Source organism: Oncorhynchus nerka, linkage group LG7 (genome assembly GCF_034236695.1).
Source record: "Oncorhynchus nerka isolate Pitt River linkage group LG7, Oner_Uvic_2.0, whole genome shotgun sequence".
NCBI classification, from domain to species: Eukaryota; Metazoa; Chordata; class Actinopteri; order Salmoniformes; family Salmonidae; genus Oncorhynchus; species Oncorhynchus nerka.
The window spans coordinates 50,252,326-50,319,326 of record NC_088402.1 but is presented as its reverse complement, the minus strand read 5'-3'; the positions used below and the strand labels follow the sequence as shown (position 1 = coordinate 50,319,326).

The window sequence follows — 67,001 nt, the reverse complement described above, 5'->3', positions numbered from 1 at the left end:
GAAACGTCATGGGGGCCCGACCCTAAGGACTCTATGCCTCGCAGCCCAACATTCTACTCCCCCCTGGCAAGACCCACGACACCTCCTACATGTACACAGCCTGAGGACGTGTTTGATGGGGTGGTCAGTACTATTTTTGTGGACACCATCAAGGCCTCTGTAGCCACGCTTTTAGACGTGGTGATTGGAGAATATATCCAAGAAAAATGCATCGGTTGTGAGATCAATCACCCCAGCCAGCTCAAGCATCCTTGCCTATATGACCCCCCAAGATACTACTTCTTCAACCATTTTGAGGCGCTGGTGAAAAGACTTTGGTCCTGCAGGTTTATACCATCGTTGGTCAGAGCCCTGGAGTCTATGGGTCTTGTGCCGTCTATTCCCAGAGTTTACGGGGTAACCGAGGCTTTCCTACATGAACTGAAGGAGGCGATCTACATCCACGAGAAACTCAAAGAAATCCGACACACCCTGGTGGACGACAACAAATACAGGGAAGCTGTGGTGGCTGATGTGATTACTTTCTGGCTCAATAAACCCCAAGAGACCGAGTGACAATTTGTTATTTAGATGTAAAGCAATGGGTAACTATGTGTATACGATGTTAGAGAGAATAAATACATTTTTTATTTTGAGAGAACTTGTTATTCATCAAATTATTGAAAATAAAATGAACAATGTATCGTTCTACACAACCCACAATTCCAAATCAAATCAAATTGTATTTGTCACATACACATTAGCAGATGTTAATGCGAGTGTAGCGAAATGCTTGTGCTTCTAGTTCTGACAATGCAGTAATAACCAACACGTAATCTAACTAACAATTCCAAAACTACTGTCTTATACACACAAGTGTAAGGGGATAAAGAATATGTACATAAAGATATATGAATGAGTGATGGTACAGAGCGGCATAGGCAAGATACAATAGATGATATCGAGTACAGTATATATACATATGAGATGAGTATGTAAACAAAGTGGCATAGTTAAAGTGGCTAGTGATACATGTATTACATAAAGATGCAGTAGATGATATAGAGTACAGTATATACGTATACATATGAGATGAATAATGTAGGATATTTAAACATTATATTAGGTAGCATTGTTTAAAGTGGCTAGTGATATATTTTACATCATTTCGCATCAATTCCCATTATTAAAGTGGCTGGAGTTGAGTCAGTGTCAGTGTCAGTGTGTTGGCAGCAGCCACTCAATGTTAGTGGTGGCTGTTTAACAGTCTGATGGCCTTGAGATGGAAGCTGTTTTTCAGTCTCTCGGTCCCAGCTTTGATGTACCTGTACTGACCTCGCCTTCTGGATGATAGCGGGGTGAACAGGCAGTGGCTCGGGTGGTTGTTGTCCTTCATGATCTTTATGGCCTTCCTGTAACATCGGGTGGTGTAGGTGTCCTGGAGGGCAGGTAGTTTGCCCCCGGTGATGCGTTGTGCAGACCTCACTACCCTCTGGAGAGCCTTACGGTTGTGGGCGGAGCAGTTGCCGTACCAGGCGGTGATACAGTCCGACAGGATGCTCTCGATTGTGCATCTGTAAAAAAAGTTTTTGTGTTTTTGGTGATAATCCGAATTTCTTCAGCCTCCTGAGGTTGAAGAGGCACTGCTGCGCCTTCTTCACCGTGCTGTCTGTGTGGGTGGACCATTTCAGTTTGTCCGTGATGTGTACGCCGAGGAGCTTACCTTTCCACCTTCTCCACTACTGTCCCGTCGAAGTGGATAGGGGGGTGCTCCCTCTGCTGTTAACTGAAGTCCACAATCATCTCCTTTGTTTTGTTGACATTGAGTGTGAGGTTATTTTCCTGACACCACACTCCGAGGGCCCTCACCTCCTCCCTGTAGGCCGTCTCTTCATTGTTGGTAATCAAGCTTACCACTGTAGTGTCGTCTGAAAACATGATGATTGAGTTGGAGGTGTGCATGGCCACTCAGTCATGGGTGAACAGGCAGTACAGGAGAGGGCTGAGAACGCACGGTTGTGAGGCCCCAGTGTTGAGTATCAGCGGGGTGGATATGTTGTTTCCTACCCTCACCACCTGGGTGCGGCCCGTCAGGAAGTCCAGTACCCAGTTGCACAGGGCGGGGTCGAGACCCAGGGTCTCGAGCTTAATGACAAGTTTGGAGGGTACAATGGTGTTAAATGCTGAGCTGTAGTTGATGAAGAGCATTCTTGCATAGGTATTCCTCTTGTCCAGATGGGTTAGGGCAGTGTGGTTGCGATTGCGTCGTCTATGGACCTAATGGGGCGGTCAGAAAATTGGAGTGGGTCTAGGGTGTTGGGTAGGGTGGAGGTGATATGGTCCTTGACTAGTCTCTCAAAGCACTTCATGATGACAGAAGTGAGTGCTACGGGGCGATAGTCATTTAGCTCAGTTACCTTCGCTTTCTTGGGAACAGGGACAATGGTGGCCCTCTTGAAGCATGTGGGAACAGCAGACTAGGATAAGGATGGATTGAAAATGTCCGTAAACACACCAGCCAGCTGGTCTGAGCATGCTCTGAGGACACGGCTGGGGATGCCGTCTGGGCCGGCAGCCTTGCGAGGGTTAACACGTTTAAAATGTTTTACTCACGTTCGCTGCAGTGAAGGAGAGCCCGCAGGTGTTGGTAGCGGGCTGTGTCAGTGGCACTGTGTTTTCCTCAAAGCAAGCAAAGACATTGTTTAGTTTGTCTTGGAGCAAGACATCGTGGTCCCGATGGGGCTGATTTTCCTTTTGTAGTCCGTGATTGGACTGTAGACCCTGCCACATACCTCTCGTGTCTGAGCCATTGAATTGCGACTCTACTTTGTCTCTATACTGAAGCTTAGCTTGTTTGATTGCCTTGCGGAGGGAATAGCTACACTTTTTGTTTTCGGTCATGTTTCCGGACATCTTGCCCTGATTAACCTCTCTAGGGGGTGTGGGATGCTAGCGTCCCACCTAGCCAACATCCAGTGAAATTGCAGAGCGCCAAATTCAAAAACAGAAGTACTCATAAAAATTCATGAAACATACAAGTGTTATACATCAGTTTAAAGATGAACTTCTTAATCCAACCATGGTGTCAGATTTCAAAAAGACTTTACAGCGAAAGAAAACCATGCGATTATCTGAGCACAGCACCCAGCAGACAAATCATTAAACAGTAACCAGCCAAGTAGACTAGTAACAAAAGTCAGAAATAGCGATAAAATGAATCACTTACCTTTGATCTTCATATGATTACACTCACAAAACTCTCAGTTACCCAATAAATGTTTGTTTGTTCAATCAAGTCCCTCTTCATATCCAAAAACCTCTGTTTTGTTAGCGCATTCTGCTCAGTAATACTTTGGAACAAAGTGTGGTCACAACAGACAGACGAAAAATCTAAAAAGTACCATAAAAGTTCGTAGAAACATGTCAAACGATATTTATCATCAATCATTATGTTGTTTTTGTCATAAATAATCAATCTTTTTTCAACCGGACAAAGCTTGTGTCAATAGAAGAGGAGAAACAAAAAATGTGGACCCTGGACTCGTGTCTGGAAATTTCCACTGTCCTCTCATTGAACATGCTGTTTCTCCCTCATTTTTCAGAGTAAAAGCCTGAAACAATGGCCACATGTTGAGGAAACAATAGAGATCGTGAACTGAGTCATAAGTCTGTGTGGTGGATAGGCTTTCAAAGGAAAAACAGGCATTTCAAAATAAAATTATTTCCTGGATGGATTTTCCTCAGGTTTTCACCTGCCATTTCAGTTCTGTTATACTCACATTATTTTAACAGTTTTGGAAACGTTGGAGTGTTTTCTATCCAAATCTAATTATATGCATATCCTTGCTTCTGGGCCTGAGTAGCAGGCAGGTTACTTTGGGCACACTTTTCATCCAAAATTCAGAATGCTGCCCCCTACCCTAGTGAGGTTAAAAGCAGTGGTTTGCGTTTTCAGTTTTGCGGGAATGCTGTCATCAATCCACAGTTTCTGGTTGGGGAATGTTTTAAAACCTCTTAGGGAGGCTGCGAATTTTCGCAGCTTTTTGTTAAAAATCGCGCAACATTTCAGCGCCCTGCTATTCATGCCGGGAATATAGTATATGCATATGATTAGTATGTGTGGATAGAAAACACTCAGACGTTTCTAAAACTGGTTAAATCACGTCTGTGACTATAACAGAACGTGTGTTTCATCGAAAAGTGCAGGAAAATCTGATCACTGAAAATTGAAAAAAATATCCATGCGCCACTTCCAAGAATTGTTAAAGGTGACCCAGATTAAATGAGGTCGAGGTTGCAATTACCTACAGCTTCCACACGATGTCAAGAGTCTTGTCATTTGCCTACGATTTGTTTCTTGGTCAAACGAAGAAGAGACAAGCCATTTCTTCAGGTATCCGACCGGATATTTTGGTTGAGATTTACCCGGACATTATTTCCAGACGGACACCTATAGAATTTACATCGCCTCGTGATCAATTTTATCGCTTATTAACGTGTACTAATACCTAAAGTTGCATTACAAAAGTATTTAGAAGTGTTTTGTGAAAGTTTATCGTCAACTTTTTTAATTTAAAAAAATTACGTTACGTTAGAAAACTCTATTTTTTTCGTTGTTAACACAGTCTTCCTAGATCGATATCTAGGCTATATATGGACCGATTTAATCGAAAAAAGACCCAAAATTATGTTTATGGGACATCTAGGAGTGCCAAGAAAGAAGCTCGTCAAAGGTAATGAATGTTTTATATTTTATTTCTGCGTTTTGGGTAGCCCCGGCTATCGCAAAATCTGTCGTTAGGTGACGTTGCAGTATTTTGGGGGATACATGCTATCAGATAATAGCTTCTCATGCTTTCGCCGAAAAGCATTTTACAAATCTGACTTGGTGGATAGATTCACAACGAGTGTAGCTTTAATTCAGTACATTGTATGTGCATTTTAATGAAAGTTTGAGTTTTATTAAAAACTATACGTGGCGCACTTGAAATTTCCGCTGATTGATGTTCCCACAGCGGGAGCACGGCCCTAACAAGTTTTAACCTCTTACAGCTACCCCCCTACTTTGTGCAATTTCCGCCTGAAGACATAGCCAAATCTAACAGCCTGTAGCTCAGGCACAGAACCAAGGATATGCATATTCTTGGTACCATTTGAAAGAAAACACTCTGAAGTTTGTGTAAATGTGAATTGTATTGAATGTAGGAGAATATAACACAATAGACCTGGTTTAGATAATACAATGAAAAAAACAAACGTTTTTTATTGTTGTATCATCATCTTTAAAATGAACAAGATAGGATGATGGAGACAATTTAAGTGAAAAATATAAGAGGGCACCAGTACTTGTGCAAACTTCCAAAATCAGTGTGCTACATTTATCATGAAGTCACCCAGGTGTCCCACAAAAGTAGCCCAAATGTACCCAAGTGACCAAATTGGTGAAGGTATACATTTTGAAACAAATAACTATATACAAAATACCAAAATGGTATTCTAACACACCCCCCCCCCTCTAAATTTAGAAAAATAAATAAAAGTAAAAAAAATGGGGAAAAAATAATTATTGATTAAAAAATATGAAAAAATATATATATACATTTACAAAATAACATGGGTAACTATTTACACACTTTCAATATTTGGAAGACCCTCAGTCCTCAATCAAATCAAATCAATTTATATAGCCCCAGCCTAAAACCCCAAACAGCAAGCAATGCGCGTGTAGAAGCACGGTGGCTAGGAAAAACTCCCTAGAAAGGCAAAACCTAGGAAGAAACCTAGAGGAACCAAGCTATGAGGGGTGGCCAGTCCTGTTTTGGCTGTGCCGGGTGGAGATCACAGTGGTTGAACAGCACCTCAAGAGTAAAAATGAACAGTTTAGGGTTCCATAGCTGCAGGCAGAACAGTAGAAACTGGAACAGCAGCAAGGCCAGGTGGACGGGGACAGCCAGGAGTCATCATGCCAGGTAGTCCTGACGCATGGTCCTAGGGCTCAGGTCCTCCGAGCGAGAGTAAGAGAGAGAGAGAATTAGAAAGAGCATACTTAAATTCACACAGGACACCGGATAAGACAGAAGAAGTACTCCAGATATAACAAACTGACCCTAGCCCCCCAACACAAACTACTGCAGCATAAATACTGGAGGCTGAGACAGGAGGGACAGGAGACACTGTGGCCCCATCCGATGAGACCCCCGGACAGGGCCAAACAGAAAGGATATAACCCCACCCACTTTGCCAAAGCTCTACACAATATTGTGCTGCTGATGCCAGGTTCCATAGCAGTCTATGACAGACAAAATGAGGAAAAAAATCCAGAAAATCAAATATTGTATACTGATAACAAGTTCAAACAGGTGCCATTAATACAGGTAACGAGTGGAGGACAGAGGAGCCTCTTACAGGTCTGTGAAAGCCAGAAATCTTGCTTGTTTGTAGGTGACCAAATACTTATTTTCCACCATAATTTGCAAATAAATTCATTAAAAATCCTACAATGGGATTTTCTGGATTTTTTTTTCTCATTTTGTCTGTGGTTTCACTGGAATCAACTGTTTGTAACACAATCAAACCTGATGGGCCATTTCGCAGGACGTATTGACTGAAAGAAACCAATTTGAAGACAACAAGTCATGACATCATTGTGCACCAATGAATTGCCCGCTGTTTTGTTGATTGTCTGTATTTTAACCCAATGAGCACTGATCGTCTTGAAATCTAGCTGGGTAGATAGCCAATGAGCTGAGGTAAACGGCAATAGGTCATGTTTATGTGTTGCAAGACCAACCCATGTAGTAAGCTCCAGTGTAAAGAGAGTCATTCACTATTGAAGTTTCATACCGGAAGGAGAAACACATATTACGAACTGCATTGTTTGGTAAACGCACAGATTCAGCTGTTTATATATCAATCAGTATGGCGACTAAGTCAGGGAAAGCTAAATCTAAGTCTAGATATACAGATGTGTACAACTTGGTTCTTTATTTTACTCTCATTATTTATCTGGATGCATAGTCACTTTACCTTGCTTTCCTGTACATGTCTACCTCAAGTACCTCTGCACATTGATCTAGAGCTGGTACTCCCTGTATTTTGCTCCATTCTTGTGTATTTTATTTTATTCCTCGTGTTAGTTACCATTTTATTTGTTATTGTTATTTTTAAACTCTGCATCATTGGGAAAGGTTTGTAAGCAAGAATTTAACTGCTGTAAAGTCTACACCAGTTGTATTTGGCACATGTTATAAATAACATCTGATACCACCTGTTGTGCAGCGAGATGCTGCGTGCTTCTCGACCAATGGTGAAATAAGTGTTCTTACAAGCCCAGACATTTTTATATGGAATCCCATGTGAAAGTTTCCTTTTTCCCCTGCCCGTTCCTGCCCATTTGATAATGGGCCATTCTAAATCAAATTTTTACATATTAATAAAGACAATATTCAATTGAGAACAGTCTGATGGGTGAACAGATGATCACTTGATGAGAGAACAGTGTGTGCAGCCTGAAGCAAGGAACAGAGCTCATGCTTTTTTTGTGGCTTTCTCAAATCATCAATAGCGTATAGTCACATCATGCAGTCCATATACGTTTTGATTTCTAAGACGTTCTAAGGTTTCTATCATTCACAACTAAAGTTGTATGACAATAACCGGCTGACATAATTTAAAGACATCCACAACCTTAGTTACAGGTACATTATCCATTTCAATGTACAGTCGTGGCCATAAGTTTTGAGAATGACAAATATTAATTTTCAGTCTGCTGCCTCAGTGTCTTCAGGTATTTTTGTCAGATGTTACTATGGAATACTGAAGTATATTTACAAGCATTTCACAAGTGTCAAAGGATTTAATTGACAATTACATGAAGTTGATGCAGAGTCAATATTTGCAGTGTTGACCCTTCTTTTTCAAGACCTCTGCAATCTGCCCTGGCATGCTGTCAATTAACTTCTGGGCCACATCCTGACTGATGACAGCCCATTCTTGCATAATCAATGCTTGGAGTTTGTCAGAATTTGTGGGGTTTTGTTTGTCCACCCGCCTCTTGAGGATTGACCACAAGATCTCAATGGGATAAAGGTCTGGGGAGTTTACTGGCCATGGACCCAAAATATCAATGTTTTGTTCCCCGAGCCAATTAGTTATCACTTTTGCCTTATGGCAAGGTGCTCCATCATGCTGGAAAAGGCATTGTTCGTCAACAAACTGTTCCTGGATGGTTGGGAGAAGTTGCTCTCAGAGGATGTGTTGGTACCATTCCTTTATTCATGGCCTTGTTATTAGGCAAAATTGTGAGTGAGCCCACTCCCTTGGCTGAGAAGCAAACCCACACATGAATGGTCTGAGGATGCTTTACTGTTGGCATGACACAGGACTGATCGTAGCGCTCACAGTCTTCTCCAGACAAGCTTTTTTCCAGATGGCCCAAACAATCGGAAAGGGGATTCATCAGAGAAAATGACTACCCCAGTCCTCAGCAGTCCAATCCCTGTACCTTTTGCAGAATATCAATCTGTCCCTGATGTTTTTCCTAGAGAGAAGTGGCTTATTTGCTGCCCTTCTTGACACCAGGCCAACCTCCAAAGTCTTCTCCTCACTGTGCGTACAGATGCACTCACACCTGCCTGCTGCCATTCCTGAGCAAGCTCTGCACTGGTGGTGCCCTGATCCCGCATCTGAATCAACTTTAGGAGACGGTCCTGGTGCTTGCTGGACTTTCTTGGGTGCCCCGAAGCCGCCTTCACAACAATTGAACCGCTCTCCTTGAAGTTCTTGATGATCTGATAAATGGTTGATTTAGGTGCAATCTTACTGGCAGGAATATCCTTGCCTGTGAAGCCCTTTTTGTGCAATACAATGATTACGGCACGTGTTTCCTTGCAGGTAACGATGGTTGACAGATCAGCATGACAGAGTGATCTCTAGCCTTGTCCTCGTCAATACTCACACCTGTGTTAACGGGAGAATCACTGACATGATGTCAGCTGGTCCTTTTGTGGCAGGGCTGAAATGCAGTGGAAATGTTTTTGGGGATTCAGTTCATTTGCATGGCAAAGAGGGACTTTGCAATTCATCTGATCACTCTTCATAACATTCGGGAGTATATGCAAATTGCCATAATACAAACTGAGGCAGCAGACTTGAAAATTAATATGTGTCATTCTCAAAACCTTTGGCCACAACTGTATACGTTTATAAAACATGTACCCGTAGACTGCCACTCAAAAAGATAAATAACATTAATAAATACATAGTTTAAGTAGTAAAATATTTACTCTGAATTTGTTATAAGAAACAAACCTCCCATCCCCACCTCGCCAAAATGACTATCCATCTCTGATTAATTGAGGGGTTCAAGGAGCTATCATAGTAAAGTAGCATAATAGATACAAAGCATTTGAATATTTACATTTACAAGGGAAATTTGTATGTATTGATTCTGAAAATGTGTTATGTAAATTACATAATTTATGTCTAACACACACTAGTTCACTCAATTGAAACTGCTGGGGGAAAGCTACCTAACGTTAATTCCCACCATCAGTCTGAGTTGAGTTCACCTTAACTAGCTAAGTGGACAATATCTAGGTTTATAGAAAATAAGCTATATAATTGCTAGAAATATTTCAAAGACTAGTTACTGACTATTGAACACTTTTTGTCAAACTAGGCTGTTCCCCTGCCTATTTGATGATACATTGGAGACTGAAAAAGTTGGCAATATAGCTAAATGCCCCTCCTGATTTTCCTGCAAATAGGCTGTGTTGTTTTGATATAATTTAGCGAAGGAAATGCTGTCCCATATTGACTCCAATGCTTCCCACAGTTGAGTCAAGATGGCTGGATGTACTTTGGGTGGTGGACCATTCTTGATACACATAGGAAACTGTTGAGCTCAAAACCCCCAGCATCGTTGCAGTTCTTGACACATTCAAACTGGTGCGTCTGGCACCTAGTACTTCAAAAGGCACTTAAATATTTTGTCTTGTCCATTCACCCTCTGAATGGCACACATACACAATCCATGTCTCAATTGTCTCAAGCCTTAACCTGTCTCCTACACTTAATCTATACTGAAGTGGATTTAACAAGTGACATTAAAAATGGATTATAGCTTTTACCTGGATTGACCTGGTCAATTTCATGGAAAGAGCAGGTGTTCCAAATGTGCATGATTACATTAACAGGGAGAGCTGGTCCTAGATCACTATTCCTACCCTGAAGACGTTTGGTGAATACGGGCCGTGGAATAAAGCTGTTGCACACCAGTCATTTCACCAAAGTACCCTAGAGGTATTACAGTCAATGCGTATGACCTGGAAATAAGTGAATCTTCAGATATCAACGACACTAACAAATAGATTGAATTGTTCAGAAACATGTGCAGTAAATGCTAACACGACTTTGGTGATGAAAGGTACATGACGCATTTGTCATCTCCCTATCAGGCCACTGCATGCCGTGACATTGGCCTGGATGGTGACACACATCTTCTTCAAGCTGCCTGACTGAATACTGGGGCCTTCAGTGCTACCGGAAGCAATGTCCTTTACTGTTGCACAGCAACAGTCTCTCTCTCACAGCCATTCCGTGAAACTGGGATTATATGTAACCACTCAAATTCATTCAAAGTACTACAGGAAAAAGCACTGATTTACAGAATATTAACTTTGTCCATTTGACCCAATTCTTCAATCTGGACTGTGATATACATTTTAGTTGACACGCCTGTGACATGTCCGATATACATGAATAAAAATGTATTCACCCTGGACATGGGATTTGCACTGTGCTGCCATCCTGTTAGAAGGTTAGAGGTTTAGACAAAAAGCATGACATGAAGCAGTATTTTATTGACTTCATGCAAAAGATGCTGGATAACGACCGAGCCGAACCTTCTCCGCCACTAGATGGAGACAAAGAATGCTGGTATCTGCCCATATTTGGTGTTTTCCATCCACAAAAACCTGAACAAATAAGAGTGGTGTTTGACTCCACTGCTAAGTGTAAAGATGTGTCACTTAACGACGTCCTGCTCAGTGGTCAAGACTTAAACACCACACTCTTGGGTGTCATGTGCAACAAATGTTTTACTGTTTTGGTGTACGTGAGATTACTAAAGGTTTCTCTGGTATGAAGACAACATCCCAGATAGAAACATAACTGAGTGCAGGATGAAAGTCCATGTATTTGGGAACAGCCCTTTTACTAGCCATGAGACGAGCAGCTCTACATTGTGAGAAGGAACACAGGTCAGAACCCAAGCAATATGTGGTGAGGAACTTCTATGTCGATGATGGGCTGACATCAGTAGCTACTAGAGAAGAAGCTATCAACATTCTAAGAAAAACACAAGCAATGTTGGCGGAGTCCAACATGAAACTACACAAGATTGCATCCAATAGCAAAACGGTTATGGAAGCCTTCCCTATGGAGGACCATGCAAAAGACTTAAAATATTTGGACCTAGGAGTGAATCCTCTCCCCTTTCAACGGAGACTGGGACTTTCCTGGAACCTGGAAACAGACAGCTTCTCATTCCAGGTGTCCCACAATGAGAAGCCTTTTATGCAGAGAGGCATCCTGTCCACAGTGAATAGTCTTTATGACCCCCTTGGATTCGTGGCTCCAATAACAATGCAAGGTAAAGCCTTAATCAGAGAACTCCCTTCTGATCAGAGTGAGTGGGATGCCCCCCTTCCCACAGAAAAAGAGGAATGGAAAATGTGGAAGGAATCTTTGATGGAATTGGAACATATGTATATTCGGCGGACCTACATCCCAGTCTCCTTGTCTGCCACTCAAAGAGAGCTACACCTTCTCGGATACCTCTACAGTAGCCATAGGAGCGGTAGCCTACCTGAGAGTTATTGACTCGGAAGGTCAAATGCATGTTGGATTTGTCATGGGGAAAATCAAAATTGGCCCATTGACCGGCCCACACTATCCCACGCCTAGAACTGCGTGCGGCTGTGCTAGCTGTTGAGATGTATGAACTGATCAGAGACTAAATGGACATAGTGATGTAAATGCGGCCAAGTTCTACACAGACAGTAAGATAGTTCTCGGTTACATCCACAATGTCACCAAAAGATTGTATATGTATGTTGCCAATAGGGTAACTTGCATCAGGAAGTCTACCCATCCAGACCAGTGGTGTTATGTAAACACTGACAGCAATCCAGCAGACCATGCAACCAGGCCCATACTAGCTGTGCTCTTAAAGTACACCCGTTGGTTCCCAGGTCCACCTTTCCTGACCCAAACAAACTCAAGTGAGCCTGAGAACATACATTTTGGCGTTGTAGAGCCTCACGCAAACGCAGAGATTCGACCAGACGTCACTGCCTTCGCCACTAAGGTTTCTGGAGCTCAACTTGGCTCTCATTGCTTTGAGAGGGTCTCAGGCTGGAAAGCTCTCAATCGAGCCACAGCGCGACTCATTCATGTTGCCAGATCCTTCCATGAAGGTGTGGACAACACCAGCTGCAGAGACGCAGAAAATGGACAGCAGAAAAGCCAAATGTAAAAGTAGGAGATGTTGTCTTATTGAAAGACAGTCAGGCACACAGAAATAAATGGCCAGTCGGGCTTGTGGTCAAAACCTTTCCCAGTACTGACAAAAAGGTTAGGAGAGTAGAACTAAAAATTAGTAAGGAGCTGCTAAGGTGTTTCTGAGACCAATCTCAGAGATTGTTGTTCTTCTTTCTGAAGTATCCTAGAGATAAAAGAATAAAAAGGACATTATTTGTTTTCTTCATACATGTTTTATTTCATAGTGGCACAATTTAATTATACCAGGTGGGGAGTGTGCTGCCATCCTGTTAGAAGGTAACAGATCACTTTATTACAATAGTTAAGATGGATTTTCATTGTGTTTCATGGTGTTATTTGACCCCTAGTGGAGCTTTCTGGGTACTTAGAAAGACTGTACGCAAACAGGAAGTTTTCGTTCTGCATGCACAGGTCTTTCAGTGTAGTTATTTCTTGTCACGCTTCAGCCTTGGAAAATATTTGTTTACGTTCGATTCAAGCATTTAGCTAGTGATGATAATCTTGTTATTGATAGTTTCTTACATGTCAATGTTGGTTGGTTGCGTTTACTCACAAATTGCCTTGCAAGTATGCAGTCAGATGTATTACTTTCCTCGTGCGTCATGCAAACGAATTATAAAATATATAATACTGTAGTTCTGTTACTGTTTCTAGTGTAATATGCTTTGTTATTCTACAGAGATGGTTGTACATTACTAGAGTAATGAAAGGAGTTAGCCAACTACCATATGAGTAACAATTAGTTATATGGTTTGGCGTCATGCCAGATGCATGGTACCTTGGCACGTGCTTTGTATTTTCATGCAACTTCAACTTGAAATGTATAATGTACAGCTACAGTATGTCTATGTGAATTGAATACTAAAGTATATTATTTTCTGTATTTTGCAGTTTCACAAACGTTTCCAATATATTCATTCAAGAAAAGTAACACCTTGGGAGTTTTATTGAAGACTTAGTCGTTAGCCATCTGTCTAGTTTTGTATGGGAACGCAATTCAAGGGCAGAATATGCACTGATTTTAGACCTTTTTAATCATAAACTCTAAGTGCTGTCTTGATGTTGAAGTTACAACATTAGAAAAAAATATATATATACACACACACTGCTCAAAAAAATAAAGGGAACACTTAAACAACACAATGTAACTCCAAGTCAATCACACTTCTGTGAAATCAAACTGTCCACTTAGGAAGCAACACTGATTGACAATAGATTTCACATGCTGTTGTGCAAATGGAATAGACAACAGGTGGAAATTATAGGCAATTAGCAAGACACCCCCAATAAAGGAGTGGTTCTGCAGGTGGTGACCACAGACCACTTCTCAGTTCCTATGCTTCCTGGCTGATGTTTTGGTCACTTTTGAATGCTGGCGGTGCTTTCACTCTAGTGGAAGCATGAGACGGAGTCTACAACCCACACAAGTGGCTCAGGTAGTGCAGCTCATCCAGGATGGCACATCAATGCGAGCTGTGGCAAGAAGGTTTGCTGTGTCTGTCAGCGTAGTGTCCAGAGCATGGAGGCACTACCAGAAGACAGGCCAGTACATCAGGAGACGTGAAGGCCGTAGGAGGGCAACAACCCAGCAGCAGGACCGCTACCTCCGCCTTTGTGCAAGGAGGAGCACTGTCAGAGCCCTGCAAAATTACCTCCAGCAGGCCACATGTGCATGTGTCTGCTCAAACAGTCAGAAACAGACTCCATGAGGGTGGTATGAGGGCCCGACGTCCACAGGTTGGGGGTTGTGCTTACAGCCCAACACCGTGCAGGACGTTTGGCATTTGCCAGAGAACACCAAGATTGGCAAATTCGCCACTGGCGCCCTGTGCTCTTCACAGATGAAAGCAGGTTCACACTGAGCACATGTGACAGACGTGACAGAGTCTGGAGACGCCGTGGAGAACGTTCTGCTGCCTGCAACATCCTCCAGCATGACCGGTTTGGCGGTGGGTCAGTCATGGTGTGGGGTTGCATTTCTTTGGGGGGCCGCACAGCCCTCCATGTGCTCGCCAGAGATAGCCTGACTGCCATTAGGTACCGAGATGAGATCCTCAGACCCCTTGTGAGACGATATGCTGGTGCGGTGGGCCCTGGGTTCCTCCTAATGCAAGACAATGCTAGACCTCATGTGGCTGGAGTGTGTCAGCAGTTCCTGCAAGAGGAAGGAATTGATGCTATGGACTGGCCCGCCCGTTCCCCAATTGAGCACATCTGGGACATCATGTCTCGCTTCATCCACCAACGCCACGTTGCACCACAGACTGTCCAGGAGTTGGCGGATGCTTTAGTCCAGGTCTGGGAGGAGATCCCTCAGGAGACCATCCGCCACCTCATCAGGAGCATGCCCAGGCATTGTAGGGAGGTCATACAGGCACGTGGAGGCCACACACTACCGAGCCTCATTTTTACTTGTTTTAAGGACATTACATCAAAGTTGGATCAGCCTGTAGTGTGGTTTTCCACTTTAATTTTGAGTGTGACTCCAAATCCAGACCTCCATGGGTTGATACATTTGATTTCCATTGATAATTTGTGTGATTTTGTTGTCAACACATTCAACTATGTAAAGAAAAAAGTATTTAATAAGAATATTTCATTCATTCAGATCTAGGATGTGTTATTTTAGTGTTCCCTTTCTTTTTTTGCGCAGTGTATATACACTGAACAAAAATATAAAAACGCAACATGCAACAATTTCAAATATTTAAAGTGATTTCATATAAGAATCTGTCAATTGAAATAAATTAGGTCAAATCTTTCTCCCCGATTTTGTGATATCTAATTGGTTGTTACAGTCTTGTCCCATTGCTGCAACTCCCGTATGGGCTCGGGAAAGGCAAAGCTCGAGAGCCATGCGTCCTCCAAAACATTATCCTGCCAAGCCGCACTGCTTCTTGACACACTGCTCGCTTAACCCAGAAGCCAGATGCAGGAGGAAACCCAGTACAACTGGCGACCGAAGTCAGCGTACATGGCAACCGAAGTCATCGTACATGCACCCGGCCCGGCACAAGGAGTCACTAGAGTGCAATGGGACAAGGACATCCCTGCCGGCCAAACCCTCCCCTAAACCTGGACAACGCTGGGCATTAGGCCCTAATCTATGGACTTCACATGACTGGGAATAAAGAAGTGCATCTGTTGGTCAAAGATAACTTTTAAAAAAGTAGTGACGTGGATCAGAAAACCAGTCAGTATTTGGTTTGACCACCATTTTCCTCATGCAGCGCGACACATCTAATTCACATTGTGTTGATTGTGGCCTGTGGAATGTTGTCCCACTCCTCTTCAATGGATGTGCGAAGTTGCTGGATATTGGCGGGAACTGGAACACGGTGTCGTACACTCGATCCAGAGCGTCCCAAACCTGCTCAATGGGTGACATGTCTTGTGAGTATGCAGGCCATAGAAGAACTGGAACATTTTCTATTCCACAAGTGCATATGGTCCCATTTGGGATTGGACCTACTATATGACAGAACAAAATAAGGTATATCGTTTTGATTTGAACGCTTCAATGTTTTAAATATTATGAAGTTTACTGTCAGCCATTTACTGTGGCAGGAAGAAGAAAACAACAGGAACTCAGGTTTTTTTCCAGCCCAAATCAAAATTAGAGCAACAAAACACTAAAAACAGATGAGCATGCTTTATGTTTCTAAAATAAATGTATTGTAAGAAGTAATGTGGTGTATTCTGAAAATGAATCTGTCACTCAGCTCTTCACAAGCACACAGCCCCCAGCCATGCAGTGTCGCAGCGTGAGGCAGAAATACTTTGAAAACATCTACTGCAGTATTTTTTTTATCTATAAATGTGAAATGCTCGTGGAGCACTGACCACCCACCAACATAACTGATCAAATAGACATTTTAACAGCCAATGCCAAAATCTACCTGCATTTGGCAGATGTTAAGTTTGAGTACAACATACAAGTATGCTTCAATGTTTTGAGCTATTTACCATCCTTGGAAAGTGGAGACAGATGTAAAACAAAATAAAACATGTTATTAGTTGGAGGTATTGAAAGGTACAGTATATGAATGCATTTTCATGTTTCTTTTGAAAGTTCCTACTTGAGCATCACTCTAGTGTACCTCTGGTGTGCAAATCAGTCGTTTTCTGAGCTGACTGTCAAAAAAATGTATGTTTAATATACATTTAAATAAAAGTGAGAATCAAACATGTGTTGATATTTCAATGACTACACCGCAATTTAAGGAAACAGGTGTGATTCAGTATAGATCATGAAACTGCCTTCACATGTTCTTACTTTCACTGTCTCCCTCCTTTTTCTGCTCTGCCTCTTCGCCTTTTTGACCAAAGCATCTGTAAGTTCCATACAATCAATGCATGTCAACAAACATAAGTTAACTGTGGCCTGCTAGGGCACCGTAATGTTGTCCATCGCCCGTGCCTCGGCCGGCCCATCAGGCGCCCCTGGGGAAGGGGGGAGGCTACTGTTACACCTGCTCCCGCTCTTCCTCCCTGGCACTTGAGGGCGTCAGGCTCCCCAGCATTGCGCACTCCTGCCATCATCATTACGCACACCTGTCCCCCCCCCCAGAGAGATGTCTGTTAACATGTTTAATGTATGTCACGCTTCATTTGAAAGTTTATGCCACAAAATAAGGTCTATTGTTTTGATGTGAATTCTTCAATGTTTTTAAATATATGAAGTTACTATAAGCCATTTACCTCTGCTGTCTTGCATTACGGTTGGGTGGAGAGATGTCTGAGACAAAATGAATCACATGTTAACATTAACAGATGTCTAATGTATGTCAGACTTTATTTGAAAGTTCAGGCTCTAAAGTATGACACTACAAAATAAGGTCCACTGTTTTGATGTGGATGTTTTTAAATACTATCAAGTTACTGAAGGCCATCTACCTTTGCTCTGTGACACTTCCAGGTGAGCTTGTTGGAGAAACTTCTGTGAGACAAAATTAATCACGTTAACATTAACAAATGTCTAATGTCCAGTATCAGTCAAGGTTTGGACACACCTACTCATTGAAGGGTTTTTATTTATTAGTCCTATTTTCTACATTGTAGAATAATAGTAAAGACAAACTATGAAATAACACATGGAATCATGTAATAACCAAAAAAGTGTTAAATACATCAAAATATATTTTATATTTGAGATTATTCAAATAGCCACCCTTTGCCTTGACAGCTTTGCACACTCTTGGTATTCTCTCAACAAGCTTCATGAGGTAGTCACCTGGAATGCATTTCAATTAACAGGTGTGCCTTGCTAAAATTGTGGAATTTGTGGAATTTCTTTCCTTTTTACTGTGTTTGAGCCAATCAGTTGTTGTGACAAGGTAGGGTGGTATACAGAAGATAGCCCTATTTGGTAAAAGACCAAGTCCATATTATGGCAAGAACAGCTCAAATAAGCAAAGAGAAACGACAGTCCATCATTACTTTAACACATGAAGGTCAGTCAATCAGGAAATTGTAAAGACATTTGAACGTTTCTTCAAGTGCGGTCGCAAAAACCATCAAGCGCTATTGATGAAACTGTCTCTCACGAGGATCGCCACATGAATGGAAGCCAGAGTTACCTCTGCTGCAGAGGATACGTTTATTAGAGTTACCAGCCTCAGAAATTGCAGCCCAAATAAGTAACAGACACATTTTAACATCAACTGTTCAGAGAAGACTGCGTGAAATCAGGCTTTTATGGTTGAATTGCGAAGAAACCACTATTAAAGGACACCAATAAGAAGAGATTTGCTTGGGCCAAAATACATGATTAATGGACACAGTCCGGTTCCTCCGGCGACGATCCATGGGCCGGAGCTTCTGGCGACGATCCCCGCACCAGAGTTGCCACCGAAGCGGGCGGATCCGCGAGCGGAGCGGGGTCGACATCCCGCACCGGAGCCACCACCGAGGCCAGATGCCCACCCGGACCCTCCCCTATAGAGTCAGGTTTTGCGGCCGGAGTCCGCACCTTTTGGGGGGGGGGCGGTACTGTCACGCCCTGACCTTAGACATCCTTTATTCTCTATTTCGGTTAGGTCGGGGTGTGACTAGTGTGGGCATTCTAGTTTCTTTTTTTCTAGGTTGGCTTGGTATGGTTCCCAATCAGAGGCAGCTGTCTATCGTTGTCTCTGATTGGGGATCATATTTAGGCAGCTTTTCCCACCTGTTTGTTGTGAGATCTTGTTTGTGTATAGTTGCCTTGAGCACTGCATAGCTTCACGTTCGTTTTGTTCTTTATTGTTTTTTGCCAGGCCACGTAATAAAGATGATGAACCCAAACGACGCTGCATTTTGGTCCGATTCTTACAACAATGTTCGTGATACATACACACTTAATACATGAGAGAAGGTCCCTAGCGGACTAACACAACACATGGCGGCTTCTTACACAACAAAATGAAGGGGGGAAGCGAGAGGAAAAGATACTTATCGTTGATTCATTTTTTAAACTATTCTCACAGTAATCATATACTTTGCACACGAACCAACGCAATTTTGGGAAATCATGAATGTATTAACGTTACGTTATGCCTTCATTCGCCATTTCTCTGTCGGAACCAGCCCTCCTTAGGAAGGTTGTTGGCCTTTCAGTGGCAAGCTTGTATGGCTCTAATTGTCAGAGAGGGGTCTCCCCTTTCCCGTCTTCTACTATTGTTCACTATGGAAGATGCTCCTTGGAAAGGCTAGCCAGCCGTGTCGACGGATCCCATTGGTGATGAGCATAGTAGGATACAGTGATTTTATTAGAGTAGTAGGATGTTCCCACTTAAATGAGCTTTTCTATATATTTGATTTTGAACAGCTAATCAGCCATACCAGTGATTGTCTGAGAGGTGAGCTTCTCGCCTCTTCCTTGTGTTGATATTCAAAGTTCAAAAGCTCTCTGGATGTGAGCTGCAGCTCTACATGCCTCTCTGGTCTGGGAGAATAGCTTATTTTCTTCACCTCGTGTTGAGGTTCAAAGTTCCAACCATTTCGAACCATGTTTTCTGGTCTAATGTTAATTTCTGTTACCAATTTCCTTTTATGCATTCTCTCGAAATGGTGGATCCCTCAGTCTGACCTCACTTGGGGCATGGCTATTACTATGCACAGTTTATAGGAGAGATTCTCTTATGGCTCCTAAAATCCCATTCCTATCTTAACAAAAATAATTTCATATTGATCATATTTATTATACAACATTAAGGATGGAAACTTGACAGATAAAGGGATATACTTTCCAAGTTACAGTATTTCATTGCTAACCTTTTTAATGACATCACAAAATAAAAACATACATGACATTAATTTTCTACAGATCCATCTCTGACCATTCCCCACATTCTTATGTTAGAAATATTGGTCAAGTATTCACTTTTTGAACGTGTTAGGGTTTCGGTGGGAAAAGCCTGTTAACCTGTTGAGTGTAGGGGGCAGTATTTTGATGTTTAGATGAAAAACATACCCAAATGAAACTGCCTATTTCTCAGGCCCAGAATCTATAATATGCATATAATTGTCAGATTAGGATAGAAAACACTCTAAAGTTTCCAAAACTGTCAAAATAATGTCTGTGAGTATAACTGTCACGTTCTGACCTTAGTTCCTTTGTTTTGTCTTTTGTTTTAGTATGGTCAGGGCATGAGTTGGGTGGGTTGTCTATGTTCGTTTGTCTATGATTTTCTATTTCTGTGTTTTGCCTGGTATGGTTCTCAATCAGAGGCAGCTGTCAATCGTTGTCCCTGATTGAGAACCATATTTAGGTAGCCTGTTTTCCATTGTGTTTTGTGGGTGGTTATTTTCTGTTTAGTGTTGTGTTGCACCTTACAGGACTGTTTGTTGGTTGTTTATTGTTTTGTTTTCAATGTTCATTAAGACACTAACAGCTTACAGACAGTAGCCAATTAAGGTCACAGTTATGAAAACTTAGGACACTAAAGAGGACTTTCTACTGACTCTGAAAAACACCAAAAGAAAGATGCCCAGGGTCCCTGATCATCTGCTTGAACGTGCCTTAGGCATGCTGCAAGGAGGATTGAGGAATGCAGATGTGGCCAGGGCAATAAATTGCAATGCCCGTACTGTGAGACGCCTAAGACAGAGCTACAGGGAGACTGGACGGACAGCTGATTGTCCTCGCAGTGGCAGACCACGTGTAACAACACCTGCACAGCATCGGTACATCCGAACATCACATCTTCGGGACAGGTACAGGATGGCAACAACAACTGCCTGAGTTACACCAGGAATGTACAATCCCTCCATCAGTGCTCAGACTGTCCACAATAGGCTGAGAGAGGGCTTGTAGGCCTGTTGTAAGGCAGGTCCTCACCAGACATCACCGGCAACAACATCGCCTATGGGCACAACTCCACAAATTATGACATTTAGTCACATGTCTGTGGAACTTGTTTAGTTAATGTCTCAGTTGTTGATTCTTGTTATGTTCATACAAATATTTACACATGTTAAGTTTGCTGAAAATAAACGCAGTTGACAGTGAGAGGACGTTTCTTAATATATTTTAAATATCACATATAAATAGCTGGGGAGATATAAATAGATGTGATTTGGGAGCTGAGTGTGTGTGACCCACTCAAGATAGTGAGAAACACAGCCTGTTGAGTGAAGGTAAACATGAAACAAATCTGAGTTTTGATAAGAAACAATCCTCCAGTAGGTCTTGAAGATAGTATGTTTCCATGAGTTAATCTGCAATGCTGTCATCCATTATACCTCTAACTATTGAACTTTGAATGGCCATTGCATGCTAAACTTACAGTAAGAGGCTTGATAACCGTTGAATTTCAGCTTTTTTATCCTGAAAATGTTATCCAGGCTTCACAGTTGATGTAGTTTTCAATGTCCAATACCCAACACAAAGAAACACATAATACACCAAACCCATGCCTTGTTTAGTCCTTATGATGCATCTATCTACTGTAATATTCTAAGTCCCTGGTAACTGCCTAACACCAATGAGAACTGGAACAGCTATTTCATGCAGAACACAACCATTGAGCATGTGAATATACTGTACAGCTTTATATTTTCAATGCATTCTCCAGTTTTTTGTGTATGTGATGAGTCCATACACACTCACACAACATACTGCAACATAACTGCACTGCTCTCCAGTTTTACTGTTGTCCAATGAATGTCTTCTGAGGCTCGTTTGGTATTTGAAGCTGATGGTGGATCACGTGTATGTCAGAATGACTGTGATCTTTGCAGTTGTCTCTCTTGGCAACTTTAAGATGAATGCACTACGTCGATCTCAATAAGAGCATCTGCTAAATGACTAAAATGCAATGTCAAAATGTGTATGGTTCCTGGTAGTTTACCCATCTGGGTAACACTTTTACAATAAGGTTCCATTTGACACCTGAAACCCCACCTCTTTCAGGAATACCTAGGATAGGATAAAGTAATCCTTCTCACCCCCCCCCCCCCCCTTAAAAGATTTAGATGCACTATTGTAAAGTGGCTGTTCCACTGGATGTCTTAAGGTGAACGCACCAATTTGTAAGTCGCTCTGGATAAGAGCGTCTGCTAAATGACTTAAATGTAAATTTGTAAAAGGGTTATAATTACATTAATGGTTATATCGCATTGGTCAAGAGTGCCGTCACTTGTCAATGTTTGCCAAATAGTCAGCCAATATTTACCTACACTTATTAACCATTTATAAATGCACTTACAAATGTTTATCATATGAACCCTTATGCATCCTCATTTTCTAGTTGTACAGTGGAACAATAGTTATTTTCTCACCTTTTTTTCTCTACATTTTTCTGTCCCAGGAACTGAAGAGGTTGGTTTTCATGCGTCTTGACCAACCTTTGCCCTGATGCCCCGGCCAAATTTACATTCAGGACATTATTCAATCATCATTACCGCTTATATCAACACATACTTACCACTTCTCTGTGATAGCCTAAGTATGGTGAACACTGGTGTGAAATGGTAACCCTAATACCTTTGGTTGGTGAAACAGTGGAGAAATCATCTCACAACGTTGAATGTTTTGATCTTCATACCCACCATTCATTGACTAAACATGTTTAACAAAGTGTTGAATCTTCACTCATGTATGTGGTGATGAGTACCCAGCAGTGATGAGTACCAAATGTCTAAGCTCTGAGAAAACTCTCAAATCATGTCGAAATTATTTCCCCACATGTATAACTGCTAAAAGTATATCTTATTTTAAAGTGACAGACCTATAAACATAACTGAGTTATCAACATTTATAACTGCTAAAATGATACCTTCAAAGGTGCAATAGACAGAAATCACTGCCATTTCCTGGTTGCAAAAATTCTAATAGTTTGCCTAATTTCAGTTAATGTGGCAAAACAAGCAGTCATTGTTTAGAGAATCATTGTACCATCTAAACCACTGTGAAATATGCTTCCCATAACCAAAAATATTGTATTTTCAACTGTTTGAAGCTGGTGGACAAAACTAAACTTAAGAATGGGAAGCATAGAAGTATGGTTGGCAGGTAGCCTGGTGGTTAGAGCGTTGGGCCTGCAACTGAAGGTTGCAGGTCGAATCCCCAAGCTGACAAGGTAAAAATCTGTTGTTCTGCCCCTGAACAGGCAGTTAACCCACTGTTCCTAGGCCGTCATTGGAAATAAGAATGTGTTGTTAACTGACTTGCCTAGTTAAATAAAGGTTCAATTAAAATAAATGCACACATAGAACATATCTACCACTTCTTAGACTTGCTTTCAATGACAGATCTATAACCTTTAAAGAAAGTCAAAACCTATTGACCATTTATTAATGAGTTGAGCCTACCAATATTATAACTTTAAAAATTATAGCTTAAAAGAGGAAACCTTCTGGCCATTTATTCATATTAAGTTACAAACATGTTTAACAGTATATAATATCCTCAAACATGCAATACATAGTGAAAACAATTGAATTGAAGGAGACATTGGGAAAACAATTTTAATTGCAGTGACTCAAATCTGTGTAGTTTATCAACGCGAGCCTAGCTAATTCGGAGAAACGGGAGTTCATTTTCTCTACCTTTTTTAACATTACAAGTCAGAATAGAAATTGATAACAGATTTAACTATTTAAAATACAACACAGCGCCCCATGGCCCCTTCTGTTGTCTTCATCCGTTTCTTTCTTGTTAAGGATTTTCCCATTCTTGAGTCAGACCTTATGGGAATTTGTGGGAGAGAAGAGGAATTTATGACAATTTAGCATAGACAATAGCTACATTACTCTACTCTCATAAATTCTACCATTTAGGTTTAGCTAGTTATGTTATCCACTGCTAGCTAATAACTTGCTAACACTAATAGCGAGCTACCACAGCTGAAATGGGTTAGCTAGTTATCACAATTTTTTATAATAAACTAGTAAATTCGTCTTAAAATTGGAACCACTAATTGTAGTGGGCTGACAAAGGATGATAGCAAATTTACCAGCTACCTAGCTAGAGACTGAACATGAGTTCAAAGGTTAGATAGCTAGCTAGCTACCGTGCTAATAAAAAAAAAACATTCTGAACAAATTGCATGGAATATCATGTCGATGTTAGCTAACTAGCTAACAAATGTGATTTATTTAGCTATATCATGCCAATGATCATATCGTGTTAAATCGTCTAGCATAACGTCTATATTGAAAAATACGTTTTAAAATTGACCTAATGCTAGCTAGCTAACGTTTCCTAGCCAGCTACTATAGGTAGGACAGGGGTGCTAGCTGAGCAGCGTACTAAATCCAGCAGAATTTCTATATTCAAAGGTGAAACAAATTGCATAGCGAATTCACCCTCTCTACCCTGTATCCTTTGAACAACGTTTTTTTCACGCATTCTCTTGTCTGGATTCTGAACACTTCTTATAGCCACGTCGTACTGATTATTTACGAGGCACTGTCACATGATGTGTCAATTCAACATTCTGGGCACGTTCCAGGTCGTCTTTATTTCAAGTACGTTTCACAGATGGACAGATCTCACAGTCGGATGCATTTTTCAGAAACCTACGATTCACACCAATAACATGTATTGAAACCTTGAGCGTTAATTTCTGTAATAAATAAGTGTACCAATGCATCATCAGGGTTTCAAACATGGGGCAAGACGCATCATGGCACTTGACCATTGTTCTGAAAACCAACCATTTCTGTTCCTGGGACAGTGCAACAATGCACCACACCCAAAAGTGAGAAAATAACCATTGAAAGTAAGGTTCCATGATGATACATAAGGGTTCAATATTATGCGCACATTATGCATTTATAAATGGTTATTAGCTGGAGGTAAATAGTGGCTCACTATGTGGCAAGCACTGACTGGCTATCACAGTAATTTGAGAAATTTGTTATAACCCATTTATTAATGGTTTACAATGCATTAACAATTGATTAAATAACCGTTGTAATTGTAATTACAAATCCTTCATAAACCCTGTACAAATAGAACCTTATTGTAAAGTGTTACCTAAATCGGTACCTAAAGTAGATGAACAGAGAAGGAAGACTGTTAAACATAATCTCCACCAGCTCAAGTTAGTACTTTCCACAGGGGTATACTACAAACCAGAATCAATGAGTTAGCCAGCTAAGTTTGATGAGCATCCAGAAATAACTATTGGCTTTCTGGTTCATTAAGAATCTAAACTTAGATATGCATGAAATGACTAAATCAAAAACAAATATATTTTTAAAAATTAAAAAAAAAAAAATCTGAACCCTTATCCAAGTTAGCTGGCTAACTAATTGAAGCTGCTCTGTAGTATACCCCTCTGGTTTGTTAACCCTACCTGGAGTGACAGGTTAACACGAGACAGAGGCAGGATGACCAATCAGAAGAACTAGGATGAAGACGAGGACACATAGTACATGACTGAATAGAGCCTTCTGAAATGCAACAAGCACAATGGCTCATTCCCCAAGTAAGACCTTCCAAATGGTATAATACCTGCTACTTTCTAATGTGTCACTGTGAGGTACTTTCTGGGCGAGAGTATCTGCTACCGTCGTACTTGGCTGCCGCTTCTCCCTGGTACCTGTATAGTAGCAGTGTTTACTTGTCTGTTTTTCGTTAAGCGTTTGTTTTGTCTATTTTCCGGCCTGTTGTTTTTGTCCACTTTTAGGCCTACTGGAGTTTTGTGACTCTTACAACCTTGGATATTAGTGTAAGCTAGCTTTCTAGTTAGCCTACCTCTGAGTCTGGATGCGCTGCTGTGACCACATACCAGCATGCAGTCTTCCTCTGATTGCTGTAATCATGGTTCTCTGACCCACCTATGGATTATTGCTTTGGGAATTTATCTATTTTGAATTTCCCTTGCCAAATACCTCCCTCTAGAATACCTGTCGGATTACCCTCCTTAGCTTTCCCCGTGGCCTGGTGTACCTCCCGCCTCCTCCCTGCTTATTCACCGGCTAGCTCTACAGCCTCTCCCCTGAAGCGCTTCTCTCCCTGGCTTTCGTTATTGTAACCCAGCCTCCATTCTTTTGCCATCGTGTGAGCTCCAGCCGTCAATCTCATTGAGGACGTTTCCGTTCTCTCTTTGCTTTTGCTCTGCTGGCAAAGGTTGTGTTTCAGATGTGTTTTGACTGTGGGTTCTAGTGCTAGCTGGATAAAGTAGGTTAGTTGCTTGCTGCTTTGCCTACTGTGGTGGTTTCTGTGTGGATTTATCTGATGTTTTCTTGGATCTAAATCACAGACCCGCTCACTGGCTCCTCTCTGTGCCTCCTGTTTGTACGATGCTCTGGTTACTATGGTTTCCCCCTCCCTGTTTTTTCAAGACCAAATACTATTCCCCCTTGATCTTCGCCACCTGAAATATAACTATTGGCTCTCCTCTGATGTACTTATCCTTGCCCGTTCATCATACATCCTACGTAGACGCCGCTACCTGCATCGTGGCTCACGTTGCAACTGGTCTTTCAACTATACTACTGGTAGCAACATTAACTCTCTTTGGTCTCACTCCACCCTGCTCCCAATAGATCATCTCGTACTGTAAACCATGACTGCCTTCAGCCTACCACTATCGATAAACTCACCTGTCTCACAATACTAACTTTGCTCTCCTCAACACTTGGTCAATGAGCAACAAAGCCCCCTTGCTCCATTAACTAATATCTGACAACAAGCTAGACTTACTTCTCCTAACTGAAAGTTGGCAACAACCTGGTGATTTATTCTCTCTTAAGCAAGCTACTCCCGCTGGTTATGGCTACCTGTGTCACCCCCGCTCCATCGACATCGTTGTACTCCAAAATCAAAATAACTGAACTGTCACGATAGTCGCCAGGGTGGAAATGATCGGACCAAGGTGCAGCATGGTGAGCGTACATTTCTTTTTATTTATAAATGTCACCAACAAAACAAAGAATAAGGACATGCCCGTGACGTTGACTAGGGCTATACAGGCCACTAACACAGACAACTACCCACAACTTAGGTGGCAAAACAGGCTGCCTAAGTATGATTCCCAATCAGAGACAACGATAGACAGCTGTCCCTGATTGAGAACCATACCCGGCCAAAACATAGAAACAGAAAACATAGAAATAAAGAAACTGGAATGCCCACCCTAGTCACACCCTGGCCTAACCAAAATAGAGAATAAAAACCTCTCTATGGCCAGGGTGTGACTCCTACTGTCCCACCTACTGTCTATTTGAATACATTGCTTACAAAGTTTCTTGCTCCATGACCACTATCCTTATGTACCATCCTCCTAAAGCTAATGAATCATTCCTATCTGAACTACTCATAGTTTCTGTCCCACTATCTCCACACTTACTGAAGTGCGTGTCACCAGTCCGGTGCCACCTGTGCCGGCTCCACGCACCAGGCCTCCAGTGCGTCTCTCCAGCCAGGTACTTCCGGTGCCAGCTCCAAGGCCAGAGTCTTCCTCTGCGCCGATGCCCAGTCCAGGCACGGCGTCCAGTTCTGCTCCAGGGCAGGAGCCTTCCTCTGCGCCGGTGCCCAGTCCAGGCACAGTCCCATCTGCTGAGCTCATGGTCAACCAGGACCTTGTCAACTGTCTACAGGTGGCACTGTGGCTGGGAAACTAGGAGCTTATAAACACTCTGCTGAGGTAGGAATCAAACTCAAGTCAAATCAAACTTTATACAACAAAGTGCATTTCAAAGTCTCAATGTACTTTACAGTAAAATACAGCCTATTCGGAAAATACTCAGACCCCTTAACTCTTTCCTTATTTTGCCTTATTCTAAAATGGATGAAATATTTTTTCCCCTTATTAATTTATACACAATAGCCCATAATGACAAAGCACTTTTTTTGTTGCAAATGTATATATTTAAAAAAATATATCACATCACAAAAGTATTCAAACCCTTTACTCATAACTTTGTTAAAGCACCTTTGGCAGCCAATACAGCCTGACGTCTTCTTGGGTATGACGCTACAAGCTTAGCACACTTGTATTTAGGGAGTTTCTCCCATTCTTCTCTGCAGATCCTCTCAAGCTCTGTCAGGTTGGATGAGTTCATCACTGCACAGCTATTTTCAGGTCTCCATAGATGTTCAATTGGGTTCAAGCCCGGGCTCTGGCTGGGCCACAAGGACATTCAGAGACTTGTCCCAAAGCCACTCCTGTGTTGTCTTGGCTGTGTGCTTAGGGTCGTTGTCCTGTTGAAAGGTGAACCTTCGCCCCAGTCTGAGGTCCTGAGCGCTTTGGAGCAGGTTTTCATCAAGGATCTCTCCGTTCATCTTTCCCTCGATCCTGACTAGTCTCCCAGTCCCCACTGCTGAAAAACATCCCCAGAGCATGATGCTGCCAGCACCATGCTTCACCGTAGGGATGATGCCAGGTTTCCTCCAGACATGACACTTGGCATTCAGGCCAAAGAGTTTAATCGTGGTTTATCATGGTCTGAGAGCCTTTATGTGTCTTTTGGCAAAATCCAAGCGGGCTGTCATGTGCCTTTTACTAAGGAGTGGCTTTTGTCTGTCCGTCATTTAAGAATGATGGAAGCCACAGTGTTCTTGTGGACCTTCAATGCTGCAGACATTACTTGGTACCCTTCCTCAGATCTGTGCCTTGACACAATCCTGTCTCGGAGCTCTATGGACAATTCCTTTGACCTCATGGCTTGGTTTTTGCTCTGCCATGCACTGTCAACTGTGGGACCTTTATATAGAAAGGTGTGTGCCTTTCCAAATCATGTCCAATCAATTGAATTTACCACACGTGGACTCCACTCAAGTTGTAGAAACATCTCAATGATGATCAATGGAAACAGGATGCACCTGAGCTACAATGTAGAAAATAGTAAAAATAAAGAAAAACCCTTAAATGAGTAGATGTGTCTAAACCTTTGACTGGTGCTGTATATTTTTTTATTATTATTTTTGTGCTTTTTACCCCTTTTTCTGATATCCAATTGGTAGTTACAGTCTTGTCCCATCGCTGCAACTCTCGTACGTGCTCGGACTCCCGAGTGGTGCAGCTGTCTAAAGCACTGCATCTCAGTGCAAGAAGTGTCACTACAGACCCTAGTTTGAATCCAGGCTGTATCACATCTGGCTGTGATTAAGAGTCCCATAGGGTGACGTACAATTGGCCCAGCGTCGTCCGGGTTTTACCGAGGTAGGCCGCCATTGTAAATAAGAATTTGTTCTTAACTGACTTACCTAGTTAAATAAAGATGAAATAAAATAAAGAAATAGAGGCGAAGGTCAAGAGCCACACTGCTCGCTCAACCCAGAAGCACCAATGTGTTGTACAACTGGCGACTGAAGTCAGCGTGCATGCGCCCCGCCCACCACAGGAGTCACTAGAGCAAGATGGGACAAGAACATCCTGGTCGGCCAAACCCTCCTCTACACCTGATGATTCTGGGCCAATTGTGTACCGCCTCATAGGTCTCCCATTCGCGGCCAGCTGTGAGTCAACCCAGGATCGAAACCAGGGTCTGGAGTGACGCCTCTACCACTGAGATGCAGTGCCTTAGATCGCTGCGCCACTCGGGAGCCTAATATAATTTAAAAGTATACATTAAGGTGTTTGTAGTAAAATATACTTGGCAAAAACGAATGTAGATGTTAGTAAATGCATTTTTTATACCTTCCCAAAAGTTAAAAAAAAAAAGTACAATGGAGGAGTACCTAAATGGCTGCTTGGGGGTTATAAAACATCGCCCCCTGTCAGTCATCTGGGTATTTAAACACATAATTGGTACCAACTGGGTTAAACTGGTTTGGTAAAAAGTATTTCAACTTGGAACTTAAAAGGATATTTGTATTTATTGAAATTTTAAGGAATGACAAATTGAGGAATTTTGTGTATTTGTATGTGTACTGTATGTCCTATTTTTATCTGCAATCTACAATAATTGTATTTTGTCATTAAACAATTAAACAAAACTTTAAGAACTGGGTTCAGTAACACTTCTATTTTCATCTACTAACATTAAAATCCATTTCACCCATTGTGCACACATCATATGACATTGGACAATGTATAACAAGATGTGCATGCTTTGCTGTTCTCTGGTGGTGAACCATTGTATTAAATCTGAGAAAATATGACTGTCCATTTTTGTTCTTATAGTAGGCTTTGTCAGATGTCATTTTGGATGCATGATCTCAATTAAATAGGCCAGACAAAACAAAATGAGCTTTTCCCACTCTGACCACCACTCTTTGTATATCCAATGTCAGACTGAAAGCAGATAGGTCAGGGAGTTATTAGGCCTATACTATCTATGGACATTCCTCTGATTCAAACAAATGTCTCTTTATGCCACTAAGTTACTACGTGTGACAGATGGTATAAAAGCATAACTTTACATATAAGAACAGTTTAATTTGACAATATATGATTTTGTAAATATTTCTATAATAATCCTTTAGTGAAACATTGTGTACATTTATTTTGAGTGGAACATGCTATCTGTAAAGAATAAATAAATATAGTCAAACTCAGAGGCATCATGCCGATAGGTGGCACATGCCCCTTCAGATCCTATATATATACAGTACCAGTCAAAAGTTTGGACACACCTATTCATTCAAGGTGTTTCTTTATTTTTTTTAACCATTTTAGACATTGTAGAATAATAGTGAGGACATCAAAACTAGGAAATAACACATGGAATCATGTAGTAACCAAAAAAGTGTTAAATAAATCTAAATGTATTTTATTTTTGAGGTTCTTCAAAGTAGCCACCCTTTGCCTTGATGACAGCTTTGCACACTCTTGGCATTCTCTCAACCAGCTTCATGAGGTAGTCACCTGGAATGCATTTCAATTAACAGGTGTGACTTGTTAAAAGATCATTTGTGGAATTTCTTTCCTTCTTAATGCATTTGAGCCAATTAGTTGTGTTGTGACAAGGAAGGAGTGGTATACAGAAGATAGCCCTATTTGGTAAAAGACCAAGTCCATAATATGGCAAGAACAGCTCAAATAAGCAAAGAGAAAAAAATAGTCCATCATTACTTTAAGACATGAAGGTCAGCCAATACGGAACATTTCAAGAACTTTTGAAAGTTTCTTCAAGTGCAGTCGCAAAAAAACAATTAAGCGCTTTGATGAAATTTGCTCTCACGAGGACCGCCACAGGAAAGGAAGACCCAGAGTTACCTCTGCTGCGGAGGATAAGTTCATTAGTTACCAGCCTGAGAAATTACAGCCTAAATAAATGCTTTACAGAGTTCAAGTAACAGACAGACACATCTCAACATCAACTGTTCAGAGGAGACTTTGTGAAGCAGGCCTTCATGGTCAAATTGCTGCAAAGAAACCACTACTAAAGGACACCAATAATAAGAAGAGACCTGCTTGGGCCAAGGATCAAGTACAATGGACATTAGACCGGTGAAAATCTGTCCTTTGGTCTGATGAGTCTAAATTTGAGATTTTGGGTTCCAACCGCCGTGTCTTACTTAGTGAGACGCAGAGTGGGTGAACGGATAATCTCTGCATGTGTGTTCCCACCGTGAAGCATAGAGGAGGAGGTGATGGTGTGGGGGTGCTTTGCTGGTGACACTGTAAGGGATTTATTTAGAATTCAAGGCACACTTAAGCTGCATGGCTACCACAGCATTCTACAAGGATACACAATCCAGTCTGGTTTGCGCTTAGTGGCACTATCATTTGTTTTTCAACAGGACAAATGACCCAACACACCTCCAGGCTGTGTAAGGGCTATTTAACCAAGAAGGGGAGTGGTGGAGTGCTGCATCAGATGACCTGGCCTCCACAATCACCTGACCTCAACCCAATTGAGATGGTTTGGGATGAGTTGGACTGCAGAGTGAAGGAAAAGCAGCCAACAAGTGATCAGCATATGTGGGAACTCCTTCAATACTGTTGGAAAACCATTCCAGGTGAAGCTGGTTGAGAGAATGCAAAGAGTGTGCAAAGCTGTCAAGGCAAAGGGTGACTGCTCTGAAGAAATTAAAATATAAAATACATTTGGATTTGTTTAACACTTTTTGTTACTACATGATTCCATGTGTTATTTCATCGTTTTGATGTCTTCACTAATATTATTCAATGTAGAAAATAGTAAAAATGAAGAAAAACCCTTGAATGAATAGGTGTCCAAACTTTTGACTGGTAAAAATATTTAATCACCCCCCCCCCCCCCCAATACTACTAGCCACTTAGCAATTGTATGAAGTTGTCTTTAGCATACCCAGACACAGTAGGTTCCCAATCTCCCAAACACATACCTACCTACAAGCAATTTCAGGGTATGAATCAAGTTAGAGTAGCTGGCGTGCCTGCTGGCAAGCTTGGTAGACTTCAGAAAAGCAAGCAATAATTACTTCAGTACGTAATGTACCGAAAAAGACTTGCATTCCTTTTAATTTTTTATCCAGATTTTAGCAGAGAAGCATATTTAATTTTTCAAAAATAAACACCAATCAGGAATAGACAGCTAGAGGTATGCTTAGATATGCAGAACAATAGACATTTTTTACTTAGAATTATGCATAATGATTATGGCTCTAGATTCCAGGAAAACACTGTTTCAGGTGTTTGAAAAATGCACAATTCTCCAATTTACAGATGTGTGTGTGTGTGTGGGGGCATTATTGTTGCCCACCTCCAGACATCCTCACATACTTTACGCCCCCTCAGATTTGTGGGGTGCATGACGCCCTGGTCATACTCATATGCAGAGTCCCTTTATGAGAGTCAGGTGTCCTACGATTGTCCACAAAGGTAGACGCTCAGCCAGCAGCTGTCTCAAAGAAAGCTATTTGACTTAAGGGCCTGTAGGAGGCGCGGCTTTCCTTGAACGTAAACAGAGTGACGACAGCGCTTTGCAGTGGTGGAGAAGAAGGCATACGTCATTCACAATGGCGGAGACAGGGTGAGAAGGAGTGTGTTAGTGAAGCGGCGCAGTAACCAACTATATTGCCCGCGAAAGACGCTCACGGTGCCTGAAAAATGGCCCTGAACTCCAAAGTGGAGAGAAAAACGGACATACAGTGTCTGAAGACCGGCGAGCTCGACGTGGAGAGCGGCGAAAGCAAGAAAAATTCGTGGTCAGCCGCCATCTCGGCCACATCCAACCAAAATGGCGATCAGACTGGATGTGAAGACCGTATAATGCCGGAACAAGAAGCATCTGAGCGGCGGAGGAGCGGGCACACGGACACAAGAAGCTCCAATTATTCACCGCTACCCGGCCAGAGACCGGCTGAACAGTTGCCAAGGAGAAATTTTCAGATACCGAGGAAGATTAAGGAACGGAAAGGTTGTGCCCTTTCTCTACTATTTCCAACAGATGCTGCCTTGTGTCATAATTCAAGTGCAGCATGTTGCAAACCCGCGTTCCCTACCGGCTGAATTTAGATGGTTGACATAATTAAATGTGATCCATCTGCAGAGGGTAGCTAGTTTATTGCGCGCAAACCTCGTTATTGCCTTTGTTAACGTAATATCGGTTCCCGTACTCGGTCAGCATTGCAGGTAAGTTTCGGACCAGGCGCAAGGAGGGAAGCACGTGAAGAGACGCAGCCCATCTTGCCTGATTAATCAGACTGATAAAGGGAGGGACTATACAGATACTCCCGGTGCCCAAAATTGATGACGTATGACGCGCATCGAGAGTTGAGTGGGGACGAACGGATTCGGTTCAGTCAGTCATAATGAGCCCCGTGTGGCTAGAAACTTCAGCGTGAATGTGAGACTTCGATTGTTCAGAAACTTTCCGTGTTTGTCAGAGTATTTCAAATAAATAAAAGAAAACAGATTATAAAGGGAATATCCAAACTCTTTTTTTTTTTTGACGTTAGTCCATTGTTGATACAGTCCCAAAATGTTTTGCATATCCTCAGTCAGAGTTTCAAGATATTTGACTTTCAAGAAGCAAAGACATTTGGTGAAAATCACTAAAATAAATATGCTTTAGCTGTTATCCTGGCCTGATATTGGCTACACCATCTAGCTCGGGGATGGGCAACTTTTTAAATGTTCATTTATTTAATAGTTAAGAACAAATTCTTATTTACAATGACGGCCTGAAGGGGAACAGTGGCTTAACTCCCTTGTTCAGGGGCAGAACAATTTTCTTTATCTTGTCAGCTTGGGAATTTGATCCAGCAACCTTTTGGTTACTGGCCGAATACTCTAACCACTACACTACCTGGGGATAGGGGGCTACTCAGTTCATCATGAGGGGTCAAAGTGACTCGTGGGTCTGTACCCACACATGCAATCAGAGCTGTTCCTAGCCTTTTGTTGGGCCTCCCCTTCACCCACCATGCGAGCAAAACATTTACAGAGAGATTTTTTTTATTTTAGAGTTAATTTATTGCAATTCTACACATTTTGACATGGCGTGTGGAGAATGTACTTTTGAAGTAAGTTTGCCGCAATTCTACACTGCAACTTTTCTTTGACTAATTTTATGGGGTGGAGAGAATGGTTGTCAGTTTTAAAGCACATTTCTGGCAATTCTACAGATTTTTCCATAGGGTGAGAGAGTGACTAACAAAATCAATGGGGGTCTGCGGTCAGAATTCTATTATTACTACAAGTTTAGATAGCTGGCTAGACTAACTTACCAATCTAAAAACATTTTAGCTGATCTGAACTATTTGATTGACATAAGAGAGAAACTGCTGATGCACAACCAAATTTTTAAATTGCACCTTGTGTATTCTACTATCTTTAACTCTCAACAGTAAAATAAGACCCCGACTCCTAATTTATAAATAAAAAAATCTGAGTTCTCCATCTCTGATCTAGCTACCTTCCACTCCGTACTGCAGGACAGCAGTGCCCGGCAAGCGGGTGCAAACTCTCTCCATTTGATGGTGACATTCCGATAGTTACTATAAATATTACAAGTTATTTCTCATGTAGGCTGCTATCCCACTATAAATAAAATCAAGTGGGATGGAACAAATTGGCCACTAGCTACCACAAGTGATGCAGCAGGCACTGCATCTCAGTGCTAGAGGCGTCACTACAGACCCTGGCTGTATCACAACCGGCTGTGATTGGGAGTCCCATAGGGCGGCACACTATTGGCCCAGCATCGTCTGGGTTTGGCTGGGGTAGTCTGTCATTGTAAATAAGAATTTGTTCTTAACTGACTTTCCTGGTTAAATACAAATAAATGATACAGCTGCCCAGTGGGAAGCACCAGTGAGAATTGCACCTCGATACAACACCGTTGTGCTGTCATTCACACCGGCTTTCTGTAACGTTAGCTAATTGGCATGTCATGGTGATGTCCAGATGGTGACCAATACTACCAAGTTATTTCTCCCTCACCCATCGAAATAAACTTCACTTTCTTTGACAAGTTTGAACTAGCGTCATGCTTCTGTGGTTGCCAGTTAGCCAGCATAAACTATATCTGGGAAGGGCTCATCAGGACGACTGACTGAACAGAATCCATTTGTCTCCAGTTGACTCTCAGCTGTGCAACATACGTCATCAATTTTGGCACTAGGCGTGTCCGTATAGCCTCTCCCGACTGATACAATGGATAACGTGCATAAAGATGGCAGAATTCCGATATGTCTTTGTTTTAGCACCATCTACTGAGTTTTATGGCATGCGATAGATATGGTTCAATAAATACACACAATCTACTTTTTAGATTTTCAAATTTGCCGCGTCTTGAAGCTAAAATTGTAATCGCGTATACTCTGCTAATGACCAAACAAAAAAAATAGTAACCGAGAACTTAGCAAAACAAGGAATTTGTGGTAAATGCATTGGGGCCGCCATCTTTGAGCACTTCCGCTATTGAATTGGTATACAGTCTGAAACAGGAGTGCAAAATCGTGGAAATGTTTCTTACAAGCCAGAATGTTTAATCAAATTAAACTGGTTGTCTGTGCGGGTTGGTCCTTCAGCTGGACATGCAAAACCATGTAAACATTCTGTCTTGTAAGGAACATTTCCATGATTTTGCACTTCTATGTTTCAGGCTATATACCAATTTAATTCTGTATCAAAGTCTGATTAATCAGCCAACTGCCCATCAAGCCTCCATATTCCTTGGGTCTACACAGGCTGATGTGGAGAGAAAAAGTAGTTTTGATGATGGTATTCAGCCGAGGACCCAATTTGAAGGCTTTTTGGTGGAAAATTACTATAGTGGTGAAGTCCACTCGGTTGCACAAACACTACACCCATCTAGACTGGTTACCATGGCCCTTCAGTGAAGCTTCAAATATAGTCAGCCGTCGTCCCTTGTCTTCCATAATCGGTATCAAATCTGTGAAGATAAGTCCAGACTCTAATTTTATTCCCGTGCTCACTCGAAATAGTGAACCCATTGGCAATCCAGGAGTGTAGCCATACTGGGAGAAGCTGCCAAGGACTGTTTTGGTATTAGCTAGCTATCTAGGCTAGTTCATTATTCAGATGGGTTACTGCGCTGTTATTGGCTTTTACATCAACCTTTTTTGGCGTCAGCATGCTTCAGTTCGGCTGGCGCTTACCCTAACCAAACAAATGTGCTGGCATACTCCTTTAAAAGACCTTCACTTGAAAAAATGCAATAGTACTGTTTGTCCATTTTTGAGACGCCCTAGCCAAAATGGTCAGAATTAGTTTAAGATATCTCAAGAAATCTGTCATTCATTTTGAGCTGTTTGCCGAGGAGATCTTAGTCGCGCAATTTTATATCTAACAAAGATGTTTGGTTCAGTATTTCTCAATGAAAAAATTTACATGAGAACAAGTTGTCTCTCGTTGAATGACAACAGACTTTATTGAAGAATCTCTACTGTTAACCAGTCACCAACAAAGGGGCGTAAACTTCGGCTTGCCTCCAGATTTAAAAAATAAATAAATAAATAACAAAAACGTCACAATCTTGTCATAATATATGCACAAACTTTCGTCTGGGGAGCATGCGGACGACTTTAAACTACTATGCAATGGACACCACCATGGGCAGTGGAAGCCTGTTTTGTCATGGGTCCACTGCTTGGATTGTCATCGGAAAGAATTCCAGCTATGCAATGGTGCCTGCTATATTCACAGGTTGTATGTGTTTGGTTTTGTAGTTGGGAAGATGCAGAATTATGATGGCACAGCCTGCAAAGTTCATACAAGTTGCTCTCATGGGCATATAGCTACAGTGGGGCAAAAAAGTATTTAGTCAGCCACCAATTGTGCAAGTTCTCTCACTTAAAAGATGAGAGAGGCCTGTAATTTTCATCATAGGTACACTTTATTTTGGCCCATTCCTCCATGTAGATCTCCTCTAGAGCAGTGATGTTTTGGGGCTGTTGCTGGGCAACATGGACTTCCAACTATGACAGGCAAAATGAGAAGAAAAAAATCACTTTGTAGGATTTTTTATGAATTTATTTGCAAATTATGGTGGAAAATAAGTATTTGGTCAATAACAAAAGTTTATCTCAATACTTTGTTATATACCCTTTGTTGGCAATGACAGAGGTCAAACGTTTTCTGTAAGTCTTCACAAGGTTTTCACACACTGTTGCTGGTATTTTGGCCCATTCCTCCATGTAGATCTCCTCTAGAGCAGTGGTGTTTTGGGGCTGTTGCTGGGCAACACAGACTTTCAACTCCCTCCAAAGATTTTCTATGGGGTTGAGATCTGGAGACTGGCTAGGCCACTCCAGAACCTTGAAATGCTTCTTACGAAGCCACTCCTTCGTTGCCCGGGTGGTGTGTTTGGGATCATTGTCATGCTGAAAGACCCAGCCACGTTTCATCTTCAATGCCCTTGCTGATGGGAGGTTTTCACTCAAAATCTCACGATACATGGCCTCATTCATTCTTTTCTTTACACGGATCAGTCGTCCTGGTCCCTTTGCAGAAAAACAGCCCCAAAGCATGATGTTTCCACCCCCATGCTTCACAGTAGGTACGGTGTTCTTTGGATGCAACTCAGCATTATTTGTCCTCCAAACACGACGAGTTGAGTTTTTACCAAAAAGTTCTATTTTGGTTTCATCTGACCATATGACATTCTCCCAATCTTCTTCTGGATCATCCAAATGCTCTCTAGCAAACTTCAGACGGGCCTGGACATGTACTGGCTTAAGCAGGGGGACACGTCTGGCACTGCAGGATTTGAGTCCCTGGCGGCGTAGTGTGTTACTGATGGTAGGCTTTGTTACTTTGGTCCCAGCTCTCTGCAGGTCATTCACTAGGCCCCCCCGTGTGGTTCTGGGATTTTTGCTCACCGTTCTTGTGATCATTTTGACCCCACGGGGTGAGATCTTGCGTGGAGCCCCAGATTGAGGGAGATTATCAATGGTCTTGAATGTCTTCCATTTCCTAATAATTGCTCCCACAGTTGATTTATTCTAACCAAGCTGCTTACCTATTGCAGATTCAGTCTTTCCAGCCTGGTGCAGGTCTACAATTTTGTTTCTGGTGTCCTTTGACAGCTCTTTGGTCTTGGCCATAGTGGAGTTTGGAGTGTGACTGTTTGAGGTTGTGGACAGGTGTCTTTTATACTGATAACAAGTTCAAACGGGTGCCATTAATGCAGGTAACGAGTGGAGGACAGAGGAGCCTCTTAAAGAAGAAGTTACAGGTCTGTGACAGCCAGAAATCTTGCTTGTTTGTAGGTGACCAAATACTTATTTTCCACCATAATTTGCAAATAAATTCATTAAAAATCCTACAATGTGATTTTCAGGATTTTTTTTCCTCATTTTGTCTTGTCATAGTTGAAGTGTACCTATGATGACAATTACAGGCATCTCTCATCTTTTTAAGTGGGATAACTTGCACAATTGGTGGCTGACTAAATACTTTTTTGCCCCACTGTACATGAATGAATCTAGCCTATTGCTTGATGGATATGTCCCATGCATTATGTGACTAAATAGCCAATTGACCAATTTTCAGAATGCATATGCGTGATGCCAGCTCTGTTGGAAAATAGACTGGTGGATGAAACTTGTTTGAAAATATTTCATCAGCATCATAATTGAGCACAAAGTGCATTGAGAGATCTTGGCCATTTTTGCATAAATATTGAATATAGGGTGGTAGGGTCATTTGGTGATCTGATGAAGTAGCATTAGATGAAGATAGGGAATTGGTATTGGTAGTGGTCCGCATTACAGTCAGCCCCATCCTATCACTCTTAACAATGGCAACCATTTGGGAAAGTGAAGCTCTTTAGTGTACTAACCATCTTGTATAGTTGGGGCATGTCTGTTGATGTTTTGATATGTTGTCTATCATACTGACCTCGTGTTCTGTGAACATCTGAGTTGTGGTCAATTCAATTTCCATTGGACATGGGACATTCCTCATAGCAATGACATTCCATTTTAGAATAGGACGGAATGAATTGACCCCAACTCTGGATCCCAAATGCCATTTCTTGCCATATTATTTGCCCAATGCGATTTTCCATACCTGGCAATTTATTTATTTTTATTTTTATTTCACCTTTATTTAACCAGGTAGGCAAGTTGAGAACAAGTTCTCATTTACAATTGCGACCTGGCCAAGATAAAGCAAAGCAGTTCGACACATACAACGACACAGAGTTACACATGGAGTAAAACAAACATACAGTCAATAATACAGTATAAACAAGTCTATATACAATGTGAGCAAACCTCTATTAAACCTCTCCTCAAATTGTATTTGTCACATGCTTCGTAAACAACAGGTGTAGACACTGAAATGCCTACATATGAGTCCTTTACCAACAAAGAATTAAAGATGAAATAGCAACACAAGGAATACTGTAAAACACAACGAATAACAACAAGCAAAAATAACATGGCTATATACTGGGAAGTACCAGTACTGAGTTGAGATGCAGGAGTACGAGGTTATTGAGGTACATATAGGTAGGAATGAAGTAACAAGGCAACGGGATAGATGGACTGAGCTTTAGCAGTAGTGTATGTGGAGCATCAGTAGCAGCTGCGTATGTGGTGAGTGTGAAAGTGTGTCTGGCGTCAGTAGGCATCTGTGTGCGTGTGGTGTCATTGTAAGGAAATGTAGTTCATCCTGATTATGCTGCAGCACCATCCTGATATTCTGCAGTGCTTCCAAGCATTACTCACACAACACCACCTCCACAACCCTTATGTGCCCAATCCCAGATCGACCCTCTAGGCACTTGTGTATAAGCAATACGGAGAAGAAAAATCCACCTTGTCACTCGGAGGGAAGGTGGTTTAAGCATAATGCTAATACCTGTCTAATCTCTTGACATCTCCATAAAGTGCTTAGATGTAGGGGCAAGCTGTTCAGAATGCATATGTGTGATGCCAGCTCTGCTATGCTATTCCCAAATCAGAGTAAATGGGATTCTGTAAAGAACTGTCATTACAGTGTGAAACATGTTTTTCCAAGTCTGCCCCCTCTTAAACACACTTACTAATCCCTTTTGACAGTTTAAACTGACCAGATACCCAGAAAGTAGCCTATTGAATGCTTAAAAGTAAGAATGTATACAAATGAACAATGTCATCCTGTTCTATGTTGTGCCAACCACATCCCAAACACTAATCCACTGCTTCTCTCCTCCTAGGCCTGTACCAGTTTTTGCCCCCTGACTCCCGGGAGTTTGATGGCCTTGTGAAAATTCTGTCCTCCTCCTACCTGGATGCATCGTCTAGAGGGACATTCTCCTACAGCAAGGCCAGGCTCATTCACAATGAGCTGCTGGAAAAAGAGGTAGCATCAGCAAGCCCCCCCAGTTAGCCTCTGGCTATTGTCAATGCTAAGATGTTATTTGAAGTTTTGCAACAGCTCCACTTCCTAATGTTCAAACAAAACACATTACCCACTGCTGATATTGTCCCCAGACTGGCCCAAAATACTAATTGATGATTTTGCATGACCAATAACAAATACGTACTTCATATCTCCTTCACCCACCCACAAAACCAGTGTCCCCTTTATATTGCTGTGCTCACATCTTTTCTCATGATGCCATGGTTTCCTGTGTGTGTGCCAGTTCATTGAGAAGAGGAGGGAGCTAAAGCAGGAGGGCCGTACAGACCCAGAGCTGGTGGAGTCCTACTGCTTCATGTTCCCAGACAAGTCTAAGGTGAGCCTGAGGGCCTGCCTGCCTCACCAGGGCGTGTGGTACAGCTCATTGATTTACTACTCTGATCTGATGTTGCTGCTACAGTGAAGTCTGGATCTTTGGATTATGCATTAGGTCTACAATCTGAGTTTTGCTGCTTTACTCCTGGTTTTCCTTTAAAACCATTTTTCTTTCTTTTTTGACTTATAATTTGTGAATTACTTTTTCCAGCTCCCGTTGATTTGTGAGAAGGGTCTGTCCGTGGGACACTCCAGGATCACTGCACTCGGAAATCCAGCAATGGGTGAGTGTGTGCGCCTGTGTACTTATTACCAAATGTCATGCATTATGTTGTTTTTAGGGAGAGTTTGCAAATGTCAAATTTGTGCTGTTCACCTTCTAAGGATTGGACTCAGGAAGGACAGCTTTTCTCGCTAATGCACTGTGCACTGTGCATTAGCGAGTGTTTTTGGGCCTGGTTTTTGGGCCTGGTGTATGTCAGTTTGAAGTTGATCTCCTTTTGAACAAGTTTAATGACTCTCTTTAAATGATGAAAAGCTGTATGCCTCAGCACAGTAAGGGCAGCTTTGTCCACTGATGGACAGCTTAGCATTTCTACCAGATACAGCTACATGAGAAGATACCCAATACATGACCTAGCAACAGCTGAGTATTGTGGAAATATTTATTACAATACATAAACTACACTGCCTCAAACCTCAGTCATAAAATATTAGCCCACACACAGAATTAGATTTGCCAAAAGTGAAAGTTGTTTATGAATTGTTTTTGTCTCATTAGTTTGTGCTTGACATTACTTTTGTTTTGTCATTTCAGGTGTTTATCTGTCCAAATTCTCTGATTTGCTTCAAATGAACCCGTTTGAAGCAGGAACCTGTGGAGACATTGTTGTATTTAAAGTCATGAGGGTAAATAAATGTCCTATCTAACTTGAAACTATATGTATCTTATGAATACCTAGAAAATAGTTGCTTACATTGCTACAGCCTAGCGTTGAGTGCAACCAACATCACCTTTCGGCGAAATTCGCCGTTTTGAATCCAAAATAGGTGACCTATGTGATTCGTGTAGATCCGATGAGAAAAGTGTTTTGGGGGGGGCTTTCGATCACTACTGGCTGTAAGCAAACGAGTGACACGCGTTTGGAGCAATACTGGCTGTATCCAAGGGGGGGGGGGGTGAGAAGGTGATGAAGCTACTTCATGAGCTGTAACCGAAAAACAACTGGCATTTGGAAAGTTTGAGGTGAGGTAGAATAAGTGTGGTGTAAAAAGTATTGTTAGCGTTGTAAAGTATCTTTCTAGCTGGATCGAATTCTCCGTTAACTAGCCAGAGAAATGTTGAGCAACATTAGCCAACTGACCAAATAATTGAGTTTATGGTGTGAAAATTTGCTGGCTAATAAAGTCAAGACAGCTAACTAAGGTTATAACATCAGATGCGCAAGCGTTAGTAACCTAACCAATTCGCTATAGTATTAACTGGTATACGACTCCTTGCCATTCCTCAAGTTATAACGCGTTAGTTGCTCACTGGACCCAGGTGAACTGTTAACTAGCTAACGAACTAACTACTATCTGTGAAATTATGTTTTCCGTCTAATGCATGTGGTTCATTTTCAGAATGAGAGAGTTAGGTGCAAATGATGAGTTGCTTGTTAAACAAGTTGATTCAGGGATGAAGTGTAGCTGGAGCTGGGCCTGGCTTAAGCTGGATGCCACTATAGAAGTGAAAGGAACACCACACACACGTTCCCTCTTTTTCAATAAAGTGGATTAAAAGGGGTATGCCAGGTGTACTCTGCCTGAAAGAGACCCATTATGCCTACAAAGGGTATCATGCTCTGCTGGCACATTGTAGAACAGATGTACGTCCACAGGCAGAAAGTGTACAATGTAATAATGTGTAGCCCAAAGATATTGCTTTTGTGTTGAACTTGACAGTAACACTTGTGTTTGAGTAAGGGTGGGATTGTTAAATGTTTTACTCTGTAAACGTTATTTTTTCAGCTTGTGCACTTGATCAATGTCTACTATAGAGGCCACTATAATAGAGCAAAAATAGAATGCCTGTTTGTTTCATTCTATTTCTACTTTAAGATTTTTTCCCCCCAAGTGCAATATTTAGATGTGTGTGTGGTCACAAGCGTTCTATTATAAAGGCTGTCATGGCTAACTGCCATATTAGTGTATTGTTTTTTTCTCAAGACTTGTGTCATTTGCAGTAAAGTATAGGCAACAAATAACATTGGATTGCTTTCATTTTTTTTTTGCTGTGAGTTCACATTAACCACTTTTTATTTTACACACAGAGACTGATCATGTAGATCATATTCTTTGTTTAATTATTTAAAACATGCATTTCCCCCTAGCAGGGATTTTTTGCATGTTTCAATGCAAAAGAAAGTGTCGCCTTTTTGGGCCCTCACCAGTTTGCATCCCTGCAACATATACCAGCCTGTATACCACACCAGTTTAAATTATATTTATCTGTAACCAATTAAGTGTGTTTGTCCCTCAGGGCCGGCTGAAGAGCATCTTTGAGAACATGCCCAAGAGTGTACTGGACCCCACGCCCAAGTTTGACTGTCATGTCTCTAAGAACGCCACACGGGTCACTTCCCTGCTGTCATACAGGGCCTTTGAGCTCACGCAGCAGTATTTCTATGAGTTTGCTTTTGATGAGATCAAGTCTCGGCCCAGGCATGTGTGTCCATACGCTGTGGTGTCCTTCCAGTACAAAGGCAAGGAGTCTGCTGCTGCACCTATGGCTGCACACAGGTTCAACAGCACTGTCTGTGAAGGAGGAAGCAGAAGTACGCTCCCATTTCTTCTTTTTCACATTATCTCTCTGCTTTAATGTGTTTGTACTGAAGGATTTAGTAATTGTAGAGGTGAAAGTATTGTACCACTACCACATATCTACAGTACTAAATCCATGTGCATGTATAGTGCGTATGTTGTGTGTGTATGCATGTGTGGTGCAGCAGTTACTAGCGTTGGACTAGTAACTGAAAGGTTGCAAGATCGAATCCCAGAGTTGACAAGGTTAAAATCTGTCGTTCTGCCCCTGAACAAGGCAGTTAACCCACTGTTCCTAGGCAATCATTGAAAATAAGAATTTGTTCTTCGCTGACTTGCCTAGTTAAATAAAAAACTGTCTGTGCCAATGTTTGTTTTTAAGTAGGTATTGTAGCATGTAGTTTGATAGCTAGCTTGTATGTTGGCTGACTATGTCCATATTTAACCTGTGACTGGGGCCATTGTTTCTATTGCAAATGTAAAGTGTTTTGAATGCACTTGAAATAAAGTTTAATTTGCCTGTCAGAGAGGAGTAGCTACACTGTGTGGAGTGGGCCGCTGGTGAACAAGGGGCAGGAGTTGTGCCAGGTGTGTCTGTGCTCCTCTACACGCCATTTCCTCCCTTTCAAACTGTGAGTACCCCTTTATTATCTATACACGTATTTATTTCTATAACTAAAACATGGCTGTCAGTTGTAATTCATAGTTAATAAACATTAAGTTATATAATAAGTAGATTAACAGGTGTGTGTGTTCTATTTGCAGAGCGGAGAAGTTGGAGATGAGTATGGGGATGCAGCTGGACCAGGTGAAGAGGAAGATACCCTCTGTTCTGTTTTCCTGGGACACCTACAGCGGAACACGAGAAGGTCAGAAACACTCCTTACTCCTAGTTTGGCTCATCTATTCTCTGACGAAGACAGCAGTACATAGGCATAGAACGAGGGTGTCAAACTAATTTTGCCCCTGGGGCCTCATTTGGTCTTCAACGAGGTCCAGAGAGGCCACACTGAAAATACCTATTTCTTTGCCATCAACATAAAAAAAAAAATGTCGATTTGGTTTGAGTCATTGTTTGACACCCCTGCTATAGAATGGCAACAGCAACAACAACACTGAATCTGACTAACAACAATGTAGGAACTGTCACCCGGAGTCTTGATATCACTGTGTAGGTGTTTCTTTTTTTTTTTTTTTTACCAAAGTGTGTGTGTGTGTTTCAGTGCTAAAGTGTGGGATGTACTGCAGCCTGTTTGAGGTGGTGGATGGGAAGGGAAAAGCGAGCACCAGCACTTTATCAGGACTAATACACAAACTGGAGAGAGAGAGGATGGTGAGTCACTCCCTGACTGTCCCTCTGGCGGATGTTTAATCAAGATAGATCATACAGAATTGTATATTTACAATTCAATGAAATGTACCTTGCATCAGCAAAAATCCTTAACGGGACATAAAAATAACAACTGACAATGTACAAACACATATAAGGGTTGGGGACTGTGCAGGGGACTACAAGTGATTAAAGAACATCACGTCACAGTTGAATGGTTACACATGAAGACTAGAAAAGGAGTGGGGAGGGGGATGCGGGGATGGATCATAGTGTCACACAGTACATCCTCCCAGTCTTCCATTTGGTCCCCCATGACGTTTGAAATGTGGAGCAGCTAAATTGTTCAATTCCCTAGAAGGGGCGCTGTCATTTGTTCCCCATATGTTTTTAATCGGTAGAGCTAATGAGAATCAGGTAATTCCAATGCTGTAATGTTAAGTCAAGAATAGTGTTGCACAGCTGCAGTGTATGTATGTAAAGTGTTTGTTTAGATGTAGTGAATGTTAACGTCTCGTTTCCTCCCCTGTGTAGGTGCTAGTGAAGCCTTTATTTGATAAAGGCTTTCTCTTCCTCTTGTCATCTACTCAGATGGTCAATCCCAAGGGTACGTCTTGTCTATCTCTTATCACGTCTTTTTCGTTCTCACCTCTCATTTCTCAACTGATCTGACATGTTGTTTGTGTGGGTTATTACCGAGGAAGTTGTTTTGTGTATTCTAGAACGACAGGGGCGGTTTGAAAAGAGCCTGCAGGCACTGTTTATCTTTCAGGAGTCCAGGGGAGTCATTAAGTACAGTAAGTATTCTAAAAGATCCTTCTTCAAACCACAGTTGTAGCTTATTTTTCCTTGATATGTGATTTCTAGTAAGAGCCTTTTATGTGCACCTTATGCACTTTTAACCACTACCGCCATTGACCATGTCCCTGCTGTCATTCTTCCCCCAGAGCAGGAGCCCCTGTCATCTGAGCCTCAGCCCCCCCTCTTGGTCTCCATGGAACCATTCATCCCAGCCCTGCACTACGCCCTGCTCAAGATGCGCTCCACCCCCGACATCAAGCACCTCAGCACCGGGGTGGAGCGCCAGGCCCTAGAATACCTGACCAGGAGGGACAGTGTCAGGGCCTTCCTTGTCCCAGAGTACCAACAGAACCTGGATGAGAGGGGCAGCATGCACCCCGCGCCCCGGCCCAAATCCAACATGGAGGGTCTGCTACGCTCCTACCTGCATGGTCCCTCCTCGGCTTACGTCCTCCCCATTGTCAAGGCCAGGGACATGATGGACAGGATCAACCAGCCCCCGTCTGCCCCGGCACCCACCACCACGGACTACAGCCCTGTGTCAGACTGGGGGGGCTCAGGAGGGTCGGACAGACCAGAGAGGCAGCCTCCAGAGAGCAGTAGCAGTAGGAGGAGAGGGGGGCCTTCCCAGACCCAGGCCCATTCTAACGGGGCTGCAGCAGGGACAGGGGCCCCTCCCCAGAGGTCCAGGCTAGCCCAGAGTGATTATGATAAGGAAAAGATGAAACAGCTTCTGAAGCTGATCCAGCTGCATAAGAAGGCCCTTGTGAAGGAGAAGGAGAGGGACGAGGGGGGTGATGATGGGTCCTGGGAGGGCCCCCACGGCCTGAAGAGAAAACTAGAGGAGGACGAATCAGGAGCCATGTATAAATATCTACGGGGAGCCCACTTCAGCAACGGAGAGCCCAGTAGAGGTGAGCCTGTGACGTGTGTTTGTGTGAGAGAGCGGGATGGTGTGGGAGGGAGCAAAATAGGGCCTCCCGGGTGGCGCAGTAGTTAAGGGCGCTGTACTGCAGCGCCAGCTGTGCCATCAGAGACTCTGGGTTCGCGCCCAGGCTCTGTCGTAACCGGCCGTGACCGGGAGGTCCGTGGGGCGACGCACAATTGGCCTAGCGTCGCCCGGGTTAGGGAGGGGTTGGCCGGTAGGGATGTCCTTGTCTCATCGTGCACCAGCGACTCCTGTGGCGGGCCGGGCGCAGTGCGCGCTAACCAAGGTTGCACGGTGTTTCCTCCGACACATTGGTGCGGCTGGCTTCCGGGTTGGATGCGCGCTGTGTTAAAGAAGCAGTGCGGCTTGGTTGGGTTGTGTATCAGAGGACGCATGACTTTCAACCTTCGTCTCTCCCGAGCCCGTACGGGAGTTGTAGCGATGAGACAAGCTAGTAGCTACTAAAAACAATTGGATACCACGAAATTGGGGAGAAAACGGGGTAAAAATTTTAAAAAATATTGTATGGTGTGGGTGTCGGTGTGTGCAAGACTGAAGAATAAGGGAAAGAACAAGTGTGGGAGGGAGTCATAAGTTTGGTAGGGCAGTAGTGTTTAATAATAAGTGTTTTAACATTTATACGCCAACCAAAGAGAAAATATTGATTTCAGGTTCTGATTTAACATTTAAATCTAGGCTTATATAGTCAATAATATCCTTTCTAACCTTTCTGTGTGTGTACTGTAGAAGCCTACCGTATAAACCTGGTAAGTGAGGCTACATCCATCCTAACCAAACTGTCTCCGTCCTCCCAGTAGCCCAGGGGGAGGAGGAGGAGGAGGAGGAGGGGGAGGGTGGGAACTACAACCTGGCAGCAGTAATGGAGAGTATGGGGATCTACAACACTGACCTGATGGACAGGGGCAACTCCTCTCAGGCCTCCTCAGCCAACGAGACCCAGCGCCTGCTCAAGATCCTGCTCTCCACCCTCAACAAGGCCATGGCCCAGGGTGCTGCCGCCACCGACCTGCCCGACCACGGGGAGCCCACCACGGGCACGGCCAGCATGGAGAAGTCCCTGGCTGGAGCGCCGTACGCAGGGCGAGTGGAGCAGGCCCGACAGGACTGCCTGGAGGTGAGATGTTTGTGAGAAAAAATGAAGTACGGACTCAGACATTTTGAATGTACTGAATCCACTGGTGTTGTGATGGAGTATTGTGACTAACCATGGTGATGGTGGTGGTGTTTGTTTAGGAGCAGACGGAGTGCAGTCTGGCCAGCCTCTTCAGCCCCGGCTCTCCAGGAGAAGAACACCACACCTCAGAAAATCCACCACTCACCTTGGATCTGGCCTCTCACACAGACAAACCTTTCCCCTTCCTTGATGCTCTGACTGACGGCCACCTGGAGCAGAGGAGAGGTCTGGAGGGGGGTGACAGAGGTCAGAGTGGTGACTCCCTTGAGCGGGAGACTGTTACGAGGCAAGCCTCTATAGAAAGGGTAGCCAGTGGGGCTTCCTTGGAGAGGGCTCTGAGGGGAGCCTCTCTGGAAAGGGACAAGGTTCTTAGAGGAGCCTCCCTGGAAAGTGAGAGGGTAGCCAGGGGAACCTCCGTAGAAAGGGACAGCAGGGTGGAGAGGCCAGCCAGGCCGTCCAGCACTTTGGACACGATCATTAGCCAGGGGCTCCACTGCCTCTCCAACTCCATCCAGGGCCTCATGGAGACCCAGAGGATCTACTACAACTCCCAGCTGTCCCCACGGCTGCCCCAGCGCCTCGCCTGGCAGCCCAACAGCTCTTTCTCAGACTTTGTGGCACCCTATGTCGTGTCTGTCCCTGTCCAGGGCCACGTCAACACCCTGTGTGAGAGGATGGGCCGACTGGTGCCCCAACCCCGCCACACTGACTCTGCTAAAGCGCATGGGGCTCGTTCTACCCGCTGTGCTCCCCCCACAACTGTGCCACCCCCTGCACATGCTCTCACCCCCGCCCCTCCCATGCCCTCTCTCCCCCCACCTCCTCATCACATCCACCTCACCCCTAACCCTCCTATTCTCACTCTCCCTTCCCCACCCCATTCCCTCACTTCCATTCCTCCCCTTCCCCCATCCCTCACCTTCCACCCCCAACTGCCCTCGTCCACCTCCCTGACCCTGTACCCATCACATCCCCCACACCCAAGCATGTCCCCAAAACCAAAGCACAGCCCCCTCAGGATAAGAGCGCCTCTTCCTCTCAGAGCCGGCACAAACTTGGTACGGTCAAACAGCCACACAAGAACCCCTCCGCAGCACAGAAGCCCTCCACGAAGAGGAAGTTTGAGCCATCTTCCTCAGAGTGTGAGATCTACTCCCCTTCCCAGGCCACCATGGGCTCCCCAGAATGCACCCCCACCCGGCCTAAACAAGCCCCTCTCACAGCCCCCTCTCCCCTGACCCCGGCCTCAGCCGCTGGACTACTGATAGGCCAGCTGAAGCCTGAGGTGTTCAGCAGCCTGGTGGAGATCTTCAAGGACGTGCAGAAGAACACGGTCAAGTTTTACATCCACTCTGGAGATGAGGAGAGTGACATCTGTGTGGAGATCAAGGTACTGTAGGCCTCACTTTTGATTAGCACCGATGTTGTCAATGTTTGCCCACAGATGAACTCCTTCTCACCAATGATTGAGCTAACGCTTCACCAATACCTTTATCCAATACCTCTATCCAAAGTTTCTCTGTCCACTGTAAATATCGCAGATTAGCATTTTTCATCATGAATGTTGTTCTGGGGGCAGCTCTGCAGAGTGGCTACTTGCTGGCACAGCTAGTCATAAAATTTACTTTTAAACCTAACCTTAACCACACTGCTAACCCTAATGCCTAACCCTAACCTTAAATTAGGACCAAAAAGAGAATTTTTACAATATAGCCAATTTTGACTTTGCAGATGGCCCATCTCGTTGAAATCGCTCAGTTCTGCCTTCAGGACAAGACTCGTCCCAATAAATGTCAACCTGCGTCATTATCTGCATTGTGAATGGTCACTCAGTGGCTTACTTGTCAAGAGTTCCCTCATGTTGTTGATCTACAAACATCATTAAAATAACTTTCTCCTCTGGAAGACGAGCAGAGTCCCACTTCATTGTATTCTCCTTGTTTTACTGCAGAACACTACTGCCATTAAAAACACTGTTTACAATATTGCACGACTCCTCATTCCCTTATCTTCACCATGTCAATTTGGTTTTGTGATGTGTGTCGATGTCTTTGATCCTCTTCTAAAGCCCTTCTTTCTGTCTCTCACCCTGTGACAGGAGTATTTGATGAGCCTGGGTAACACAGAGTGTAACCCCCAGACATTCCTGGAGAAAAACAGCAATCTGGATAAACTGCTCATCATCATTCAGAACGAGGACATCTCTTCCCACGTTAACAAGGTAACATCATCATTATCGGCTGACTGACTGCCTGATTGACTGGCTGGCTGCTAGGATGAGTCATCATCACCACGGCACCAGACAGAATGTCTGTCCAGAGAGAATTCTCATTAGCCCCCCAGAAAAAAATCTGAAATAATGAAATTCTAAAAAACCTGTGGAATAGATTTTTAAATCCAACAAAAAACATGGATGCAGCACAGAGATAAACATAGTGTCATTAATTTAATATGTAGGCAGAGCTGGAAGACATGCTCCTCGCGGTAACTCTCTGGCCATGGTCATTACCTCTGTTTCACACAAATGTACATTTCAATGTTAAGTGTTAAGGATGAATTTAAAGCTGTATGTATGTGTCTTATTTAATTATTTATTCTGAACCATTCCCCCTGTCAGATCCCAGCCCTGGTGTCGTTGAAGAAGCTGTCCATGGTGAGCTTTGCTGGAGTGGACAGTCTAGACGATGTGAAGAACCACACCTACAACGAGCTCTTTGTCTCTGGAGGATTCATCGTATCTGACGAGTTTGTCCTCAACCCAGACTTCATAACTCACGGTGAGCCGCCTAAATTGGTCTCCGCAAATCTCCTTAACAGTCATTGTTAACAGTCACGTGGGTATCTTGAGTGAATATCTTGAGTTTTCGGTCACCGGTCCTTTCCATGAAGTTGGATAAATGCCATCGTTAGAGGATTTTGAAATAACATGCAGCTATACTATATAAACTCAGCAAAAAAATAAACGTCCGTTTTTCAGGACCCTGTCTTTCAAAGATAATTCGTAAAAATCCAAGTAACTTCACAGATCTTCATTGTAAAGGGTTTAAACCCTGTTTCCCATGCTTAAACCATAAACAATGATCATGCACCTGTGGAACGGTCATTAAGACACTAACAGCTTACAGACGGTAGGCAATTAAGGTCACAGTTATGAAAACTTAGGACACTAAAGAGGCCTTTCTACTGACTCTGAAAAACACCAAAAGAAAGATGCCTAGGGTCCCTGCTCATCTGCGTGAACGTGCCTTAGGCATGCAGCAAGGAGGCATGAGGAATGCACATGTGGCCAGGGCAATAAATTGCAATGTCCGTACTGTGAGACACCTAAGACAGCGCTATAGGGAGACAGGACGGACAGCTGATCATCCTCGCAGTGGCAGACAACAACACCTGCACAGGATCGGTACATCCGAACATCACAGCTGCGGGACAGGTACAGGATGGCAACAACAACTGCCCGAGTTACACCAGGAACGTTCAATCCCTCCATCAGTGCTCAGACTGTCCGCAATAGGCTGAGAGAGGCTGGACTGAGGGCTTGTAGGCCTGTTGTAAGGCAGGTCCTCACCAGACATCACCGGCAACAACGTCACCTATGGGCACAAATCCACCGCTGCAGGACTAGACAGGACTGGCAAAAAGTGCTCTTCACTGACGAGTCACGGTTTTGGCTCAGTTGATAGTGAGATGACGTTTTTCTTTTGTTTGCTGAGTTTACTCATTAGAAACAGTATTTGGTCAGATTTTTTACCGTTAGAATTCCATTGTTGCTTTATGTACCATGCATTACATTTACATTTAAGTCATTTAGCAGACGCTCTTATACTGGGGCGGCAGGGTAGCCTAGTGGTTAGAGCTTTGGACTAGTAACCGAAAGGTTGCAAGTTTGAATCCCAGAGCTGACAAGGTACAAATCTGTCGTTCTGCCCCTGAACAGGCAGTTAACCCAATGTTCCTAGGCTGTCATTGAAAATAAGAATTTGTTCTTAACTGACTTGCCTAGTTAAATAAAGGTAAAATAAATTTAAAAAATACATTCTGGTTAGTAAAGTGTTTATAGATTGACTACATAGCAGAAGGGCATAAGCCATGTGTTTTTTTTGGAAGAGAAAAGACTGAACTCTCATGACAGGTCATTTATGTGGAGGGGGGGGGTCAGTACGAGTATAAAGTGTTGTGTGTTATTGTGTTTCCTGTGCAGATCAGTAATGCGTTGTGTATTATTGTGTTTCCTGTGCAGACCGGTTGCAGGCATTCCTGGGGTTCCTAGAGGAACAGAGCTCTCCAGAGAACCCCTGGCAGTGGAAGATCCACTGTAAGTCCCAGAAGAAACTCAAAGAGCTGGGCAGGTCAGTAATTACCTCCACTATTACCAATGAGCATGGCCATCTGCATAGGTCTATGTCAAGCCATTCAGTAACATTGTCCAGCCCATACAAAGACTGGTAAGAAAGTCTATCAACCAATAAGGAACGTTTCTGGGAGGTTCAAAGTACATTTACATTTAAGTCATTTAGCAGACGCTCTTATCCAGAGCGACTTACAAATTGGTGCGTTCACCTTAAGACATCCAGTGGAACAGCCACTTTACAATAGTGCATCTAAATCTTTTAAGGGGGGGGGGAGAAGGATTACTTTATCCTATCCTAGGTATTCCTGAAAGAGGTGGGGTTTCAGGTGTCTCCGGAAGGTGGTGATTGACTCCGCTGTCCTGGCGTCGTGAGGGAGTTTGTTCCACCATTGGGGGGCCAGAGCAGCGAACAGTTTTGACTGGGCTGAGCGGGAACTGTACTTCCTCAGTGGTAGGGAGGCGAGCAGGCCAGAGGTGGATGAACGCAGTGCCCTTGTTTGGGTGTAGGGCCTGATCAGAGCCTGGAGGTACTGAGGTGCCGTTCCCTCACAGCTCCGTAGGCAAGCACCATGGTCTTGTAGCGGATGCGAGCTTCAACTGGAAGCCAGTGGAGAGAGCGGAGGAGCGGGGTGACGTGAGAGAACTTGGGAAGGTTGAACACCAGACGGGCTGCGGCGTTCTGGATGAGTTGTAGGGGTTTAATGGCACAGGCAGGGAGCCCAGCCAACAGCGAGTTGCAGTAATCCAGACGGGAGATGACAAGTGCCTGGATTAGGACCTGCGCCGCTTCCTGTGTGAGGCAGGGTCGTACTCTGCGGATGTTGTAGAGCATGAACCTACAGGAACGGGCCACCGCCTTGATGTTAGTTGAGAACGACAGGGTGTTGTCCAGGATCACGCCAAGGTTCTTAGCGCTCTGGGAGGAGGACACAGTGGAGTTGTCAACCGTGATGGCGAGATCATGGAACGGGCAGTCCTTCCCCGGGAGGAAGAGCAGCTCCGTCTTGCCGAGGTTCAGCTTGAGGTGGTGATCCGTCATCCACACTGATATGTCTGCCAGACATGCAGAGATGCGATTCGCCACCTGGTCATCAGAAGGGGGAAAGGAGAAGATTAATTGTGTGTCGTCTGCATAGCAATGCAGTGTTATAAATATTCACTTACCTTTGATGATCTTGATCGGAATGCACTCCCAGGAATCCCAGTTCCACAATAAATGGTTGTTTTGTTCGATAAAGTCCTTCATTTATGTCCAAATACCTCATTTTTGTTAGCGCGATTAGCCCAGTAATCCTAATGCTCAATGCGCGATCGCTTAGTTCTGACGAAAAGTTAAAAATGTTATATTACAGTTTGTAGAAACATGTCAAACAATGTATAGAATCAATCTTTAGGATGTTTTTATCATAAATCTTCAATAATGTTTCAACCGGACAATTCCTTTGTCTTTAGAAATGAAAAGGAACGCAGCTACCTCTCACGGCCACGCGCATGATTTAGCTCATGGCATTCTGCCAGACACCTGACTCAAACAGCTCTTATTCGCTCCCCCTTCACAGTAGAAGCCTGAAACAATGTTCTAAAGACTGTTGGCATCTAGTGGAAGCAGTAGGAAGTGCAATATGACCCCATAGACACTGTATATTCGATAGGCAATGACTTGAAAAACTACAAACCTCAGATTTCCCACTTCCTGGTTGGATATTTTCTCAGGTTGCCTGCCATATGAGTTCTGTTATACTCACAGACATCATTCAAACAGTTAAACTTCAGAGTGTTTTCTATCCAAATGTACTAATTATATGCGTATTCTAGCTTTTGGGCCTCAGTTGCAGGCAGCATGATATCATGTTTTATGTTTATTTGTATTGTTTTCTTGTTTCTCGAAATTGTTGCAACCCCTATTACTAGCCTGTTCAATCTCTCTTTCGTATTGTCTGAGATCCCTAAAGATTTGAAAGCTGGCGCGGTCAGCCCCCTCTTCAAAGGGGGAGACACTCTAGACCCAAACTGTCATAGACCTATATCCATCCTGCCCTGCCTTTCTAAAATCTTTGAAAGTCAAGTTAACAAACAGATAACCGACCATTTCGAATCCCATCGTACCTTCTCCACTATGCAATCTGTTTTCCGAGCTGATCATGGGTGCACCTCAGCCACACCCAAGGTCCTAAACGATATCATAACCGCCATCGATGAAAGACAGTACTGTGCAGCCGTCTTCATCGACCTGGCCAAGGCTTTCGACTCTGTCAATCACCAGATTCTTATCGGCAGACTCAATAGCCTTGGCTTCTCAAATGACTGCCTCGCCTGCTTCACCAACTACTTATCAGATAGATTTCAGTGTGTCAAATCGGAGAGCCTGTTGTCCAGACCTCTTGCAGTGTCTATGGGGGTGCCACAGGTTTCAATTCTCGGGCCAACTTTTTTCTCTGATGTCGCTCTTGCTGCTGGTGATTCTCTGATCCACCTCTACTCAGACAACACAATTCTGTATACATCTGGCCCTTCTTTGGACACTGTGCTAACAAACCTCCAAACGAGCTTCAATGCAGTACAACACTCCTTCCAACTGCTTTTATATGCAAGTAAAACTAAGTGCATGCTCTTCAACCGATTGCTGCCCGTACCGTCCCGCCCGACTAGCATCACTACTCTGGACGGTTCTGACTTGTGAATATGTGGACAACTACAAATACCTAGGTGTCTGGTTAGACTGTAAACTCTCCTTCGAGACTCACATTAAGCATCTCCAATCCAAAATTAAATCTAGAATCGGCTTGCTATTTCGCAACAAAGCATCCTTCACTCATGCTGCCGAACATACCCTCGTAAAACTGACTATCCTACCGATCCTTGACTTCGGCGATGGGGCGGCAGGGTAGCCTAGTGGTTAGAGCGTTGGACTAGTAGTCTGTCGTTCTGCCCCTGAACAGGCAGTTAACCCACTGTTCCTAGGCCGTCATTGAAAATAAGAATTTGTTCTTAACTGACTTGCCTAGTAAAATAAAGGTAAAATAAAATTTACAAAATAGCCTCCAACACTCCACTCAGCAAATTTGGATGTAATCTATCACAGTGACCTCGGTTTTGTTACTAAAGCATCATGTACTACCCGCAACTCCAATCTGTACGCTCTCGTTGGCTGGCCCTCACTACATATTTGTCGCCAAACCCACTGACTCCAGGTCATCTATAAGTCTATGCTAGGAATTGCCCCTCAGCTCACTGGTCACCATAGCAACACCCACCCGTATCACGTGCTCCAGCAGGTATATTTCACTGGTCATCCCCAAAGCCAACACTTCCTTTGGCCGCCTTTCCTTCCAGTGCTCTGCTGCCAATGACTGGAACGAATTGCAAAAATCACTGAAGCTGGAGTCTTATATCTGCCTCTCTAAATTTAAGCATCAGCTGTCAGTACAGCTTACCGATCACTACCTGTACACGGCCAATCTGTAAATAGCACACCCAACTACCTCACCCCCATATTATTACTTACCCTCTTGCTCTTTTGCACCCCAGTATCTCTACTTGCACATAATCATCTGCACATCATTACTCCAGTGCCTCTATGGCCCATTTATTGCCTACCTCTCTACCCTTCTACATTTGCACACACTGTACATAGATTTTTCTATTGTGTTATTGACTGTACCTTTGTTTGTAACTCTGTGTTTGATTTTGTCGCACTGCTTTGCTTTATCTTGGACAGGTCGCAGTTGTAAATGAGAACTTGTTCTCAACTGGCCTATCTGGTTAAATAAAGGTGAAATTTAAAAAATGAGGGCTGCAGTAGATATCTCAGATGAGGGGAGTGAGGCCTAAGAGGGTTTTATAAATAAGCATCAACCAGTGGGTCTTGCGATAGGGAAATACAGAGATGACCAGTTTACAGAGGAATATAGAGTGCAGTGATGTGTCCTATAAGGAGCATTGGTGGCAAATCTGATGGCTGAATGGTAAATAACATCTAGCATGTCAAGAGCGCCCTTACCTGCCGATCTATAAATTATGTCTCCATAATCTAGCATGGGTAGGATGGTCATCTGAATCAGGGTTAGTTTGGCAGCTGGGGTGAAAGAGGAGCGATTACGACAGACAGACATCCCCATCCCCTCTCTCCTCTCATAGGTTGAACAGTGATGCCATGGCTCTTCTGAACCTGCTAACAGCCTATCAGAAGAAGCACCTGGTGGAGTTCCTGCCTTACCACGAGTGTGACGCCCAATCACGTCAGGCCCCTGATCTAGACTGCCTGGTCAAGCTCCAGGCTAACCACACCCAGCACCGCCACATCATCTTCCTCACAGGTATCACCACCATCATAATTTTCACAACATTATCATTTATTATCCTCTTCCTCACTCACTGCTTTGAGAATCTCTCTCTATAAGGCATTTTTCTCTTTGTAAATCAGAATATTTACTTTTCCAGTTGAGCACCCCTCTTTTGTTGTTTGCCCCTAAAGAGAGGCGGTTTGAGATGTTCCTGCAGTACTCCAGGAACGGCATCGTGATAGCGAACATCGATGACATCATGACAAGTTTTCACAGCCTAATTGGCTGCAGTGATCTGAACGAGCTGCCCACGCCGCCCTCTACTGGTGGGTATCATGAACAATGACTTCACAATTCAAATGCATAATTCTTTGTGATGGGAAGATATTTGTGGACAAAATTTTCAAAAACGTGTGGCCAAATGTGAAATATTTTACTTGAATGTATCTATAACCTTTTCCTTCTCTTCCCCTCGTCCTCCCTCTCCTCTCACTTTTTCTCCCCCTCTACTCCTCTCTCAGTAGTGCATGACGAGTGTGTAGAAGAGGAAGATATGTCGCTGGACTCTGATGACGACACCCAAAACCAGCTTATCGCCAAGCCCCCTGCCCAAAGCCAGGAGGGGGGAACAGGAGGGGGCATGGGGGACGCAACCCAGCAGCCCCCCTTACCTGAGTCAGACGATTTCCGCCCCCCTCTTCCCGACCAGCTCAACACCCCCGGCCGACACACACCCTCCTCCCTCTCTTACTCCAGCGGCACCACCAACCTGGCCGACTTCGCTGCTCTCAAATCAGCCATCTCCCAGTTCAAAGCCTCTAACCAGGTTGGGAGGGCAGGCTTGGCGGACGTAGGCAGCACTTCGCCAGGAGCGTTTGCTGTCAACCCCCACCAGAGCTTCCTGTGTCCCTCCACCCAGTGGGCATCCTACTCTGGCTCCTCCGGCTACACGGCCTCCCCAGCCTACCCCGCCTCACCCTGCAGCAGCAACCAAGAACAGGACTACAGACACCCAGCCACAGCACCTACTACAGCCCCAGGCTCCACTCTCACCACAGGGCCTCTGACCAGCCAGGCCCCCCTCACCCTATCAGACATCCCCCAGCCTCCCCTTCCACCACATCTCACGTTGGGTGGGGCTCTGTCTCAGTCATTTAGGATGCCTGGCTCTGATACTGGAGCAGCAGGGGTTGGTGTTGGAGCATCCTTCTCTATAGCCAGCAGTACTAGCATTCTGTCAAGCACAGCCATAAAGGTCTCTTCCTTTTCTCCATCCACTGCACTTACATACTCAGACCCTGCTGTTGCCTCCTTAGGCCTGGGCTATTCTCAGAGCGAAATGGCCCAGCACGGCTACCTGGAAGGGGTCAGCTCCAGCACTAATGGGACCCCCACCCAGCAGGGGGACAGGACACTCAGTGGGCCTGGGGAGAGCCCATGGGGGTTAGGAGGTGGAACACCTAACAGCCAGGGAGGGGCCACGCCTGGCTCTGTTTCCCACAGCGTTCTCACCCAAAGCGGGGAGAGGGAGAGGACAGGCACTCCTGGTGGCAGTACCCCTGGAAGTCAGGGGGGCCGGACTCCAGTGAACAGTATAGAAAGCCTTGGAGCGGGCATGGCTATTGCCTCTGTAGCCACCAGGGGGGGCTCAATAGCTAGGCCAATGCTGCCAATCCTTGGAGGTACTGGAGGTAGTCAAGGCGGCGTGGCCAGTGTACATCCACTCAGCGATGGTCGCTTCAGCTGTATAGGTGCCATGCCTGGACAGATGGATGGGGGTATGGAACGCGGGAGCATGGTTTCTAGGGGAATGGGTCCCGGGTCGTTAGGGGAGTGCCGAGGTAGAGGAGCCCCACCTGAAGGCCCCTGGCCCAGGCCAGGTGAACAAGATTACTACTCAGATTACACATACTCACACAACTACTCCCCCTGAACAGACGATCATAATTATAGAGAGGGGGTAATGGGCATGTCACACTGGTAGAGCTGAATGTACATATTTACTTGTCATAAACACATTGAATTGATACTGGACAGAAGGATCCTGTTTTTTTTTACAAATAAACTTGATACAGGCAGTGCCGAGTGTCGTTACTGTAGTGTATAAACGTACGCTCTTTACATGTGAGCCTTTTCAGACCCCTGTTCCAACCACTATATTTATAATTGCCAAGAAATGTAATGACCTTCCACGCTTTTCGGTTTTGTTTTATTTTTTGTTCTTTTCGGTTTTAGAACAGTTTCTGAACAAGGGGGAAGAGACAGGCTAAAAAAAAAATTAAAGAAAAAAAAACATAAGTGGAAGGCACTCACTTTTCACTGTTGGTTTTCTTTTTTACATCCTTGGTTGTTCAAAGAAGAATATCTATTAAAATAAACATGTTTCAAATTATATGTCGCTTTGATAACTATTAGCATAATCATGATGACTAGCAATCTAAAAGCATGCACCACAGCTGTCACCACCTGTTATTGAGTTTTCTTTTTGTATCTGCACACCTGGAGATCAAACCATGAGCTAGTTGTCCTGGCAGCTTTTTGGACATATGAGGGTTAGTCTGTCATGGAGGCGTTATAAGCCAATCGATGGGAGCTACAAATCTATACTAACAATTTGGTATGTAGTGCTAAGAACCTCCAATAATCTGAATGACATCTCTTATTGGTCTAATGGAGTCTAGCAACCGCCGGGTTCAGAAGTATAACAATAGTAGGCCCATCAAAAATAAATGGGACTTTGATAAGGTTGAGAGCCATGTCATAGGAGAGAATACAATAGAGCATGGTCCAAAAACAATTGAGTTTTTTCTCCAGTTCAGGACTAACACACCAAATTCATCAATACCTTGATATTGTGTAAGTGCTGGGCTTGACCAACATCCTGCATACAACATAGCTTAGGTCAGCACTAGGGTTATTTTTTTTTGGACAATATCAGAGGAAGTGGAATAACCTGTTTCTTGTTGTCGACATTTAGAAAGTTTGTGACAATTGCCTCCTACGGTGCGTTTCCATTGAATGGTGTTGTGTCGTTAAAACAATATCCAACCTATTTTCTATGGCAAGCCTAAATAAGTTCAGGAGTAAAGATTTGCTTAGCAAGTCAGATAATAAGTTGCATGGACTCACTCTGTGTGCAATAATAGTGATTAACATGATTTTTTTGTGTCGATGAGTGAGAATTAAAAAAAATTAAAAAATGTTTAATTCCGGTTATAACACAACATGTGGATAAGTCAAGGGGTATGAATACTTTCTGAAGGCACTACATAAACGTGTTGAAACTAAGTTGCAAGCTATTTTTGTTGCAAGATTTTGTATAACAAGTGTCTTCCAGGTGCAGAAAGATGCTAGAGAGACCCAAAGACATATTGGTGGAACTGCAATTTGGACTTATGGCGCTACTATGACTGCTTCCTTAGTAAGTGGACCTACTGTCAGAACTGGTGCTTCTACTCGTCCTGACATGGTTTCGAGGCCTGTTCATAAATCCTGCTCCCATAAATGTGCTTTGTCAAAGGACACTTTTTCATTGTAAATAAAATTGGCTTCATACAGTGCCTTCTGAAAGTATTCAGACCCCTTGACTTAAAAAAACAAAAACAATTACATTACAGTCTTATTCTAAAATGGATCAAAATATCAGCATTCTACACACAATACCCCATAATGACAATGTGAAATTAGGTTTTTAGACATTTTTGAAATGTATTAAACATGAACAGATACCTTATTTACGTAAGTATTCAGACCCTTCACTATGAGACTCGAAATTGAGCTTGTTTCCATTGATCATCCTTGATGTTTCTACAACTTGATTGGAGTCCACCTGTGGTAAATTCAAATGATTGGATATGATTTGGAAAGGCACACACCTGTCTATATAAGGTCCCACAGTTGACAGTGCATGTCAGAGCAAAAACCAAGCCATGAGGTCGAAGGAGTTGTCCTTAGAGCTCAGAGAGAAGATTGTGTCGAGGCACAAATCTGGGGAAGGGTACAAAACCATTTCTGCTGCATTTAAGGTCCCCAAGAACACAGTGGTCTCCATCAAGAAGTTTGGAACCACCAAGACTCTTCCTAGAGCTGGCCAAACTGAGTAATCGGGGGAGAAAGGGCCTTAGTCAGGGAAGTGACCAAGAACCCGATGGTCATTCTGATAGAGCTCCTCTGTGGAGATGGAAGAACCTTCCAGAAGGACAACCATCTCTGCAGCACTCCACCAATCAGGCCTTTATGGTAGAGTGGCCAGATGGAAGCCACTCATCTGTAAAAGTCACATGACAGTCCACTTGGAGTTTGCCAAAAGGCTCATAAAGGACTCTCAGACTATGAGAAACAAGATTCTCTGGTCTGATGAAATCAAGATGGAACTCTTTGGCCTGAATGCTAAGTGTCACGTCTGGAGGAAACCTGGCACCATCCCTACGGTGAAGCATGGTGGTGGCAGAATCATGCTGTGGGGATGTTTTTCAGATGCAGGGACTTGTTGACTAGTCAGAATCGAGGCAAAGATGAACGGAACAAAGTACAAAGAGATCCTTGATGAAAACCTGCTTGAGCGCTCAGGGCCTCAGACTGGGGGTGAAGGTTCACCTTCCAACAGGACAATGACCCTAAGCTCACAGCCAAGACAATGCAGAAGTGGCTTCGGGACAAGTCTCTGAATGTCCTTGAGTTGCCCAGCCAGAGCCAGGACTTAAAGCCGATCTAACATCTCCGGAGTGACCTGGAAATAGCTGTGTAGCATCGCTCCCTATCCAACCTGACAGAGCTTGAGAGGATCTGCAGAGAAGAAACACCCTAAATACAGGTGTGCTAAGCATTTAGAGTCATACCCAAGAAGACTCGAGGCTGTAATCGCTGGCAAAGGTGCTTCAACAAACTACGGAGTAAAGGGTCTGAATACTTATGTAAATGTGATATTTCAGTTTTTTTAGTAGGAAACATTTAGAAAAACGTTTTGCTTTGTCATTGCGGGGTATTGTGTATAGATTGATGAGGGGAATAAACTATTTAATACATTTTAGAATAATCCTGTTACATAACAAAATATAGAAAAAGTCAAGGGGAATGAATAATTTCCGAATGCACTGTAGCTTTCATTGGAAAGGTTATCAACACGAGTTGGATTGAAGAAAGCAGAAATGGCAGGTTGAAGATTATTGTGGATACGACAAACAGAGTTATTAGGGTTATTAGGAGACAATCCTAAAGATGGATTGTTTCAGCATGATAGAGGGAAGTTTGAAGAGATTTGATGGGTTTGTGGATTTTGGGGAGGATTTGGTAAAAGTTAGTAGGGATTTATTTGTTTACTTTTTCTTAGCAGTACAAAATTAGACAAACTAAAATTGATCACACACTCCAGCACAGTATGTGATGGCATGCACCTTAAACGCTTGGTTGCAGACCGCAATTATACCATAGAAGAAGAGCAAGGGTCTTCTCCAGGAAGTGCAGTCGCACTTAAACCCGAAATCTAACCATAAATATCTAAATTAAATATTGGTTTGCAGGTCAGGAGTGTCCATAAAGGCAAAATGTTAGTTTTTTTGCGACATTTCTTTTAGCGTTTAAACCTGGGTCAATCATAGAATAGTGTGTGAATAGTGTGTGTGTGTGTATATATATATATATATATATATACAGTGCCTTGCGAAAGTATTCGGCCCCCTTGAACTTTGCGACCTTTTGCCACATTTCAGGCTTCAAACAGAAAGATATAAAACTGTATTTTTTTGTATAGAATCAACAACAAGTGGCACACAATCATGAAGTGGAACGACATTTATTGGATATTTCAAACTTTTTTAACAAATCAAAAACTGAAAAATTGGGCGTGCAAAATTATTCAGCCCCCTTAAGTTAATACTTTGTAGCGCCACCGTTGGCTGCGATTACAGCTGTAAGTCGCTTGGGGTATGTCTCTATCAGTTTTGCACATCGAGAGACTGAATTTTTTTCCCATTCCTCCTTGCAAAACAGCTCGAGCTCAGTGAGGTTGGATGGAGAGCATTTGTGAACAGCAGTTTTCAGTTCTTTCCATAGATTCTCGATTGGATTCAGGTCTGGACTTTGACTTGGCCATTCTAACACCTGGATATGTTTATTTTTGAACCATTCCATTGTAGATTTTGCTTTATGTTTCGGATCAAATCAAATCAAATTTTATTTGTCACATACACATGGTTAGCAGATGTTAATGCGAGTGTAGCGAAATGCTTGTGCTTCTAGTTCCGACAATGCAGTAATAACCAACAAGTAATCTAACTAACAATTCCAAAACTACTGTCTTATACACAGTGTAAGGGGATAAAGAATATGTACATAAGGATATATGAATGAGTGATGGTACAGAGCAGCATAGGCAAGATACAGTAGATGGTATCGAGTACAGTATATACATATGAGATGAGTATGTAAACAAAGTGGCATAGTTAAAGTGGCTAGTGATACATGTATTACATAAGGATACAGTCGATGATATAGGGTACAGTATATACGTATGCATATGAGATGAATAATGTAGGGTAAGTAACATTATATAAGGTAGCATTGTTTAAAGTGGCTAGTGATATATTTACATCATTTCCCATCATTAAAGTGGCTGGAGTTGAGTCAGTGTCAGTGTGTTGGCAGCGGCCACTCAATGCCACTCATTGTCTTGTTGGAAGACAAATCTCCGTCCCAGTCTCAGGTCTTTTGCAGACTCCATCAGGTTTTCTTCCAGAATGGTCCTGTATTTGGCTCCATCCATCTTCCCATCAATTTTAACCATCTTCCCTGTCCCTGCTGAAGAAAAGCAGGCCCAAACCATGATGCTGCCACCACCATGTTTGACAGTGGGGATGGTGTGTACAGAGTGATGAGCTGTGTTGCTTTAACGCCAAACATAACGTTTTGCATTGTTGCCAAAAAGTTCAATTTTGGTTTCATCTGAACAGAGAGCACCTTCTTCCACATGTTTGGTGTGTCTCCCAGGTGGCTTGTGGCAAACTTTAAATGACACTTTTTATGGATATCTTTAAGAAATGGCTTTCTTCTTGCCACTCTTCCATAAAGGCCAGATTTGTGCAATATACGACTGATTGTTGTCCTATGGACAGAGTCTCCGATCTCAGCTGTAGATCTCTGCAGTTCATCCAGAGTGATCATGGGCCTCTTGGCTGCATCTCTGATCAGTCTTCTCCTTGTATGAGCTGAAAGTTTAGAGGGACGGCCAGGTCTTGGTAGATTTGCAGTGGTCTGATACTCCTTCCATTTCAATATTATCGCTTGCACAGTGCTCCTTGGGATGTTTAAAGCTTGGGAAATCTTTTTGTATCCAAATCCGGCTTTAAACTTCTTCACAACAGTATCTCGGACCTGCCTGGTGTGTTCCTTGTTCTTCATGATGCTCTCTGCGCTTTTAACGGACCTCTGAGACTATCACAGTGCAGGTGCATTTATACGGAGACTTGATTACACACAGGTGGATTGTATTTATCATCATTAGTCATTTAGGTCAACATTGGATCATTCAGAGATCCTCACTGAACTTCTGGAGAGAGTTTGCTGCACTGAAAGTAAAGGGGCTGAATAATTTTGCACGTCCAATTTTTCAGTTTTTGATTTGTTAAAAAAGTTTGAAATATCCAATAAATGTCGTTCCACTTCATGATTGTGTCCCACTTGTTGTTGATTCTTTACAAAGAAATACAGTTTTATATCTTTATGTTTGAAGCCTGAAATGTGGCAAAAGGTTGCAAAGTTCAAGGGGGCCGAATACTTTCGTAAGGCACTGTATGAAGTAGGGGCCTGAGGGCACAGAGTCTGTGAATGTATTGTAATGTTTTTAAAATGGTATAAACTGCCTTCATTTTGTTGGACCCCAGGAAGAGTAACTTCTGCCTTCACAGCAGCTAATGGGGATCCATAATAAATACAAATATGTGTTATTTCATAGTTTTGATGTATTCACTATTATTCTACAATGTAGAAAATAGTCAAAATAAAGAAAAACCCTTGAATGAGTAGGTGTTCTAAAACTTTTGACCGGTAGTGTGTACATATATATTTGTACCAGATACTGCAGGAATGTCTGCCATTGGCATGCCTATTTTTTTCAGAAAATACTTTTAGTTTTGGGTTTATCTTGTTGTTAGGATATATGGTCCATTGTTATACTGTCAATTTTCCACTTCCACACCCCATCCCTAGGTGGAAGCAGCAACCAGGCCAGGTAATGTGCTCTGCCAAGCCTGATAAGAAAGTGATTGCTCTCATTGCTCTCTTAGTGACTGCAGGCTAGAGTAGCCTCTCGGCCTTGTGGCTCGACAGTGTTTGTTTGTGTATGCTTTTGTTTGGGCCTTTTAGTATTTACCTTGTTGTACATATAATTATTTTGGTCACAAATATTGATAATATGGAGCTGTGACATACCAACACATCTGCAGGTTGCTGATTTTCAGCCAGGTAAGATTTTGATACAGCATCCAAGTTGTTATTCAATTACCTGTCTCTTGCCATTCAGATGAAATGGAAGAACCTGATTTATTTAAACTTTGGTTTACATCTGAGAAGTAAGATCATAATGGATCAGCCGGCATCTTTTGCTAGCTTAGGATGAAGTTGCCCATGTTTCTCAGTCACCCACACATCTCAGCTCAAATGTCAATCTTCTCCCGTAAAGTAAAGGGTAGGAATCGGAGAGGTTAAACTTATCCTAGATCTGTGCATAAAGGAAACTTCTACCCTAGCTATCAAACAGTACTCGGCCATTATCTTTGTCCACGACTGCCTCATGTGAACTACAATCCTGTATACTTGGACTTTGATTTAGCCCCCTTTTTTATAAATTTTTGCCTAAAATGACATACCCAAATCTAACTGCCTGGCCCTGAAGCAAGAATATGCATATTCTGGGTACCATTTGAAAGGAAAAACGTAGAAGTTTGCGAAAATGTGAACTGAATGAAGGAGAATATAACACAATAGATCTGGTTGAAGAAAATAGAAAGAAAAAAACGACCGTTTCTTTTCTACCACCATCTTTGAAATGCAACAGAATGGTTCCACTTCTAGCCATCACTCTGGTTGTAATTCCGATGGTGTTCACAAGATGGCAACAGTGTATGTGCAGATGGATAAATTTAAGTATGAGCGAATTACATGACATTTAGTGTGAAGTCACCCAGGTACATTTGGGCAAATCGTGAAGGAGACATTTGCATTCATATTACATTTTTCTGCAAGAATATCGTCAAATCTGTATACTTAGACTTTGATTTAGCAATTCCAGTATTAGTAGCCATATTATAAGTTCAACATTTGCAAAATAACCAGTTTTCATAACTCTGAATATTCATATAATTTTTGTCCAAAAGGAAAAGGCATGCTGTCGCACAAGGTTAGCAGCTACATTTTACAACAGATACAGGGTACTGTCGTAAAGCGCACATCATTGTCTATCTAGGGAGCTTTGTTTGACCCCGATTGGTGCTTATTTGACAAGGTTAGAGTCGATCAAGTAAAGACCGCTCGCGTCATTGGCGTGCCATGAAGGTGTTGCTCTCTGAACAAATTTGGTGTCCTACACCCCTAATGATATAGTGAAGTCTGGTTACGTTCTAGGATCTCTGATGAATACATACGAATGTGATTTGACTGGTTGAAACAACGTTTAGGGTTAGATTTTCACAGAATCCTTTGCAAATTGAACGAGTGGAAAAGCAAAATCAATCTTGCCTGCTATATGGACCTTTTTAGGATATGAAAAATGATTTTATCTAACAAAACAACACTTTATGGTATCTCTGGGACCCTTTGGATGATAAATCAGAGCAAGATTTCAGAATGTAAGTGCACATTTCACCTTCAGAGGGGAATTTATCAAACCTTTCAAAGTGAAAAAAGTGTTTTGTTGTTAGGAGCTCTCCTCAAACAATAGCATGACATTTTTTCGCAGTAATAGCTACTGTAAATTGGACAGTGCAGTTATATTAACAAGAATTTAATACACATAATACACTTATATGTACCGACATTTGTTGTTTCTCTAAAAACTGCGATCGTGACACAAGGCGCTGCATGATTTACAACTGTCCCGTTGATGGGACACCAATCCCTAAGAATGAATGTCTAGAAATGTCAATAATCATAGTTTGCGATACGGCTTTCGAAACATATGGCCCTTATCTTTCATTAGCGAGAAAAGCCATCTGGAGTTTTCCCGGTGGGCCACTTGACAATTGGGGGCAATGCAACACAAAATATAAATAACCCCAGCCC

General features: G+C 43.0%; 1 protein-coding gene and 1 long non-coding RNA gene across 2 annotated transcripts; one reads left to right on the top strand and one right to left on the bottom strand.

Annotated features, from left to right (window-relative positions):
* Window positions 1-23,372: 23,372 nt before the first annotated feature.
* On the bottom strand, window positions 23,373-24,442 carry LOC115132771 (uncharacterized). The gene is made up of 2 exons (XR_003864115.2): window positions 24,331-24,442; window positions 23,373-23,709 (listed from the first exon to the last, which is right to left on the bottom strand). It is a non-coding gene; the product is annotated as an uncharacterized LOC115132771 (long non-coding RNA).
* An 8,406-nt stretch (window positions 24,443-32,848) lies between these two features.
* LOC115132589 (protein TASOR-like) lies at window positions 32,849-59,121 on the top strand. Its single transcript, XM_065020577.1, is given in 21 exon segments — window positions 32,849-33,264; window positions 40,519-40,664; window positions 40,948-41,040; window positions 41,251-41,323; window positions 41,857-41,948; window positions 43,561-43,855; window positions 44,368-44,473; window positions 44,607-44,710; window positions 45,065-45,174; window positions 45,706-45,778; window positions 45,894-45,968; window positions 46,119-46,886; window positions 47,716-48,035; window positions 48,155-49,004; window positions 49,007-49,485; window positions 50,194-50,316; window positions 50,713-50,872; window positions 52,336-52,444; window positions 56,584-56,762; window positions 56,921-57,055; window positions 57,251-59,121. Coding segments are annotated over 21 exon segments (6,012 nt in total). The 5' UTR covers window positions 32,849-32,954; the 3' UTR covers window positions 58,663-59,121.
* Window positions 59,122-67,001: the final 7,880 nt, after the last annotated feature.